This window comes from Sabethes cyaneus, chromosome 3 (genome assembly GCF_943734655.1).
Source record: "Sabethes cyaneus chromosome 3, idSabCyanKW18_F2, whole genome shotgun sequence".
NCBI lineage: Eukaryota > Metazoa > Arthropoda > Insecta > Diptera > Culicidae > Sabethes > Sabethes cyaneus.
Window position 1 is genome coordinate 18967212 of NC_071355.1, and position 60948 is coordinate 19028159.

Consider the following 60948-nt stretch of genomic DNA (forward strand, 5'->3'; position numbering starts at 1 on the left):
ACTTCGCTAGTTATGTATATCTATGATGGTAGACCCGTCGCCAGACTTCTTCTCGAATCAATACGCGTATGCATTCTGACTAGAAAGCTAGACAACACTAGGCGCGTTTGTTGGCTTGTAGCGCTGACTGTAAACTCGCCCAGTGTCTTATACTTCTTACTTATAGCATGCATAAAACCGGATCTAGCTCTTACTGTATCAAGAATTTCACACTCGGTCCTTGGCGGCTGCTCGTCGCCAATCCATTGGGCGTCTCGACACACGCAAGCTGGCTTCAACCTGGTCGAGCCATCTAATAGTATGTTGAGCTCCTCTATTCCAGGTGTCAGTGGTGTTCGTGAAGAGAACAGATTTTACTGCACAGTTGTCCGGCATCCTTGTGACGTGACCGGCCCACCGTAGTATCCCAACTTTCGCCAGGTGACGATGTGAATCTCTCCAAATCGTGGTTCATACGCCTGCGCCGCACTCCGCTATCCGTTTAACTCTGCTAAAAATAGTCTACAACACCTTTCGTTAAAATACGGCTAGTGATGCCTCCCGTAAGTAAAGTTGCAGTTTCAGATCTATAGAAGAATACCGGTCTGATTACGGTTCGTATTTCGTCAGCTTTGTGTAGTGAAGTATGATCCTTGATCGAAGTGCCTTGCGGACGTCATCCCGAATAGTCACTGTCCGTTTCCAGTAGAGGCGAACTCTGGTTTTATCTGGAGCCTCTACGGCCTCTTCCTAGTTCTCTGCTGAAAATAGTTTTAGCTACACTTTCGCCGGGCATTCTGGCCACGTGTTCAGCCCACCGCAGCCTGCCACATTGTACTACCTTCACTAAATATATCAGCATATTTGTATACTTGGTACAGCTCTTGATTCATGCGTCTGCACCACACGCCTTCCATGTTGCCAACAAGTATGGGCCACATGATTTTACGATCAAAAACCCCAAGCACTCAGCGATGAGCTTCCTTTAGCGTCCATGATTCATATCCGTAAAGGGCCACCTGGAGGATTAGTGTTCTGTAAGGCACCATTTTTTTGCGAATTTGCCATCTACGGAACTTCAGCTAGCTACGTAATCCGTAGAAAGCCCGATTCGCGGCTGTAATTCGTCGTTTCTCTTCGCGGCTTACTTCGTTGTCACCTGTCACGAGTGTACCAAGGTATATAAATTCCTCTACGACTTCATATCGATCCCCATCTAACTCCACCTCGTCACCAACACCACTTGGCAATCATTTACTACTCTACGATTGATTCCGATGATATCGACGTTATCCGGAAAGCCAAGAAGCATGTAAGATTTCGTGATGATAGTTCCGTTCCTTTCCACGTTTGCCCTTCGTAATGCACCTTCCAAGGCAATGTTGAATAGCAGGTTAGAGAGTGCATCCCCTTACTTCAGTCCATCCAATAACGTCACGAAAGCAGCTGAGGTCTCACCCGCTATTCTAACGCATGATTTGGATCCGTCCAGCGTCGCACGAATCAGCGTAACTAGTTTCGTCGGAAAACCATGCTCTAGCATTATCTGCCACAGCTCATTTCGTTCAACTGAATCATACGCCGCATTAAAGTCCACAAACAGGTGGTGTGTCTGCAAGTTGTACTCCCGGAACTTGTCTAGCAACTAACGCAGGGTAAACATCTGATCCGTCGTGGAGCGACCCTCACGAAAACCAGCTTGGTACTCGCCGACGAAGGACTCCGCTAACGGTCTCAGTCTGCAGAACGTGATACGGGAAATCATCTTGTAGGCAGAATTGAGCAATGTAATTTCTCGATAGTTTATACACTCCAGTTGATGTCCCTTTTTGAAAATTGGGCAAATGAGGCTATCCAACCATTCCTCCGGCAGTTGTTCTTCCTCTCAGATCCTGACAATGATCCGGCGGATTGCTTCCTACAGCCGCTCGCTCCCCGTTTTTAGAAGCTCAGCCGGGATACCGTCCTTCCCAGCAGCCTTACCCTTTTTCAGCTCACTGATTGCCTTTTTAACTTCCTCCAGTGTTGGTGGCTCAACAGAAACTCCGTGTTTCGTTGCTGGAGTATTGCTCCTCTGCGCCGGCCGGCTAGCACGTGCTCCTCGTACTCACGTTTCTTTAGACGATGGATTCTTTTTTTTCCGCAGCTCTAGTCTCTCTGTACCTCTCTCTGTTTTGACGCGTTGCCGCAGTGAGCATGCGACTCCTGGCCTGGTTCCTTTCATCTGTCACGCTCTGGCATTCGGCATCAAACTAGCTGTTACGCTGTCTTCCACGCATCGTGCCTGCCACCTCTCTTGCAGCTGCTTCGATGGAACCATGGATGTTCCTTCACAGCTCATTTATATCTTCTCTTTCTACCTGCTGTTCTGCGATTCGTTGGTCAAGCTTCCTGGCGTACTTCACTGCTACGCCGTCTTCCATTAACCGCTGGATGTTAAAACGCAGCGTCCTCTCAGTACGAGCTTTCGCCGTGTTCAACAGGCTTGAGCGAATCTTACTCACTACGAGTCGATATTTGGTCCCCGAAAAGACCGTACATCGATAACATCCGAAAAGTGTCGATCATCAATCAAGACATGATGGATCTGAGAGCTAGTTTCCATTTGGATGCCTCCAAGTGTGTTTCCGAATATTCAAAAGTGGAAAATAGGTGCTACAGATGACCATTTCTATGGCCGCGGCAAAATTTATGAGCCTCAGACCGTTATCATTGGTCGCATGCGCATTTGCATCTCTGATGATGATTTTCATGTCGTGTTTTGGGCACTCTCCATAGGTCCTCTCAAGCTTGTCATAAAACTCGTCTTTAGCATCATCGGATTTATCATTTGTCGGTACGTATAAGTTGATAATGCTGTAGTTGAAGAATTTACCCTTAATCCTGAGCACGCATATACGATAGCCTACGGGCCTCCACCGGATAATTCGTTGCTTTTGTTATCCCAACACTACGAAACAGACTGCTTTTTGTCGCCACTGTAGCAGATGTGGTACTTGAAAAAAATGCCTGCAATAGGGTCTATGTACTGCACGGAACTCCCTTTCTCCGGAATTTGGCCACCGAACTTCTTGAATAGCAGCGATCTCCACTCCGAGTTGATGCAGCTCTCGAGCAAGCAATAAGCCAGCCCGTGCCGGTTCATGGAGAGTTCGGACATTCCGTTTCCTTGTCCCTTGCCGTGTCCCATACCGATTGTTCCTTCCTGAATTTCTTTCTTCGTTATTCGTGGTAATTGAGTTTTTCGGTATAGATCTTTCTGACAGCTCAAACACCTACACTAGCGAACACGAAATTCGCGTGTATATACATGATATTTGCCTCATTTTAAGGAAGAGCTGATGCCTGTTTGCCTCATTTTCAAGCACCAACACACACATAAATGAAAAAGTCTATACTGCCTCAACGGGGACGCAGTAGTCAACATTGAGAGATTCTCTTTGTGCCTCTTCTCTTTCACCTCCCACGGCAATGCAGCAAATGCACTTTACAACACAAGCTTTGCATGAATCGGCTACTAGCGTCACTATCTAGCTAAGCGTGAGGAAATTTTTTGTTAGAATGCATTTATGTCGGCGTAATAATCAGAAGAGAGGGACGCCAAAGAGAGTCTCTCAATGTTACTTAGGTCCTTTTGAAAAGTTACGCGAGATTTGTTATACGTTGCTAAATATGTTGCCTGGAAATATCGGGCAACAGTTTGGAAAAAGTTGCATGTCACATGTTGCCAATCTAAACGCACCTATATTTGGGTTTTTTATTCTATCACTCGACCCAGATATTTTTTTCCATTCAGATTGACTATGGCAGATTGATTACAAAATTGAAATAAAGGTTGTATCAATCCTGGATGTTGAGGTTAATCATTTGGTTCTAGATGTCCTTTTTCTGCAAAAGTAAAAAAAGGACGGCTGGATAATGCGGAATATAAACCCCATTGTGGTCGTTAGCCTCTTATCCAGGAACTCCGATCCCGACCTCCTCGTAGTACCAGCCGGAATACGAGCAACCTTAGCGGAGATCGGGTAACGAACCCCGGTGGAAAATCAAGTCGTATACTAACCGGGAAGGAGGTATAGTGAGTCTCGGCACTATAAGATGGCAGCCCATCGCGAGACTCGGTTGTGTTGCCCCAGTACGGCTACACACCTAAATTAAATTACAACTAACAAAATTCAAGCATATTCGGAGCGGAATATTCGGCATCGACCTAGGCGACGGAACAAGGACGACGACTGGAGACTCGGTACTTGGAACTGCAGATCGTTAAATTTCGCAGGTTGCGAGCGGGTGCTGATTGAACAGCTGGAACCCCGCAAACTCGGCATCGTAGCTCTGCAGGAAATCTGTCGCAAAGGAGAGAAGGTATGGAAGATCCGTGGCGGAAAGGCCCAGTTTCACCAGAGCGGTGACTTCAATTATAGCATCATTAACGTGCGCTGTCCGCACGGAGGTAGACCCGACGATGAGAAAGAAGCGTTCTACGCGAGGCTGGAGGCAACGTACAACAGCTGCTCGTCACGGGACATCAAGATCGTCATCGGGGATATGAACGCCCAGGTCGGTAGGGAAGAGATGTATAGACCGGTGGTAGGGCCCCATAGCCTGCACACCGACACAAACGATAACGGTCAACGATGTATAAACTTCGCAGCTTCCCGAGGTCTGGTGATCCGAAGCACCTTTTTCCCGCGCAAGGATATCCACAAAGCCACCTGGAGATCACCTGACCAACGTACAATGAATCAAGTTGACCACGTTCTCATAGAGGGCCGGTTTTTCTCTAACATCACGAGCGTACGCTCCCGTCGGGGTGCGGATATTGATTCTGACCGTTACCTAGTAGCAGTACATGTGCGCTCAAAGCTGTCCACCGTATACCGGACACGTCAAGGCCGCCCTCCTCGGCTGAACATCAGGCAGCTAGATAACCCACAAGCTGCCGAGAACTACGCGCGAGTACTGAATGAGGCACTGCCTTCTTCCGAGGAGTTAGGTGCTTCAAACCTCGAAGACGGTTGGGGCAGAATACGCTCGGCCATCGGAGAGACCGCTACCGCGGCACTAGGTATTGAGCCTCGGAGTGCACAAAATGATTGGTTTGGTGGGGAATGCCAACAAGCGGTGGAGAAAAAAAAATGCTTGGAAAAATTGTCTAAGTATTGCCACTAGAGAGAACCTGGCCAAATACCGACGAGCTAGGAACCAGTTGACCACGATCCTGGGGAGGAAAAAAACGCCAAAAGGAGGACAGCTATCGTGAAGAATTAGAACTATTTCGAGATAATGACACGCGCAAGTTTTATGAGAAGCTGAACCATATTCGGAAGGGCTCCACACCGAAACGTGACATGTGCAAGGACGGGGGAGGGAATCTAATTACAAACGAGCGCGAGGTGGTCGACAGATGGAAGCAGTTCTTCGATGAACACCTCAATGGCGAAGTCGCAGAAGGAGGCGGAACGGAAATTAGCCCAGGAGCGCCCATGGAAGATAGTAATGTCCTGGCACCTGATCTCCAAGAAGTCAAACGAGAAATCGGACTGCTGAAGACCAACAAAGTCGCTGGGAAGGGCCGTCTACCGACAGAGCTTTATAAACACGGCGGAGAAACGCTAGCAAAGGCTCTACACTGGATTATTTCCAGGATTTGGGAGGAGGAAAAGCTACCGGAGGAATGGATGGAAGGAGTGGTTTGTCCCATCTACAAAAAGGGTGATCGGCTAGACTGCTGCAACTATCGTGGTATTACGCTGGGAAACGCCGCCTATAAGGTACTCTCCCAAATCCTGCTACGCCGGCTGTCACCGATACCACAAAGTTTCGTAGACAAGGTGACGGTTTATCCTGCATGCTGTTCAACATCGCTCTTGAGGGGGTGATCTGACGAGCGGGCGTCGAAACGAGAGGCACGATTTTTGCCAAGAGTAGCCAACTTCTAGGCTTTGCAGATGACTTCGATCATTGCCAGGAACTTTGCAACGTCGGAGGCAATCTACGCCAGACTGAAAGCAGAGTCTAGGAGAATTGGGCTAAAAATAAATGCGTCGAAGACCAAATACATTAAAGGAAGAGGCTCAAAGGAAACAAACGCGCGCCTCCCACGGACGGTTACCATTGACGGCGACGAACTAGAAGTGGTAGCGGACAACAACACTAGTAAGGAGATCCAGCGGCGCATCCAAGCGGGAAATCGGGCCTACTTTGCCCTTCGTAAAACGTTACGATCAGGAAGCATACGCCGCCGCTCGAAGCTAACTATGTACAAAACCCTTATTAGACCGGTAGTTCTTTGTGGACTTGAAGCCGTGACGCTGCTCACGGAGGGCATACGCGCTCTTACCGTGTCTGGGTGGAAAGTGCTGCGGACGATATTTGGCGGAGTACAAACTGAAAGCGGAGAGTGGCGGAGGCGTATGAATCACGAGCTACAGGCACTGCTGCAGTGCGACGAAGTCCTCTTCAACAACCCCACCGGTACCAGTAACAGGGGGGCCCAACGTGCACGATGGCTCGACCAGGTTGAAAGCGATTTGCGACTTCTGAGACGACTAGGAAATTAGCGACGAGTGGCCCAAGATCGAGTTGAAAGCCACCTCGGCTCTATGCCGCTGAAGAAGCAGAAGAATCGCGCAATAATTTTCTTCGAAATTTTCCTGAATTATGGGTTTTGATAGATATAATATTTAACCCTTAACCACAGAGAAAACTTAACGTATAGTCTGAATGTTGCGATATTCGCCTCTATTCTACATACCGATCGGAGCCGAATCTGATCAGAAATTGCGCTTCGATCGGAATACAACGAATGCTTATAACACACGTCAATCGCGATGTTTCTGACCGGAACGGAGAATCGAGGCGATTATCATAAAAATGTCAAGAAATTCGTTCTGAACTAAGGTTCTGAATACATTTTTTATGTTGTGAATTCAAAACAAATTTAAGTATATGCTTCTGAAGCTTCAAAAGCAAAGAGTCTGTACGGAAATTAGAAATACGAGAAATATTTATTTATTTACTTCTCTTCTTCTTCTCTTTTCTGTTATGTGCGGATGACATTTCCACACACGAACGGTGTTATGGCACAGCTGTTCGCTATAACGCCAGTAAGTTATTGTCAATTGCAAGGAAAATTGTACCATACAAAGTGCGATATCGCTCATAAAAGTGCTATTTTAGTTTAAATCGTTTCGATATCTTCGGCGCACTTTTTCGTTATCTTCCAAGCAATAAGTGCGCCGAAGAGACCAAAACGATTTAAGCTAAAATAGCACTTTTATGAGCGATATCGCACTTTGTATGGTACAATTTTCCTTGCAATTGACAATATTTATTTACTGAAAAAAACCAACGACCCCGAAAGGGCAAATTTTCGATCAGCATTCAGCACCCAGTCGATATTCGAGTCGATAATGTTGACAGTTCGTCACCAACCAGTGTTTGTGTACGTTGTGCAATTTTTGTTGGATGGGCTGTATTGCTGCCCGTAAATAGAATAACAATTTAATAACAATTACATATTGAACAAAGATCTTTTGGCAATACTTGTTCGGCTTATCGTGCTGATAAGCTAGATACGACTAGATAGTGCAAGCTCTAAATTTTGACAAAGAAAAGTGCTCGGTGTTGTTCAATCTGTGGACCATCTAGAACCGGTTTATTGGTGTTCATATTTCGAATGACGTGTAATTTCAAGCGCCGCTAAATCCAAACAGACTTTTGTTAGAATTATTAGTATACACTGCCAAGTTGGAACTTTTGCAGCCTCTGGCGTTTACTCAGTAAGTAAACAAAACCGATCATCTGCAGCACATAGTTCGATTAGACGAAGTCATTACGTGTCGAGTAGGTGAATCAGTTAGTCATAATGGGAGCGGCTGGTAATATGCGGGCATTAATACTGGTTGGGGGATACGGAACGCGGCTACGGCCTCTGACGCTGAGTACCCCAAAACCACTGGTAGAATTTGCCAACAAACCTATCCTTTTGCATCAAATTGAAGCACTTGTTGAAGCCGGCGTCAATCAGGTCTGTTTGTCACAGTTTGTTATAAGGTGGAAAAAAATTAATACAGCATATTTTTAGGTGATTTTGGCTGTATCCTACCGTGCCGAACAGATGGAAGTTGAGTTGAAACAAAAGGTAGAACGACTAGGCGTGAAACTAATATTTTCACACGAAACCGAGCCACTGGGGACGGCCGGTCCCCTGGCGTTGGCGAAAGACGTGCTTGCTGAGAGCTCTGAACCATTTTTCGTGCTTAATTCCGACGTCATCTGTGACTTTCCGTTCAAGGAGCTGGAACAATTTCATCGAAGGCACGGCAAGGAAGGTACTATCGTCGTTACCAAAGTCGAAGAGCCGTCCAAGTATGGCGTTGTGTTGTACTCCGAAAATGGGTGCATTCAAAATTTTATCGAAAAACCTCAGGAGTTCATCAGCAACAAGATCAATGCTGGAATGTATATTCTAAATCCATCGGTGCTGTCGCGAATACAACTGAAGCCGACATCGATTGAGAAGGAGGTATTTCCGGTCATGTCCAAGGAGAAGCAATTGTATGCGTTCGAGTTAAATGGCTTTTGGATGGATATCGGACAGCCGCGTGATTTCCTGACAGGAATGTGCTTGTACCTGAATTCGGTTCGCCAGCGACAACCAGAGCTGCTGTACGATGGTCCCGCCAAGTTCGTTGGCAATGTACTGGTTGATCCTAGCGCCAAAATTGGCGCCGGCTGCCGGATCGGACCGAACGTTACCATTGGGCCGGATGTGATCATCGAAGATGGAGTTTGCATTAAACGGTGTACAATTCTGCGGGGTGCCGTTATCAAGTCCCACTCGTGGCTGGAGAGTTGCATCATCGGATGGCGCTGTATAGTGGGCCGATGGGTAAGATTGGAGGGAACTACCGTGCTCGGTGAGGACGTTATTGTACAGGATGAAATCTTCATCAACGGAGGCCAAGTGTTGCCTCATAAAAGCATAGCGGTAAGTGTTCCCGAACCGCAGATAATCATGTAGAAAGCACCTGCAGGTGGGAAACTATGCGAGCAATTATCTTTCGTGTCATCATGCGAAGCCACATGTGCCGATCTCGCTTTCTATATTAGTCGTTTACAAATTATTTTTAATCGTTTCTATTTTTTCCTGGTACAATATCAAATTCACCGAGGGAACAGACATGGTGGCATTTATTTCGTATTTATAATTTTGATTCTTTATTTTGAAACAAGAAAAATTGGTTATTTTATTTACCCATGTATGTGTGCATTCCAGTCTAAAATAACACATGAATCGAGTATCTCGTTGAATCAAACAATTTTAAAAAGCAGCCAAAAGTGATAAATCACTCCCGCATAAAACCCTATCCTACAGTGTTTGACGAAGTCGCACTCGGAATCACTTCCCACAGGTCCTTCAGTGTGTAACCTTCTTTAATGGCTTCCATTGCGAAGCCCAACTCCTTACAGTAGAACGGCTTTCGCCGTTTGCCACCGGTATCGGAATCTGCCAGATAGGTTGTAAATTTGCTGTTGATTTCCCCGCCCGCCGACTGGTCAAGTTCTTCGATGTCGTCAATCGATTCCGTTGGTGGACGAACTACGTCCTGTTTTTGCTCGTAAAACACACCGAACAGCGGTGTCTCCGTGTAGACACTGTGCAGTGACTGTATCTCCTTGTAAACATCCGACAGTTTGTCCTGGGGATCCACACGAAAACCCAACACGTACGAACCGGCTGTGTCCAGCGTTTGGATGACCAAAGCCGGTCCATATTTAGATTCTCGAATGCGTATGCTGGATATTTGCATGTACGGAAGCGATATGTTGAAGCTGTTGTTCATCTCGGCAAACCAAACCAAGCGTACGTTTGTAAAGATAAAAATGCCTAGATTTCCCTGGTCACTTGAAAGGTTCCAAACGCCACTGACGGTGTTGAATACCTGTTCTTGCGGTAACACATTCAACTGACCACCGCTAACGATCGAAGATCGTAATTTTAACTCCCGATATAGAAACGACCCCTGATAAAGTCGATAAATATCAAAAATTGCCGAGAAATGTCGCGTATTGTTGATGGTGAGATTGGTGAAAACGAACTCAAACCGGGAATTATTCCCTACGCTCAATATATGCAGCGCCTGCGTCGTTCCCCGCACCTTCGAAACCACGGTTTTGGTGTTCATCGTAAGAATACATGTGAATCCAATCGACAGACTGAACCGATTCGTAGTCACCGAGTACCAAATGATACGCAAATTGGATACCAGCAGACGGCCTCGATCGCCAAGGTTTCCCTTGGTGTCCTCAATGGAGTCGAGAATTTCCAACACCTTTTCGCCGGTACGAATCGTGTTGTAGCTGAAAGTAGTAGCATTGAATGAAGACTGGGGTTTCCCAGTGGTAAAAAGCAACCTACATATTCATGATGTCGAATTTGATCTCGCGATCCTCCCAAACAGGTTTTAGATTCGTAGCTGTCATCTTCGAATGATGTCCAAAACTTCTTAAATAAAATTGTTAAATTGGTGTATTGAAACTCAGCATTTTTTTGTTAGTTCTTACACGTTGCCTTGGAAATCCGGTTCCAAAGTTTATGCTCTGTGCGCATGTCCATTCGTTACAAGTGGCGTTACAAGAAATGGACAATAGGTAGAATGTATTTCCCAGCCATTTGGCGCCAAAACTGCAAATAGGATATAAGAGCAAAGTCAAATCAAGTGTGTCTTGCTATAATAGCTTGTGCAACCCCCAGCGACCAAAACAATGGGAAGAGAACTGCTCGTTGACATCCTTTGATCGCTAAAATCATGATCAATCGAGGATGTCAGCTCATTGTCGGCTGGTCAGTTCCTTTGTTAAGGAGAGCTGTATTAATTGAAGCGAAGGACGTGTTGTCGAAAGCGCCTTCAATGTCAAGTAAAGCACAAAGTGCCGGCTCTTGGTATTGGAGCGACTTTTCAATCAGTGTCAGTAGGCAACACCGCAGCGTGCTCAGACAAACAAACGGTGGGGCACCCAAACTTTCAGAAAAAATGTTTTGGAATAATCGTCGGATGGCAAATCTATTATTACTTATCACAAAAATACCGGGCGATTTGGTTCAAAAGTCTCAAACTAGAAATAACAGTTGAAACTGGACTTGAAATCGGACTTGACATTGGTCATTAAATTTTGCTTGAATTTGAACTAATTTAGGCTTGAAGCTTTTCTTCCTATTGAACTTTCCCTCCCATGGGTAGGTGGTTCGACGAGTCCTTCAACAGCCGCTTAGTTTTTAGTCCGTGTGTAGAATGTAATCTAGTTTAATTTAGTGTAGTATGTAGTATAGCATAAGTTAGCTTTATGTGTAGTATATGTCACGTAAAGCGGAACTGGACGAATCTGATTTTTAAATCAGATCCGTTCAGGGGTTGAGGGCACCGGGAGGGCCAAGTAAGTTCCTAAGGGAACTGAAACTAAACCCTACTCATCTTTCCTTTATTTATTTTTTTTTTTCTCACTATTAGACCCTGCTGTATACCTCTCTTATAGTTAAATTGACAGTCCTGTATCACTAACCTACCAGTAGGTTCCTTCCCCCCACATTTTTTTTCTTCCCGCTACGTAAGACTACCATTATGTGTGAGTATAATCTAATTATAATTAATATAACTCATTATCTATACCTATAAAAAAGGATTTCTGTCTGTCTGTCCTGTGTTCCTTATAGAATCAAAAACTACTGAACCAATCGGCGTGAAAATTTGCATGTAGAGGTTTTTGGGGTCAGGAAAGGTTTTAGTGATGGTTAGAGACCCCTCCCCCCACTAAGAGAGGGGGCTCCCATACAAATGAAACACAAATTTCTGCATAACTCGAGAACTAATCAAGCAAATAGAACCAAATTTGGCATGTGGGTGTTTTCCCTGACAAGAATTTATTCTAGGGTAATTTGAGATTTGAGATAAGGGGAATTATAACTCCTCTCCCCTTTAAGAGGGGGGTTTCCATACAAATTTCCTCATAACTCGAGAACTAATCAAGCAAATGGAACCAAATTTGGCATGTGAAGGTTTTCGAGGGCAAGAAAATTTTCTACGGTGAATTAGAACCCCTCCCCACTCTAAGAGGGGGGGCTCCTGTACGAATGAAATACAAATTTCCTCCTAACTCGAGAACTAATCAAGCAAATAGAACAACATTTGGCATGTGGGTGTTTTTTTTGGTGACAAGAATTTATTCTATGGTGAATTGAGACCCCTCCCCTCTTTATAAGAGGAATTATAACTCCTCTCCCCTTTAAGAGGGGGGGCTTCCATACAAATTTCCTCATAACTCGAGAACTAATCAAGCAAATGGAACCAAATTTGGCATGTGAAGGTTTTCGAGAGCAAGAAAATTTTCTATGGTGAATTAGGACCCCTCCCCACTTTAAGAGGAGGGGCTCCTGTACAAATGAAATACAAATTTCCTCATAACTCGAGAACTAATCAAGCGAATTGAACCAAATTTGGCATGTATGTGTTTTTGGAGACAATTTTTTTTCAATGATGAATTGGGACCCCTCCCCACTTTAGGAGGGGGGGTCCTATACAAACGAAATACAAATTTCCTCATAACTCGATAACTAATCCAGCAAATGGAACCAAATTTGGCGTGTAGGTGTTTTTGGAGGCAAGAATTTTTTCTTTGATGAATTAGGACCTCTTCCCACATTAGGAGGGGGGGCTCCAATACAAATGAATTACAAATTTCCCCATAACTCGAGAACTAATCAAGCAAATAGAACCAAATTCGGCATGTGGAGGTTTTTGGAGGCAAAAATATTTTCTACGGTGAATTAGGATCCTTCCACACTTCAAGAGGGGGGGCTTCTACCCAAATGAAATACAAATTTCCTCATAATTCGAGAACTAATCAAGCAAATGGAACCAAATTCGAGCAAATGGAGAAATTCGAGACTCTTCCATAAAACATTAATCAATAACAAGACCACAAAAACTATCTATAGTAACACTAGATCATTCAGGACGAGCCGGTCGCGAGTGTTGCCGGTGACCCGCCGTCGGAGGCGCCGCCCACTGGGGGGCTTGCAAAACTCGAGATAGTGACAAAGATCATCGGAGATTCATGATTTATGTACAACACAGGTTAATTTGTGGCAATACGAAGTTTGTCGGGTCAGCTAGTAATATATAAAATATTATATAATTAATTACTCGATCCTTAGTTAAGATCAAGTGAAGTGGAAGCAGCGAGCAATCCAAAATGGAATTGATGGAATATAACGGCTGAAAAGTGTTAGTAAGATTGAGTGGCCAGAGATGGCCACTGCTTATCGAACTGCCACTGCTCTGCAAAGGCATGCCATCTGTTCCGTTCGGATGGAAAATCTGCTGACCATTACGCAAGGGTCTCAGAGCTAAGGAAATCAGTTGCCCAACACATTCGGGCCCACAAGGAAGATTTTCAAATACTCCTTTAAGCGACATTATGGGAAGAGACACCGACAGAATCGATAGAAGAAATAACAGTGAAAATTGACAGATTCCTGGAAAGTCTTGAAAATACAGTGTAATGGGGAGGAGCTGAATCTATCACAGCTGTTACCAAAATATTCAATAAAAGGTTTGACCTCTATAACGAGAGGGGTAATATCATAAAATTCAACGAAAACGGTACAGCAAACGGTGTTATCAGAGTTGCTTATAGACTTCCGTTGAATACCAGGAACTCAACTGGGCGAAATTACTACGACAGTCTTGTCCAGGTCTTTCGCTTACACTGTGATCCATCAGAGAGAACTGACCAAGTACTAAATCGAGGGTACGACGCCCCGATCAATCAGATCTCCAATTGGCAAAGATTCCCCAGGATAAATGCATCGCAAATCAGCAATCGAACAACGACATCGACAATATCAGATTCACAAAATACGCAGAACACTTCAAAGTTGTTGGTGGCAACCTGGAATGTAAGGGGCTGTTCAACGGGACAAAAAAGAGAGACAATCGACAGTGGATTGAGACAACAGGAAACTGCTGCGCTCCAAGAAACTCGCATGCCAAATTGCACAACGGAAACGTCCAACTACTTCTGGTTGAACGTAAATAAGGAAGAGCTGTCTTGTGCTAGAGAGCGTTGTGGAACAGCAATAATTATATTAAACAGCATTTTCAAAGCAAATCGGTTTCATAAACTACGCGCTAACTCCAGCTCTTATTTACACAACTTCGAAAATTAAAATATTCTGTTCCTAGCAACGTATGTTAGACCTGTAACAAGAGCGGATAATGGCGAGTTCGCAGTACTAGCAAAGTACGTATCCGAATTACCGTCAGAACAACGTAACAGAACAGCAATACTCGGCGATTTCAATGCGCACATCGGAAGTGAGGGCATCACTGAAGATGATAAACAATGGATAGGTCCAAACCTGATAAATGGTCAAAACTTTCCGGTACATAAAAAACATTGAAGGAGCAAGGAACAACGCCGAGCGATATTCATTCACATGCGCGAGTGGGAAAATAAAATCAAAGAGCAAGCCACAGACACTGAAATCCGAACAATAACGGAAGATGATGGCCTCACCCCCGAAGAGAACCCTACAAGACACAAAATACAAAAAATCATTTTTGAACTGAAGAGTAATGCAGCGCCGGGGATTGATGGAATTGCAGCAGAGCTCCTAAAACATGGATCTGAAAAATTGATTTATTTGACCTAATAAATCACATTTTTAGGACAAATGAGGTTCCAGCAGGATGGATGGACCTCCACAATCCAAATTCCAATCCCAAAGGTCAATGCTCCCAAGACAATAAATGACTACAGGCGTATAACGCTGTGCTCCATAGCGGATAAACTATACGCGAAGATTCTCATAGATCGTCTACAAAGGCAACTACCAACCCTCCCAGCCTACCAGATGGTATTCCAGGCCAACAGAAGCGCTGCGGATCAACTATTTGTGCTTAAAAGACTACTAGGCGAACGATGGCGGAAGGGAGCACCCACCATCTTGGTATCTTTGGACCTGAAGCAGGCATTCGACCAAATAGACATCATGAAAACAGCCGACATTTTGGTGTCGTTAGGGGTCTCCAAGGCCCTAGTTAATAGAATAGGATAGAGGAGACTTCTATCCAGTGGTTTAAGCAACGCACCAGGACTGTCAGGAAATCCGAAGGTATTAAGCAGGGGTGCCCCTTAAACCCGATACTGTTCATAGTCATGCTCCACAGTGTTTTGGCCACAATGAAGGAGTTCATGCCTGAATTAAACTTGGAACATGGCTCTAGGATAACACTACGGTTGATTTTGGCCTACGCGAACGACCTTCTCTTCCTCTGCACCGATCCCGCAGATATTGAACGAATAATTGACTTACTAACGCCGCTCTTAGCCTCTGTAGGTCTGGAAAAAAACACACTGAAATCAAAGGTACTCATCAGAAACCCCTACGAGAAGGAAAAGAGAATCGCAGAACCAGACAAAGTTCAGGCGTTCGGCAAATATAAGCTGCTGGTAGTTTCTAACTTGAGATACTTAGGAGCCGCCATCACCAAAAACCTTATGAGAAAGGAAACGACTGCGGAACGAATTAAAAAAGGCTACAGAGCGTTCAACAGCCTTTGCAGCTTGTTGAAGAAACATAAAATCCGTTGGGAAGTGACGTAAAAACTATACCACACCCTTATAACCCCGGTCGTAACGTACTCCTTAGAAGTTTCAACGATCTTAAAGAGAAACCGTAACTCACTAAGGAGGATGGAGAACACAATGTTAACCGTCCTTAAAGCCTTAAGCAGTCAAAACACTATAGTCAACACCGAGGAAGCAGAAATCCAAGTAGGCGAAGAGCCAAGAGACGAAGGCCCACAGAACGGAGAGGTCAGTGTCTCGCAAGCAGAAGCCAGAAGCGATGCCGCGAGCGAACTAGGTGGATACACTATAAACAACAAAATCCGAGTCGCTCGTTTGAACTTCTATGGACATGTGGTCAGAAACACTTCGCATGGAATTCTGGGAAAAGCTTTCGACCATAGAGTGCCCGGCAAGAAGAAACGTGGCAGGCCATGCTACACCTGGAAAACCTGTGCCAAACAGGACATAGAGAGATCTGGTAGGTCGGTGCCTTACTGGCAGGAGATGGCGCGAAACAGAGATGAAATAAAATTGACAACGAAGAATCTTTTCCAACAACTCCAGGAATCGGATTACGATGACTCCAGCAACAACTCCGATAGCGAGAGCAGTGACGACGAAATGCGACTTTCGGAGTTCGAAGGGTTCGAATCTGAGACTTTTGAAGGATTCTAATTACATACAAACTCAGACTCTGCTCTAAAATGTTTACTCAGAATATACAACCTAAGTACAATGTAGTTTTGCCTTTTTTTTTGTACCATAAACTTTGAATTTTTTTTGCTAACTCCGTTCTATTTTTCTTTTCTCTCTCCCATCACCGAGCCGTAATAGATACCGAGGACGCCAAAGCAGCCAGCCCAAGTACACTAGAACTAGAACGCAAAAGACAGACAGGAATGAAGGAAGAAAGAGTACCGGAACAGACACAAATTTACAAAATAGGACCAGCAAACGGAGGTTGGTAGTGAAGACCTCTCCAGGTACGCTGTATAGCAGATATATCAGGTATGTAGGTAAAGGTAGGGTATGTTTCCCCAACAGCATTTCGAGCATCTGTATCATCTATACGCTGCAATCTCAATCTGTTTTTATATTCATCACTATTCTCAGCTCTACCTCAGCTATCCACTCCTTTCCGATCTATCATCTCCCTATCTGGCATCGGCCCCAGGATTCACTCGATCAGCAAGATTATTATTCTGAGATGCCAAACCTCTCCCTCTACCTTAGCGCAGCAGCGAAGATCTCCTAGACTCCCTTATGCGTTAAAAAATGAAAATGAAGCTTTTCTTCCTATTGAACTAGAAATTTGACCTAAAATTAAATTTGAAATTGAACTTACATTTAGAGTTATTTAGACTAGAAATTATACTTGGCATTAGATATGAAATCGGACTTAAAACAGAATAAAGAAGTTTTTGTTTGAAATTAGACTTAAAACTTTATTTGAAATTAAATTCGAATTGGAATTATACCGTGGTAATCGACGAGGATAAGTTAGAGGCAGTCGACAAGTTCTTATACCTTGGCTCACTGGCAACAGAGAACAACAATACCAGCCGTAAGATTAAAAGGTGTATTATCAGCGGAAATCGGGCGTACTGCGGACTCCACAAACACTTGCGGTCGACCAATCTGAGCCCCCGTACAAGTGCAAACCGGTTGTTCTCTACGGCCACGAAACGTGGACACTGCTAGAAGAGGACCTACGAGCACTCGGTGTTTTCGACGGGTGCTATGAACCGTCTTTGGCGGCGTGCAAGAGAACGGTGAATGGAGGAGAAGAATGAACCGTAAGCACGCGCGTCTCTACGACGAACCCAGTATTCAGAAAGTGATTGAAACTGGACGGATACGTTGGGCAGGACAAGTTGCTAGAATGCCGGACAACTATCCTCCAAAAATGGTTTTCGCATCGAATTCGCATCGAACAACACGAAGAGGGGCACAGCGAGTGACGTGGCAAGATCAGGTGAGGCGAGAACTGGAGACCAGCTGCCATGGACCGAAATACATAGAGACTATACTATACGCAGGCCTTGTCTTAAGACGGGAGGCCAATTAAGTAAGTAGCTAATTGGAATTGGATTTAAAATTGAAATTTGATCTAAAATTGTATATTGTCGTTTTTTTGGTCCTTTTTTCGGGTTTTCCAGCTGGTCGCCTAATAGCGTATAGGGCTGTCTAGCATCACCGTCAAAACACCATAGTCAGCGACGAAAACCAAAGTACTGCTGTCTCCATCAACGACAAAAAACCGACTGACTATTTCTGGAGAAAAATAGTCACCTTCTATCAAAGCAGTGACGAAAAATATTTTGACCGTATATTCTCTTGATAAGTCGGTTAGTCGGCCGTCAATGATCAAAACCTGCATAATTTAGTCAACGTCGCTCGTAGTATGGTTAATGACTAAGAAAAATAATTTATTGTCAGACAACTTTTTGCCTGCGATTTAATTTAGTAAAGGTGCATATTTTTAGTATGGGGTGATAACCCTAGCAATATATACTTTTTTGAAATGCGGTTGACAACTACAAGTCGAAAATCGATGTTTGACGCCATTTTGAAATCCAAGATGGCGGACTATTGATTAGCATTTTGCATGAAAACCCTTGCAATATTTACTTTTTTGGAATGCGGTTGACAGCTAGAAGTCGAAAATCAATGTTTGACGCCATTTTGAAATCCAAGATGGCGGACTATTGATTAGTATTTTGCATGAAAACCCTTGCAATATATACTTTTTGTAATGCGATTGACGGCTAGGAGTCGAAAATCGATGTTTGACGCCATTTTGAAATCCAAGATGGCGGACTATTGATTAGCATTTTGCATGAAAACCCTTGCAATATATACTTTTTTGGAATGCGGTTGACGGCTAGAAGTCGAAAATCGATGCTAGACGCTGTTTTTAAATTCAAGATGGCGGACTATTGATTAGCATTTTGCATAAAAACGCGGATTCTTAACAAGTATATAATATGTCGCCATCTTGGATTTCAAAATGGCGTCAAACATTGATTTTCGACTTCTTGCCGTCACTCCCGTTCTAAAAAAGCGTATATTGCAAGGATTTTTATGCAAAATGCTAATCATTAGTCCGCCATCTTGGATTTCAAAATGGCGTCAAACATCGATTTTCGATTTCTAGCCGTCAACCGCATTCTAAAAAAGTAGATATTGCAAGGGTTTTCATGCAAAATGCTAATCAATAGTCCGCCATCTTGGATTTCAAAATGGCATCTAATGTTGATTGTTTAACTCAGACAATTTTCCCATTCCAAAAATGTCATTACTGTATAGGATTTCATGCAAAATTACCAAAATAACTTAAATTGTAAACCGCCATCTTGCATATCAAAACGGCGTCAAACTTCCAATTTCGAACAAATGGTAAAATGGCATTAAACAATCCATCCATCCATCCATCTAATAGCATCCCCGGTTCCAAAACATCAAATTAGGAACATTTTTACGTCTTCCAAATAAATAATCGGGCTTTTTTTGTCACTGACAAAGACGCATGGAAACGACTATTTTTACTGCGCGACTATTTATTTTTGGTTATAGTCAAACGTCACCTACCCTGGATGCGTCCTGATTTTATTCTAATAGATTATAGTCAGTGATTTTTTGTCACTGACAAAAAACGCTTGGGACTGACTATTTTGCAGGCTGACTTTTTGTTTTTGGTTTTCGTTTAGCGTCAGTGACAAAACTGACCGTTACCAGCCCTGGTATAAACTCTATGCCGGGCCCTTTTGTGTTGTCAGCATCAGAGCTTCAGGGAGACCCCAAACACCAGTTCTGCCCGACAAGACAGGCAATGTCGATTACTAAAACAGGTAGAGCCCTAAGCATACCCGACATGCCTATGCCCACAGGCGTAACCGTTCCGGTCTTGCGCGGATTCTTCGAAATGTCTCTGATATCTCTCTGTCAATGGTCGGAATGTCATATTTTAATACTTGAGTTGATGACGACGATGATGTGCAAAAATTATAGAGGTAAATGTGCTTTACCCTAGATATTTTGTACTACTTGAGTTGTAAAACGTCGAATGGTGAAGAAGTGAAGATCCCGTCAGTCCCGCTTAACACCGGTTGTCCTTAACCGCACACCCACCATCCATTTGCCAACACAAACAACCCCAAATGAACCAATAGGAAGACAAATCACAGACCATCAGCAGTTATCAACTTATCAGAGCTTGAGCCATGGAACAAGTTTCATATTTCATCCCCTGGCATTTATGCACTGTCCCTAGATAGGTCTGCAAAGTAAATTGAGGGCATGACGACCTGGGCGTTCGCGGTAATCGACAGAAGCTATAAGCCATAGAGTCGTCCCCGCCTCTCAACCCTCAAGACCAAGCTAGTGCGCAGTATTTATAACGGGAATCCGTTACCAAACCCAGAAAAAACCGACCTCTAGAAATATTGTGAATTAAAAGTGATATAGTATAAGAATTGACTTAATGTTCGCATCTGCTACCTTAGCACCTCTATCATTGCACGTAATCATTGTAGAATGCTACTTCGGCATCTAAGCCGGGTCTGGTATCCCGCTTACATCCCCTTACTAACCTTGAGCCACCGGCCAACCCAATCAATCCGACATATTTCGGAGATATTTCTGATAGCTGTGATAAGTACGGATGAGCCAGAGAAACATTCATCTATTAATTATCAGAGATCCCCGTACTGATTAAACGGAATAAAAGCGTTTTTTGAGCAACGCAACGATCACATTTGGTAAATTTTTACACCAAGTCCCACTAGAAATGACAAAAGTATTTTGACCCACACTCAGAAGGAAATGAGACCGCTGTTCATTTACTGATTAGTTAAAAAGCCCTACACCACGACAAGGTTCAGTTTTATCGTATGGACCTAAAATTTAACCTAATATTGGAATTAGGATTAAAATCGGACAAACAATTGAACCTGAAATTCCTGTTTTGTTTTGACTTATTTCACTCATTTTCTTTTATTTTCGTTTTCCGTTTCCTTTTTCCCTTTTTTCTTGTTTCTAGTATTCGTCTGTTTGTAACTCTTTTATCTCCTTTCCTTCTCGTTTTCCGTTCCGTTTTTCTGTTCTTTCTATTACGTTTATTTCGTTTTTTGATACCTTTTCCCTTTCATTCCCGGGCTTCCTATATTCCGTTTTGTCGTCTTTTTCTCTCTATTTTTTTGTTGAAATGGAAGAATGGTTTGGTGAGCAGAATGATGAACTGAATGAAACTGCGAAAATTTCGATGTGAAGCCAAAAATATGTTGGGTAGTTTAGTGGTAAGTGGGGCTCCAACCCACAATTTCTCGGTTTGTACCCGAGTGCTTTAAGAATTAACCTATTACCACAATCATGTATTACTTAGTCCCAAATCTAATATTGTCCCTCGAAAATAGAAGTGTAACGTATGAATGAAAGATTTCAAATGTTTATAACTCGATACTACTGAACGAAACATAACTGTTAATATGTCGTTGAAAAGATAAAATGTCCAACACTTTTATAGTAACTTACTTATAATAATCTTTTATACGCTTAATAGTGAAAATGTATGTTAAAACAAGGTCAAACTTGGTCAGACTAGCACTTCTTATTTGCGCTGAACTTGCTTTGGCTTTAATGTTATTTGTAACTAATGGCCCTTTTAAGGGCCATTTACAAATTAAATGTAGGTTAAATAAAATTTTTCGTAATCTGCACATTGCAAATTAACTTTCTTGTAAAAATGTTTAGTTTATCGTACCTGCAACGCTAAATATATGCTACTTTTGTGGCGTTCCCTTCAAACTACTAAGCTACAACACTGTAAAATTCCCTAAAACAACTTTTGCTGTTGCTGATACATCAAAGAGTTATGTTCAGCTGAAAGAAAATTCAATTTTATCTTCAATTATTACTTGCTGGTAAAGGCCACCAAGGTTGATTGATGGATGACATTCACATTTATCTTGAAACATTTACTAGGAGTGCGAATGTCATGATACTTATTTCGGTTTCCGTAGCTCATCTGCTCACTGTTTTAATAAGCCAAGCTGGAAGCGATAGATACTTATGAACATACACATGCCAGAAATGCAGTCTGCTTTAGTCCTTGCTCTAATGATCTGACGTAAAGAAATACTTCATCGAGTAAAACATGTTATCAATACAATACAATATAATGTTAACATAGGCCTACGTCACCCTTTCGTTCAACCCTTAGGGCTGTATAACTTGTAGTTTTTCTTCTTTTTTCATATTATATCCCAACTTTTTCCTTTTATGTCCCGTTTGACCTCTTCTTCCCGTTTTCTCTATCAATTCTTTTTTCTCTCGCTAATTTTTTTTTTTATTTCTCTTGTTTTCGATTTCGTATTCCCTTTCTTGTCTCGTTTTTCCTCTTTTTCACTCTCCTTGTGTCTTTTTCTGTCCCGTTTTGCCCGTTTCCTAAACCCTGATTTAGCTCTGTCCCGTTTGTCGTCTTTTTTCTTCTAGTTTTTGTCATTTTCTGTTCGATTTTCGACTTTTTTCTTTTATTCTTTACCAGTTTTCGTTTTTTTACTTTTTAACTCTTTTTCTCATCTGTTCCGTTCTTCCTCTTATTATGTCTGGCTTTTCCCCTTGTTCCGTCGCGTGCTGCGTTTCTTTTCAATTTTATCCTTTCTGTCTTCCGTTTTTGTTTTTTCTCGCCCAGTTAGCTTCGGGGTACGATGCTGGCCGCAGTCAGTTCTATCGCTGCGCTAGCACCGTAATTGTCCTGTACTCCTGTACCGGCTGCAAAGTCTGTCGATAACCGATGGTCAAGTTCTTAAGAACGTTTATATTCGCTTTGGTTTTAGTTTTCTCTCCATTTTTTTCTTTTTCTGTCCCGTTTCCCCTCGTTTTCTGTTTTCGTTTCTCTATTTTCTAATTTTTCCATTTCTTTTCCTCCTTTTCTATCCCGTTTTTTTCCTTTTCTGTCCAATTCATCATTATTTTCTTGATCTTGAAAGTTCACGAATTTAGTAAAACAATATTAAAATTGAAAAACAAAACAGTTACGATCATTTCAGTTAACTCTTCGGTGCTAAAAATGAGGTAGACCCTAAAAAGATTAAGCGAAATTCTTAGATAAATCTGCCTTCTAAACGTGTTTTAAAGAACATCAAATCAGCAAGCCAGCTCATGAAAATTTTGTCAACAAATTAGATGTGTTTTACATGAAGTGAGTCATTTCACAGTGCTGTTTTGTCTAGCCATCATGATTTAATTCAGTGTGCAATATAATAATCATACAATAAATAGTGCGAATGTGGAGCGGCGGATGCGCAGTGAAGGTGCTTTTTCTAAAAATATTCCTTGCGATCTCAGAGAAAGCAGAAGGCGCTTAAGGGCGAGCGGAAAACACCCCCAATGAATGATTAGCTTACCACTCTGTAAGTGATATTTCGTCGCTCTGTTTGCGGCTACTTCGGACTGCCAGACCGAAGGACAACGATTGCCAAATAGCGCGCGCGCAGCTTCTGCGAGCACATGCGCCAATTACAGCTTCAAAACTACTACTAAGATATTTTTTTCGAAGAAATTACCGTCCAAGATGGTTATGAATTTTGTTTTTCTTTGGTGTCAGTAATCAGTTTTGTTTTCGTTAACCTACGAAGAAGCAATGAATTGTGGCGTGCTACATTGGAGTTATCGGGATTTTCGGCTAATGCCTGAAGAACTGCGAGCATGCGGAAAGCAAGTGCTAGAAGTTTATCTAAAGGAAAATTTTATTCCCTCAATTCCGCAATGGTTTTTCGAAGAAATGATTCATCTCCGGTTCATTAGTTTGGCGGGAAATCTCCTGGCGGAAATCCCCGAGCAAATAGCGTTGTTGGTTAATTTGGAATCGCTAGATCTTTCGCAAAATGCCATCACAATGCTTCCAAATTCCTTGGGGTGCTTGCGTAATCTAACCACTTTGAAGATAAATGAAAACAAGTTGACATGTTTGCCACAAGGTAATTCTTTTGGTATGGGTGAAAAAGACACTAACAGGAATTTTTCCAGCGGTTGGAAAATTGTCCAGTCTAGAAATTTTAGATGCATCCAACAACTGTCTAGTGGAAATCCCGACGGAACTGGCGCTATGTAGCAACCTAAAAGAAATTACTCTGAATGACAATCACCACCTTATTCGGATACCTACTAAAGTTTTCACGATGCCACAACTGGTGTTTCTGTCCGCTGAAAGGTGTAATCTGCTGTCACTACCATTTATAGTGAACAGTTTCTCGCTAGAATCTGTTAAAGTGTTTAAAAACCATTCGTTGACACACTATCCATTAGTGTTGGAAAAATTTATGCAACCTAATTATGACGCACTTAACACCGTAGAACAGAAAAGGTTAGCCCCATATACTTGATATAAGTTGATTTTCTACAATGTTAACATTTCGTTTTTTTTCAACTTCAGAACTAGCAATAGTTCCAGTTACCGACGAGTTTACTGTGATTCCCTGTTGCGCCACCTAATATTCCCAGCCGAGCTGACGACGATTCTGGATCGTCGAAAATCCGGCCAAATGCCCAGCTCTCTGTTGGAAATATGTCTCCGGAGTTGCCACGGCCATACGAAAATAAACACCAACGTGCATCTGTTGGAGCACTTCCTGCCGCTGGGTTTGTGGCTACGGCTGCAGCATGGTCCGGTAGCGAACTGCGGCAGTTTACCTTGCGGAAAAACGATCTTTTCCGGGTGCGTGCTAGGATTGGTGAAAAGGTACGTTTACATTTCATTTTTAACATTTGAAACAAAGGTGTTGATAGTATCCAAACAGAAAGGGACAATGCGGAAGATTAGGTAAGGAAGGGTCTTTGAAGCAAGGCTTAAGAAGTTTTGTACCGTTTCTCTTTACCAGGAGTTTCTCCAGGAAGGCTCCAATACTTATCGGCAAAGGACATAATCCGATGTTAAATTAACCTCTCATACAGCTCGGAGAGGGCAGAGAGCAAGCTGATTGGACAATATCTCTTGGAAACAGAGGGGTTCTTCCCCGGTTTGAAAATCAGGATGACTTCTAAACTAAAGTTAAACTCCCAACGGTAACAGAAGTAAGCTCGACTTTCAGCTTGAATGCGGTTGAATTTCGTTACTCGTATTATTGTCGGCGGTGGCCAGAGATCCCAAATATATGAACTCATCAACCACTTCCAGTTCATTCCCGTCAATAATCATTGTCCGTGACTGGACGTTCATATCCCCGATGACGATCTTGAAGTCCCGTCGTGAGCAGCTGTCGTACGTTGCCCTCCAGCTGCGCATAGAACGCTTCCTTCTCGTCGTTGGGGCTAATTTCGAGTGGACAATGCATGTTTATGATGGTGTAGTTGAAAAAACGGCCTTTTATTCTCAACACGCACATCCTTTCATTGATCGCTTTCCAGTCCATTACGCGAGCCTTCATTTTGTCCAACACTACGAAGCCCGTTCCCAGCTCGTTGGTCGCTACACCGCTCTGGAAGAATTGAAGGAAGAAGGCGAAACCGCCGCTACCAATGATGATATCCGATCGCTTGTACGCCGCCCTAGTGCTGCCAGGATGAATACTAGGATGCCGCTGAAAAACAGTGCTGGCCAGTTTTACGGACTAGCCGTACAGAACAGTTTAAGCGATGGACTAAGCATTTTGAACAACTCTCGAGTTTTAAATATCGAAAACCAACAAAACTGACAACGGCTGGCGCCAACAGTTCGTCGCATTAATCGCATCAACTCGGAAGCGCCATCGCTGGATGAAATTAAAGTAGCCATCAAGTGTACACACTTAAAAAAAAGTACCGAGTTCGGTAAATTATCGTAAATTTTACCGAACTCTGAGCAGCAGAACGTTCGGTAAAAAATTTTTATGATGCCAAACATTACTAATGATCCGTAAACGTCGATTGGCGCCATCGAATTTTACCGAACGTTCGGCTGCTTAGAGTTCGGTAAAAAAAATTTAAGTGTGTATGCAATCCAAGAAAGCGCCAGAGATAGATTGCATTCCAGCCGAGATGCTCAATGTTAATCCATCTTTATCAGCACAGTTGATGCATCAGCTGTAGCAGCATATGGGGAACCGCAACTTTTCCGGTGGACTGAATACAAAGCACATTGGTAAAAGTCCCTAAAAAGGAAAACCCAACTGAATGCGGTAACGGGTGTGGCATCACGTTGTTCTGTATTACTCTGTAAGGTAATCCTCAGCGGCATCCAATCAACGTTACTCTCCGGCTGCAGCAAGATGGATTCCATGCTGGTCGATCATGTGTAGACCATACAACAACGCTCCGCCTTATATCGAAGCAGGACAATGAATTCCAGGACTCTCATCTACTTGTGCTCGTTGACTTTGAAAAAGCATTTGACCGACTCAACCACGAAAACATTTGCGGCGCACTTAGAGGCGCGTAGAGGAGTTCCAGGAGCTAGTCCATCTCTTCGAGACTCAGTACGAAACGTTTTCGTGCAAACTGGCGTGTAATGGTTACTGCTGGTGTGGGATAAGGCTGCACATTATTACTGCTTCGTTATGGATGAGTAGCCAAATGATCTAAATGACATTGTCCTGCTCGCACACCGCCGAAACGATATGCAGATCCAGTTAGATCACTTATCTTGGTAGCCAGACAACGCCCGATAGTGGTACCAAAACTGATATAGCCACACGAAGCAGGAAGGCCAGGCGTGTCTTTGCAAGCCTGCAAAACATCTGGCGCTCAAACTAGCTCACTCCACATACTAAAACTCGAACATTTTTCATACCCATACGGGACAACTAGATTTCAACGAAGAACTCCGCCGTCAATGTCTTCAACGGGCAATAGCAACAGAAATTAGATACTATAGGTGGTAAGGGCACCCAACAGAAGAGGATAGGTGGAAGTAGAGCGAACGAGATTTTTTTTAACGAGTAGGGAAATCTGCTATCAGACACCTGAGAAGACAACTCAGGGAGTGGGTTTGGTATCCCGACCCCCCTACTGGGGCGTGAGGATCCAGACCCACTAAAACCCTACTCGAGTCTCCAGCCTCAATCCCCCCTGGAACCACCTTATCGGTATTACTTCAGGGAGGGGCTTTTGTGCTTAACGCACACTCTTAGATACCAGTAATTATCTAAGTAACTATGGTAATTAGGCTGTTTATTCGCCGTTGATCGGCTTTCCAGCGGTTTTGTAGCTCAAGTACGATCTGGGTAGCAGCCGCAGTGACCGCACCCCAGACGTCCGAGCTAGAACACATCCTTTGGACTAAGTTATCCGGAGTAGTGTGCTGTTCGCTAACTGCCATCATGTAGCTTCTCACGCCCGCGAAACGAGGGCATATGAAGAAAGCATGTTCTGCAGTTTCCTCAACGTCCGCGCATTCCGGACACTCGGGGGACTCCGCATGCCCAAACTTGTGCAGATACTGTCTAAAACAACCATGCCCTGACAGAATCTGTGTCAGGTGGAAGTTGACTTCGCCATGGCGCCTGTTGACCCATCCGGATAGTTCCGGGATAAGTCGATGTGTCCACCGGCCTTTTGTTGAATCAGACCATGCCCGCTGCCATGTGATCATCGAGGCCGATCTTGTGGTACTCCGTATGCCTCTAGTTCCATGTTGGTTGAAGCACTCTACGTCCTCGCTGATGATGATACCAATAGGCATCATACCCGCTAAGACGCAGATTGCGTCATGTGAAACTGTGCGGTACGCACTCGCCACTCTTAAGCACATGAGACGATAGGTGCTTTCCAGCTTGGCTAGATAGCTTTTGGTACCTAACGCCGATGACCACATCGGCCCGCCATACCTGAGTATGGACTGGACCACGTTGGCCAAAAGCCTTCGCTTGCTGCCATATATACCGCAGAGCTATTAGACATCATACGAGACAATGCCGAAATAGCTGTGGAGGCCTTCTTGCAGGAATAGTCGACATAGCTCCCGAACTTGAGCTTGTCGTCGACCATTACTCCAAGGAGTTTTAATGACCGCGTTGACGAAAGAGTGCAGTCCCCGACGCTGATATTTGCTTGCTGCACCGAATTGCGGTTGTTCACCACGATAACCTCCATTTTATGATGCGCTAGCTCCAGTTTCCTGGATCGCATCCAATCTTCAACCATGCTTATAGAGTGGGCAGCCGTCAACTCAACCTCTCTGATAGATTCACCATAGACTTCCAAGGTGATGTCATCCGCAAAGCCGACAATCACCACCCCTACCGGGAACTTTAGCTTCAACACCTCGTCATACATGACGTTCCACAACACCGGGCCCAGTATGGAACCTTGCGGAACCCCTGAGGTGATTGGAACGCATTTCTGATCCTCCTCCGTGTTGTAGCATAGCACACGATTCTGGAAATAATTTTCCAGAATTCTGTACAGCGACACCGGCACTTGGACGCTCTGAAGCGAGCTGGCTATGGAGTCCCAGCTAGCGGTATTAAACGCATTTCTCACGTCGAGCGTGACAACTGCGCAATAACGAATACCTGTCCTCTTGGGCTGGATTGCCACCTCAGCTGTCTTAGTGACAGACAAGATGGCATCCACCGTAGATTTGCCTTTTCGGAAGCCGAATTGGTTCCTTGACAGACCGTCTATACCCTCCGTGTACTGTACGAGTCTGTTAAGGATAACCCTCTCCAGCACCTTGCCGGCAGTATCGAGTAGACAGATCGGCCTATATGACGCGGGGACACCCGGAGGTTTTCCCGGCTTCGGCAATAAGACCAGGTTCTGTCGCTTCCATCTGTCCGGGAAGTGTCCAGCTTCCAGACATCTACTCATTACTGCCCCGAATAATTCGGGAGCCTCCAGAATAGCCAGAATTCGGGATTCCGTCTGGTCCCGGTGCCTTGCTCACCTTTAGGGATTTAGCGATATCGATGAGTTCCTCGTTCGTAACCGTCACTTCCTCCCCGACCTCCAAACCGCCGTCGCCCACGTTACTTTGGATGTTCGGCTGGGAGGCCGACCATCCTACGCTATGGTCTGAGATACTGGAACGTCGGCAGTGGGACGACTCAGCGGCCTGGGGCCAGGGCCTTGGCTCGTGGCGCGGAAAGAGGCCCTCGATGATCCGCTCCAGCATCTCTGGTGATTAGTCAGTGGGCGCCATCACGCCCTTGGTCTTTTCCATTACGACCCTGTAAGCATCACCCCACGGGTTCGCATTGGCACTAGCACATAACCTTTCAAAGCAGTCTCGTTTACTAGCTTTTATCCCGCTCTTAAGCGCTGCGCGTGCAACAACGAGTGCTACTCGACATTCAGCCCTGCTTTCATCCGAACGAGCTCTTTGCATAATTCTCCTCGCACGAAAGCACGCTCCGCGGAGTTCCGCAATTTCATCTGTCCACCAGTAAGCCGGTGACCTGCCATACCTAGGACGACCTTTCCTAGGCATGGTAGCGTCACATGCTCGCGACAGTACCTCAACCAAATGATCGGCGTTCGGATCGGGCATACCGCGATCACCGCACTCTCTCCGGATCGCTTCCACAAATACTTCGGGATCGAAGTATGATGTCTTCCATCCACGGGTGGTTGGAGTGTTGGCCCTACTCGCCGCCTGCCGCCTCGTTATCTGACCGACACCATAGCGGACCGCCTGGTGGTCACTGTGAGTATAGCCATTATCTACCCGCCAGTCTCCTATCAGACCAGGACTGCCGAAAGTCACGTCGATGATAGACTCCGCACCGTTCCTGCTGAAGGTACTTGTGGGTCCGAAATGATGGCAACGTCCGTTGCCGACTCGGAAACTGCTTGGTGTAACAGCTGTTGAGCCGTGCTGCAGTGGTTCAGGTTGAGTTGTGTCACTTGCACTATGATCGTGGCTTGGTCGCCGGCACACCAGCTGGGCACCTTGGACCTCCCGTTACGTGCTTTGCGTCCCTTTTACCGGTACAGACCAAGCACTGGGGAGGCTCCGCGCAGTCCCTTGCTTTATGGCCAGCACTGCCACATCTCCTGTACAATTGGCTCCTATCTGGCCCTTTGCAGTTCCAGGCCTTATGCCCGTGCTCGAAGCATCGGAAGCAAGCCTCCGATTGCTTCAGCACGCTTAGTGGGCATACCGACCACCCCACTTTTAGCCTAGCAGCTTTCAGGGCTTCGTTTCCGTCCGCCAGCGGAAGTCGTATGGTGGCTAGCTGGGTCCCGACAGGACCCTTACGCAGGCGAACCGCCTCGGTTGCCACCACCACTCCACTTTGCTCTTTGAGGGCCTGTACGACCTCACACACATCGGTGATCTCATCCAGGTTTTTAAGCTGGAGAGTCATTTCTGGTGTGAGAGCACGTACCTGCACTCCCTCCCCGAGCACTCCTTCCGCTATCGATTTGTATGCGGAACTTTTCTTGGTGGCGTCCTTCTTCAACTCAAGGATCATTTCGCCCGTGCGTGAGCGGCGGATGCTCCGCACGTCCGCGCCCAGGTCCTTGAGTAGGGCATCTCCTCGCATGGCCTTCAGAACCTCCGAGTATTTCGACCCGTCGGTTTTCAGGATAAGAGCGTCGCCCTTCTTCGCTCGCTTCCCTGTCGGTTTAGGTGAAGCTTTCTTTTTGGTGGAGCTTCCTCTTTTCTTCCGCTTGGCCGTGACCTCGATCCACGGGCCACCCGTCTTGGTGTTTCCCGCTGCTTGGTCGGTTGGCTCCACCAACTCGCTAGCCTGAGGGCTTTTACCGATCAGGCGTTTTTTTTTGGTCCACCAGGGGTGCCATCCCCCGGGGACTGTCTCAGACGCTTAGCAGATGCCTTACCGCTGTTGGTAGCGCTCTCCGTGGATTCCAGGACCACGTTGCGACACGCCGTCAACGAGCAGGCATCCGTTTGTACCGACTTCGACGCCTTCACGGTCTTCACCTCTCCTACATGCGCCACTAGGTCGTTGTGCACTTTGGTCGCAGCACACAAGGTTCTCCGAAGCATGAGCAAGCTCTGCTTCAATTCCTTGGAGAAATTGCCGCGACCTGACGTGAACTCGATGATTAAATCGAGCTGCTGTGACGCGGCTACCACTTTGGGTAGTTCCTCTCTATTCTTTCCCATCGCCTTGATTAGCGATGGGCCGTTCATCGCTGTGTCTGGCGTGGCAGGCGTATCGCTGCCCTTGCCACACACACTAGCACTTCGGGTTGCATCCTTCTCCACCCTTGGTGGAGAACGCTGAATGCCTCCCCTCGCGAACGGGTTTTCCACCGTATCTGCACTTGCTGTAAATTTGTTTAAAAGACTCATTCTGATTCTAAAGGGTCCCCCTTCAAGCCGCTATCCAAACCCATTTGAAGTAGTCGCTTTAATGATCCCATGGCGATCTATGGAACAGGGAGAACCATGCGAGGGTTGGGGCAGCGCCTTATGGGCAACTGCACCTCAGAGCCAGATCGGCGTAAATCAGTCGTGTTGTATATCGTTCCCAAATCATGTCCAATAACATAGCCGCCAGTTTACCGAAGTTGAAACCTTACTGGCATCGGCCCCAATGGGTCCCAACGGACCGTTCAGACACCTGGTAGACCAGAAGTTTAAGGTCTAGGTGTCCCTCTCTCCCTGCCTGTTTACAACCACGGGTCCAACCAGAGGGGAGTTTCTGGTTTTTCCCGGGACTTGGTTGTATTACCAGCTGGCACCACGAGGAGGTGGGGATAAGAGTTGCTATAACTGAAAGTGGTCAGGTTACACTGTTATAGCCATTCACCAGCCGAGCGAACGAGATCTGCAGAGAAGCACTCGACTGGAATCCGCAAGGGCAACAAAGAAGAGACAAACCCAGAGGCTCATAACGACGCAGCTGAGCCAATGCTATCCGGGCTGTTGGTGTTGACTGTAAACCTGTTCTGGTGACAGGTGCAAACCATAGCGGGTAATCGTCAGCAGTGGAGATTTATGGAGATTTGTTCTGCCGAACCGGTGGACATGGACTAATATGTAAGTAAGTAAGTACAAATATTCCAGAAATGGGTCACTCTCGAGCCCCTTCGAATCACGTAGAGAATTGTGACAAGGGAATGGACAGTTCTGTATGTTATTCAACATCGCTATTCGGTGTGATTCGGCGAGCGTATATTGAAACGAGTGGAACGATCCTCAGCAAAAAGTAGCCCACTCCTAGCCTCCGTACACGATTTTGACTTCATTACTAGAATCCTTAGGACTGCGATATATGATAGGAAGAGGTTCCAGAGCAAGCAACGATGGCGATAAACTGGAGGATCTGGAGTGTAAACTACTTGAAGAAATTCTTATCGTACATCTGGCAAAAGTCGCAAAGCTACGGTAGGCTGGACACGTCGCAATACGATGCCGGATGATTGTGCATTGTAATGTGTTCTCACCAGACGCCACAATAGATCAAAATAATGGCTTTGGGGGTAAGTCCCCAACACGGGAAAAAAATCAGAAAGGTTGTGTTCTAAACACGAACATGTAGTTGGCGTAGAACTAACGTGGGGCTGGCTCACGCGAAGACACCATGAGTATTAAAGAAAACTTTTTACACCATATTGATCTATGTGTAGCGTAAAATAGCGTAAGGTAAGAAAAAACAAATAGCATGATAATAATATTATCTTGCTTACTAAATTGTATCGTATTTTTGGTAGGCGAGCTATTTGGTGATGTCAAAAGCGAATATTTTTACTAATGCCTAAACCGGAGTATTTCAGAGTAGAAATCTCTCTCACGCATCCACCTTTTAACAAGATTCAAGGGAAAAACTGAAGTCTTCAAAATTATATGTTATTGATATTAACAAGAGGACAGGCATTAATAAGATAGTCTATAACCGCAAATGTCGCTTGTTTACAGTATTGTGTAGCAAGCAAAACGCCTGAGCCTCTCATTTGGCTTCGAAGTCCGGCATTGGTTTAACAAAGCCGGACGTCGCATGTTCGAATCTTGACTGGAATAGGCAGTAAGAGTAAGATTGTCGCACTAGTCCTTCAATTGTCTTGTACTCTTACAGCTGGTTGCGAAGTCTGTCGTATAAAAACAGAAGGTCAAAATTCTAAATCGGAATGTAGCACTTATGCTTTACTGTGCCTTATAGATCGGAAGTGAGGCTTATACAATACATTTCCAAACGATAATATCCAATTTTAGATTACAGTGGAAAGTTGCAGTGATCATCTCGGAAGTCGAGCAGCGAATGAATGACGGTAAGAGCCAGTTTCTTTTTTATCTCATTTCAATAATTTTTACATGTTAAAACGGCGGAGCCACACCACTGCTGCAAGTTTATTTTGCTTCTTTGTCTTGATGTCTTGAAATAATAGCACCCACATGCTCACTGTATTCAATGATCCGTGCCTGGGAAGCAAGACCATCAGACGGAAAATGTATGGAAAAAAGTTAGTTGAAAGTTTTCGTTAATTTTCACAATCTTTCCAAGAAAGCCATACAATTGCTGCATCTTTAATGAATCGAATGGTATACGAACCATCAAAATCCATTTTTATTTGGATGAGCTATATAGCATTCAAAATCTTTCATTCTTTCGTGACGCTGGCTTGAGTCCAAATTTTGGATTGACCGATTTACGATTTGCGGGTCTCGAGAGACTCTCAACAAATTGGTGAAGAGTAACCTTAGGACCGAGTACAATGGAGACAAATTCTTGATACAACACGAGCCACCCCGGCTCCAAGCTGCCAGAGAAAAAAATGTTCTTGAAAGGAACTCTAAATGGTTTTCCTCGGATTCCTAAATTGTTCTCTCTTTAAAGGATCAAACTTGTTGGAGACGTGGACATCCCTACATCGTTACTGTCGGAGACGTCGACATTCGTAACATCGTTACGGCCAAGCTCTCTGGTCACAGTGACAGCTGTCATCAGTTGATGCTCGCCAGTGCTGACAACAGGACGTTCATATTCCTGTTCCGTTTTACAGAATGAATGAGACATATTTGTATCTCGTTATTGTCCAATAAAGTTAAGTTTTAATTTGTTTAATGTACGGGTCGTGTTCATATTCATCATTTTGGTCACCTCCGAACGCGAACCGTAACAGTGGCGACGCGAACGTAACAGTGGCGATGCACATCGTAACAGTGGCGACGAGTAGTGAAACGAGGAATTTACTCATCAGTCAAAATTCCCTCACCCACGTGGACAATTAAGCGGGTTCATCAGGACATAACCCCAAACAGCAGCAGCAACCACCGGAATTTACTCATCAGTCAAAATTCCCTCACCTACGTGGACAATTAAGCGGGTTCATCAGGACATAACCCCAAACAGCAGCAGCAACCACCGGGAGTCACTCAGCAGCAAGGCCTATTTCAAGCAACAGTAGGTCAAAAGCATCCCACAATGCAGCAGAATGGTGCAATTCCACCCGGACAGCCATCTCCAGATGCACCGGTTGCCCAGTTCTTCCAGCAAATGATGCAGCAACAGCAGATCTTCATGCAACAGCAGCAGCAGCAGCTAATGCACCAGCAGCAGGAATTCTTCAGAAAGGTTATGTCATCCATAACTGTCCAGGTCCCATCAAATCCGGAAATAATTCTCAATTCACTGGCGAATAACATGAAGGAATTCCACTACTGTCCAGAGCACAACAACAATACCCTGGAACATTTTTCGGAAGACTGCCAACGGTTGATGTGTTCAAAACGGGACACGGCAATGATAGAATCAACACCGACGTCAACAGTTCAGTATATCGGTCGGAAACAGCAGTTCTCAAATCGTCCGTCAAAACCTTCAGTAAATTCTGGCAGCAGTGCCGAAAACATACCAGCTACGCCTTGTTGGTATTGCGGCGCAATGCACTTCGTCAAAGATTGCAGCTACAAAAGTCACGAATGCGAAGAATGCGGTATCATCGGGCACCGTGAAGGTTATTGTTCTAGTGTAAAACAAAATCGGAAAGCAACTCACCGTAAACGCCAGCAGCCAGAGAGGTACGAGACAAAAGCAGTAAATCTATCATTGAATGCAGCAAACAATAGGCGCCGGTACGTACAGTCGCAGCTCAACGGTGTGGAAGTGCAGCTTCAGTTGGACACTGGGTCCGACATCAGTATTGTTTCAAAACAAACGTGGGAGAGAATAGGCAGACCACCAACATCACCTGCTAGAAAAAAAGTAACGACAGCAACAGGAGATCCCTTGCCGTTCCTGTTCAAATTTGAGTGTGATATCTGCATTAATAATATTCATCAGCAAGGACAGTTTTATGTTGTGAAGAAACAAATTCATCTTCTTGGCAATGATTTACTCGATGCGTTCTCGTTATGGACAGAACCAATCAGTGAATATTGCAACAACATTGTTAGCCAAACACGGCATACTCAACAGTTCTACCCCAGAAAAAAAGTCACCAGCAGAAATCATATCCAGAACCAGTTTGGAAAAGCTTCGTCCATCATTAATAATCGAAAAAGTGACACTGGAGTAAATCGTCAGTACAGTAGAGGTGATTATGTGTACACTAAAATTTTTATCAAAAATCAATGGCACTGGACATCAGGCAAAATTTTGGAACGTGTTGGTCATGTAATGTATGTTTTGGTAAACGATCGCAAGCTGGTACGGTCTCACATAAATCAAATTCGAGATTGTAACACACACAGTAAGCCAGTATCAAAGAAACTTAAGCAGCTACCGCTCAGTATCCTGCTAGATGTTTGGAATACCAGCATTCCCGCTAGTGTCAATTCGTCAGCACAGTCAACATCAGTAAGCTTGCAGTCATCAAAAGCGCATGCAGAGGCACCGGTTGTTCCAGCGTTATCAACATGATCTTCGTCATCAAGTTCGTCATCCGACTTCATGTCTGCAACCGAAAATGAATCAGCTGTTCAGGTTCCTCGCCGCTCTTCCCGTACACGAAGGGCTTCGCAACGGTTCAACCCTTACCAGCTGAATTAGAGGGGAGATGTTGGAGACGTGGACATCCCTACATCGTTACTGTCGGAGACGTCGACATTCGTAACATCGTTACGGCCAAGCTCTCTGGTCACAGTGACAGCTGTCATCAGTTGATGCTCGCCAGTGCTGACAACAGGACGTTCATATTCCTGTTCCGTTTTACAGAATGAATGAGACATATTTGTATCTCGTTATTGTCCAATAAAGTTAAGTTTTAATTTGTTTAATGTACGGGTCGTGTTCATATTCATCATTTTGGTCACCTCCGAACGCGAACCGTAACAGTGGCGACGCGAACGTAACAGTGGCGACGCGAACCGTAACAAAACTCTATACCAAAAATTATATGTCTGTCGTCTAATAAGTTTCAACTTTCTCAGATATTGAGGCGCTGTATTGGGTACTGTCTAAGACCTCCTGTTTAATGGTGTTTACAAAAGTGGGGTCGTTCCCTACATCGATTACATTGACATCGTTGGCTTAAGGTATTCAAATCGGTACTCACCCTCTGTTGTTAGTGTTCTGGTTGCCCCATGATATTGCAGTCTATCACAAAAATCGCGGTGGGGGAATTCTGTAAAGGAAAAGAAAAATATTCCTTATTTCTCGGAAGTGCAGGGTTAGGCTTGGACTGTGGACAATATATTCACTTACCATGGGTGCCAAACAACGCAAGCACTTTGATCATCATTGATCATTGCTTTTGGATCACAGCAGCAGTCAGCCGTGCTTTGGTAAATCACCGACATAACACATTAGTAACTAAATGTACGCTTGACTTAGTGGACGTTTACCTAGATCTTGTAAAGGATGGTCATTTTCGGGCAGGATTTTCGTGTTTGGCCTGATTCATTGCTGGATCAAGGGTTAACAAAGGGCTGTCAGTAGCATTTTCGCTACTAATTGCTCTCATCGTCAAGCTTTAGGCGACAGACGACAAAAATCAAGCCGTTTACGGTTTGGGTTTACGTAGAACCCCGGGGAATTTCTCGAATTAAAAATAGCTAGGACCTAAAGCGGCCATCATGCAGTTGCCTGCTGTCGAGGTTGTAATCCTCCTCAAATTGTAGATCCATATTATACTCTTCCAATGGAAGCCCGCAGGCTTCGTTCGTCTCAAGGAAATTGACTAGAGCCTATCAAGCATTCATCCATAGGAGGATTTTTCGACAATCTCTGCGGAAAAGACTTAGCGAGCAGCGCCAGTTTCAATTTTTCTGTAACTTGTTCGATCTTCTCCCAGAATCAGCACGATACACGAGGCCCATCGACTGACATGTCATTGACCATAGGCTATAAAATCAGCATTATGTCACGAAGTCGTTAATTTCATACTCATATTACAATGTAATGTAATGATTCCTTTGTACATTTCAGGCGAAAGCATGCACGACCGGTGGGATTCAGCATCCTTTTCTGTTCGAAACTTTGCGCAGATCTTTGGTTCCAGTACAACTGCGATATCTATGAAGAACTTAGTTGGACTACTGCATAAATATTGATAGACCTGCGAAAGTACGGGCAATAAACGTAGAACAAAACTACTCTCTCGTTTCTATTCTGACTAAAATCCTCCGACTTTGGTAGTAATTAACATTGGAAACTAAAACATGGAATTTAACAAACTGAAAAATCGAAATCTAGAACCAAAAATCAATTAATACACTAGTTTATACAACATACTGTTCGACAGAATCATCAAACGCTTAATTTATTACAACAAAATACGTAAAGTTCAGCTCGCTTCGCGTGCTCTCCTACTAGCAGTGAGATTTTTCACAGTTAACGCGCACACAGATCAACAGCCCACCGTTGTCGAGGACGCCCTTTTCGGTTTACCAACGGGCAGCCCCGTTGCCGCGGCTTCACGCTGCTGCTTTGCCAGATATCGGGTCACATTGTAGTTATAGAAGAAATTTTTACCGTACTCGAACGATGCGATCATTATCGCGCAAGCCGGAGCTACTTTCAACAGCCGAGGCGCTAAACCAGCAAACAGACCTTTGATCCCATTGCTGATGTAGATTTTTCGCATCGTTCCGAATGTTCCCGTGCTTTTGGCTGACTTTTTGCGCTCACCATTTTCTGCGTAGATAAACTTTTCCCCAAACTCGATCTGCTGGTGAGTTTTTACCACATCGAACGGAACGGTGAGAAAAGCTGCCACACTGCCGGCAATCGCTCCGCCCATGAAACTGAAACCGAACGTGGGCTGGGTTACGTTGCTGCGCTTTTTGATGGTTTCGTACGTTGTCCAGTAGATTCCACTGAACGGTACGTCCCGCAAGATGGTGGGAAAGAAACCCTTCCACAAGCCTGTGATGCCTTGGATTTTCAACATGCTTCGAAAGGCGCGTCCAACCTCGCTGTAACTAAGCTTTTCCGATTGCATCTTTGTGCGAATGAGTTCCAGTGGGTTTACGATGGTAACGGCCAGTACCCGAGCAGAGCTACCGGCCAACAGTGGAAGCCAGAGGGGCAGTTCGGCATTCGGGCCCTTTCGTTTGAGCCAAAATTCTTTCAGTCGAAGGCGAAACTGCTCGTAAGCAACGAAATAGATTACGGTTGTGGGAAGCGCAAGCACCAGCGTCGGACTGAGACCGGACCAGAGCGCTGGTACTCCCTCGTAACGACTGATCTTCACAAATGCATCGATCGTGCCGTTGAAATGAAGTGCCGGTTTGGACATAGCGGAAATCGTTCCGTTCGGTCCGCAGGGACACAGATGGTCCATCAATCCGTTGCAGTACAGATAGCATTTGTTTGACAGCATCATTTTCTGCTGGGTTTGTAGGCGAGTTTTAACCACATCCAAAGGGGTCACTGAAATTTTCCGAATGTGTTAAAAAGAAAGTAACAGACTGGTGATTTTCCAATAAAACTTACTGAACAGTGATGTGACCAAGGCTCCACTGCATGACGACAGTACCTGTTGATAAGGACGGATACGGAAGCGACTGTCGTCCATGTCGGCATCAATCACTGAAGCGAGCTCCGCTCGCGAACCGGTGGAGGACATACTGTTGATGGCTTATAATGCTTATAATTAATCTATTATTTACCAGACGAACGAAGATAAAACTGAGAAAATATCGTGATGCTAGAAACTGTCTGTCATCGCGATGTTTCCTTCACTGTCGTATATTACTGGCCGAGTGTTGCTAAGTAGCAATCAAGACCAACACGAAGTAACTAATAGATAGCAATCAATCCGATAATACTCTTATCACTGTCCGTGGTGCCGAAAACAACGTCCGATGGATGATATGGATATGGAAAATGCGCTTCGCAATTACGAAATTTTACCGGATAGCCGAATGTCCCGGAGCAAAACAACAGTCGATGAAAAACAAGAGAGGCACGTCGCACGTCGTTAATAAAAATCGCGACTAACATATCGAAAGGCCGTAACAATCAGCATTCGATGAAACCAAGGATGAAACGATCAACGCAAATGAAAAAGAACCAAAAGAACGAATTAATTAAAATTGGCCTTGCCAGCGTTGCTGATATTGTTCAGCGTTTTGCGTGAGAAAAAAAGAAAGGTAAGTATTTTTGCTTTTGTCAACACTCACGCGTTGACAGTTCGGCACGAGATTTCCTGTAAGTGCGAGCAGCCTACGAAATCTCTTTCAACGCTGGCAAGGCCAATAGGACCTCGCTTAGCATCCATAAGGTCATCCAATCAACAGAAAGTTTGAATAATATTCAAAAAAGGAACTTGAGGGTTGATTTCAAACTGCGTTCCGCGGAACTTTCATTAGCTTAGCTTAGCCGAGATAGACTGCCTGTAGTTGCACTCCGTGCTTGACCGAACCAGTATCTTATCTTCTTCTGTTGGGTACTCTCACCACTGCGTCCATTATTTTGAACTATTGTGGTATGCCCCATTGTTTCTTTTGCTGTACGCTTCAGGCTTACCTATCACTTATTGAAGAAGTGGTAGGCTGGTAGCTGGAGCGAGACAGGTGCCAATCAGGGATGACTTGGTTTATAAACCTTATAGTCCTGATCGGCGACGCAAACCAGATCTCCCTAGGCTCTAGTAGGGCCTTTTTGAGATACTGCAGTCTGCGTCCTATTAGTGCTCCACAATTGCAGAGTGAGTGTTCCGAGGTTTCGCTCTCGGTATTGCAGAGGCGACAAATATCATCTTGCACGAAACTGAGATTCCGAAGATGATATTTACTCGGGCAATGTCCTGTCACCAGACCGGTAAACGTGCTGAGGTCTCTCTTATTGAGACTCAGCAGCTTCTGAGTAACCTTAATACTAGGCATTATAAATTTCTTTGATTGTTTGAGCGACTGTACAGCCATCCAATTGGCCATAATCATTCGGCTCTCCCATTGTTTCAACCCACTCTTCATCACACAGTCCGAGATACCGCAGAATGGATCCGGACCTGTGAATGGAGAGTTAGAACCACATTTGGCTAGTTCGTCTGCGACTTCATTTCCATCTATTCCGCAATGACCAGGGACCCAGTACAGGTTTACCGAGTTTACCTGGCTCAGTTGCCGTAAGAGACAAATGCAATCCCAGACAAGTTTTGAGAAACACTTAAAAGCTTTAAGCGCTTTTAGTGCCGCTTGACTGTCAGAGAAAATGCAGATATTGGCATGTCTGTATTTCCTTTTGAGACAGACGTTTGCACATTCTATTATAGCTGCTATCTCAGCCTGGAAAACTGTTGGCCAATCTCCCATTGCTATAGATATTCTAGTTCTGGGGCCGTACACTCCAGCACCCGTTTTGACTCCCACCTTTGATCCGTCGGTATAGAACTTGATTGAACCACTGCGGACGCTAGGTCCCCCCTCGTCCCAGACCGAACGTGATGGTTCGTTCACCGTGTATGGGATGTCGTAGTTGGTTCTAGCTTCCATCCAATCACTGTTCATTTCCGCAAGGCCAACAGGTAGAAGTTTCAGGATACTCAAGTGTCCGATTTTATCCCCGTCGAGTATTGTTTTCCATCGTTTAAGTGTTAGGGCGCTTTTCTTAGCCTCTAACTGAACGTGTTGATTCAGAGGTAGCAGGTGGAGAATAGCTTCTAGAGCCTTCGAAGGTGTGCTTTTCATTGCTCCGGTTATGGCCATGCATGCTAATCGTTGAAGTTTGTTTAACTTTTTAATAGCCGTGGCTTCTGAAGTTTTTGGCCACCATACCAACGAAGCATAAGCTATCCTAGGTCTCACAATGGCGTTGTAGACCCACAACACCATTTTTGGTTTGAGGCCCCATGTTTTTCCCACCATTTTCGAACATACCCATAGGGCAGTGTTTGCCTTGCTGATTATTGAATCTAAGTGTGCGTTCCAAGATAATTTAGCGTCTAGATTACTCCCAGATATTCAACTGAGACGCTACATTTAATTTCTTCTTTCCCAAGGTGCAGAGACTGTAACTTCAGTTTTCTCTTCCTAGTGAAAGGAACAATGGTTGTTTTTGAAGGATTAATGCCCAGGCCTTCTTTACTACACCAAGATAGTGTAAGGTTTAAGGCCCTTTACTAAATCATCAGCAAAGCCCACAACTTCGAAACCTTTTGCCTCTAAGCTTCTCAGAAGATCATCAACTACTAATGACCAAAGAAGGGGTGAAAGAACCCCTCCTTGTGGGCAACCTTTGGTTGCAGTCACCGTTGTTGAGAGCCCTCCTAGCTCCGAGGTGATTTGCCTATGTGTGAGCATACTGTGTATCCATTCGACTATACAGTTATCAAACTGTCTTTTCTTCATCGCATTTACCATTGATAAATGAGAAGCATTATCAAACGCCCCTTCGATGTCGAGAAACGCGCCTAATGCTGTTTCTTTCGTTGAAAGAGACTTTTCAATTTTCGTCACGAGCGTGTGTAGTGCTGTGATTGTAGATTTCCCAGCTTGGTAAGCAAACTGGTGTTTCGATAATGGATATCTGATCATGTATTCAGACTTAATGTATTCATATAATACCTTCTCAATAATTTTCAACAATACTGATGATAAACTAATTGGTCTGAAGGCTTTTGGATGTGATTTGTCACGTTTTCCTGGTTTTGGTATAAATACAACTTTTACCAATCCCCATGTAGACGGAATATGATTTAGTATCAGACTTGCCTTAAAAATCTCGATTAGAAGATGGAATTAGCGCTGATTCTTTATTTTGAATCTGCGCTGGGAAAATCCCATCTGCACCTGCCGATTTAAAAGGTTGAAAGGATCTCACTGCGTTTTCCACAGGGGGCTGATATGACGTCACATTTTCGTTGCTCACATGAAAAAGGCGGCAAACGTAAAGCGATTTCACAAAACGAATTTAACTAACCATTTTCACAGCTTCTTTTGTTTCGCATCAATTGCCTGCCTGGCATCAGCCATGTGATGCTAAAACCTTGGCTAAAATCAAACTAAAACTAACAAAATTTAACAATTTACACATCCGACTCGGTTGTCAGCTTGAGCCCATCTATGAAGCTGTCAGCTTGGGCCCGCTCTATGTTGGCTACGTTTTTTTTGTACAGGTTGGTATTGGAAGTGTCATTCCCGTGGTTTTCCATCCTAGCCCTAGTGAAAGCCATCCCTGCGACTCTGGTTGCAATCTCTTTTGTTCTCTCAGATCCCGAAGAGTTTCTTTGAGAACATCCTATGTCACAATCAGAGTCCGTCATCTTTCTTGAGAGTACCGAGTCCGTTCGAATGATCCTTAGCAAGAGTCTTGTTAAGTCTTGCCACAATTGGAGTACTTTCAATGCTTTCACAATTGTGTACCCAAGATTTCCTTTTTGATCGTCTTAGTTCTTTGCTATATTCGGTTAGAGCTCTCCTATATTGAGTCCAGTCCGAAGTAATCTTTGCTCTATTGAACAGTTTTCGCGCCATTTTGCGAAGCCGTTCGAGCCTTCTGTTCCACCAGGGAACATTCCTAGTTGAAGTAACCCTTTTAAGTGGACAATTACCGAACCAGTAAGATTGCATAAATAATGGAATGTCCGGACCATGGAAGATAGAAAATTTGCTCAACAATTCAGGCTAAAACGGTCTATTTTGGGTTCTGGAGAGAAGCATTTTTCGTATTTACGCCGCTGGTAGCAGCCTTATAGCACCATAAATACAAAAGACATACCAATGCTTACTTCAGCAATATTGTAGATAATAATTAATTCTACAAATACACCATACATCACATTTTCAAATTCTGCTTGGCTGAGGTGCAGTAATCAAAAGAATAAAATCGAAGGGAAAAGAGCGTGCCAAGCCTGGTAGTGGAGAAATTCATATGGGTCATTCCACGCGAAGTGGTCCGAGCCCCGTGTCCTTCACGAATTTGAACCAAATTTCGCCACCAGATTGTTCGTTTTCGGTCAGAAAGCAAAAAACGAAAATTTGGTGCTGATCGGACATTCCCTCGATTAATGGGAGCACCTCCATTTTTAAGGAAAATACGAGGACGCTTCCTCATTAGCCTTTAGCATTAGCATTAGCCAGAAAACTACACGCAAATGTTGACCAAATTCAAAGCTTATTTCCAACAAAGATAAGTTTATCGTTTCGATAAGAAAGTGTTCGAAAGATCGAAATATCTCATTTGGCAGGCTATCGGCACCCGTGCCAAGCGAAATGAAATTTTCATCACAAACGGTAGATACCGTCAGTAGCGAAATTTACAAGACTGAATGTCTGCAAAATCTGGTGTGAGGCTAATTTGGTGAATTTTGTCGCCAAGACCGAACTAACCTGATCCTGAACTGCGTTTGATTGAAACCTATTGGACCATGTGCCATGATGAAACTAATAAAATGCAAAGAACATATTAGGGAAGTGGAACAAAATGAAAAAAACGTACCGGTAAACTCTTAAGGCCCCGACACAATGCATATACGGATTTTACTACGTTGCGGCAATTTGACAGTTTTTCCATGGGTTTTTCTGTCAAATTTCCGCAACGTAGTAAAACCCGTATGCATTGTGTCTGCGCCTTTAAAGACGACGTTAAGCGGAAGTGTCGAGTAGGTATTTCACCAAACAGCCTCTAATAATTGAACCAATTTACATGCCTAGTTGAGCCTAGTACACGCATAAAACAGTGTCCTGCATATTTGGGTTTGATCTGATCAATACGGAATTGATCCTGGAATTGATAGTAAATTTTCTGTGCTGGAGTATACGCCCTTTCCAATTTGCGGATATTCGACGTTTTGACATGTTGCTTGAGATTTGTACCGTAATAAAGCATTGCACGCAGATGTTAGTGCGTTTTTTTCCTCCCAGATTTGACAGTGTTGTAGGGTTTGTTTTGATTACTTATTCGCAAGTCCCAGAAGCAAAAAACTGCAAAAAGGACAAAAATATATGTTGTACAGAACTGCTATCATTTTCCTGCTTCGGATATGAGGTATTTCCGGTTTCCGCAAACAAGTGGTACGAATTACAAGTAACAAACCCACTAGCAATAAAATTAGGTTACAAAGGGAATCAAAACAAAACACACAAAAACGTCAAACCAAAGTTGAGGTTAGGCCGACTTTTCCGAAGCAGGAAAATGATAACAGTTCTGTACAACATATATTTTTGCCCTTGTTGCAGTTTTTTGCTTCTGGGTCTTGCGAATAAGTAATCAAAACAAACCCCACAACACTGTCAAACCTGGAAAGAAAAACTACAAGGTATACAGCCCTAAGGGTTGTACGAAATGGTGACGTAGGACTGTGTCATATAATACTCATTATAAATGCCGTTGCTTTCGCCACCAATAGCCGTCGATGGTAAATACTGACCGTCCGTCAGTGCGATTGTGCGATGAATGAGCAGACGGCGAACCAAGAGTACCATTTTATAGTCACTGGCACTGCCGCTGCTGCTTGTAAGCTAGTGTAGGTGGTGGGGGAAACCAGATCAATTGCTGCTGCTGCTCGAATGATTATCCGACGCTGAATGAGCAAGCATTTTCCATGGAACGTTGGAACGTTAACCATTTAGAAAAGTGTAGAAAAATCTTTTCATTCTTCAATTACTATAGTTCTTATAAGAACTGTTTAAGACCACAATGGCCTGCTGCTGAATTTGCTGCCCGTCAGTCGATCCGTTTCCATTTGCTGTTGGTTTGCGAAAATAACCGCTAAAATGCCATTGGGTGCCTCGAATTGTCATCGAAAATGACATTAGATGCCGCAAAGGTCCTTGGATTTGCCTCCAATAGCCGCCAAAATGCTATCGTTGTTACCTCCCGATTGCTATCGTTGTTGGCTCCGATCGCTGGTGTTTGCCGCCAAATGCCGTTGCTTTCGCCACCAATAGCCGTCGATGGTAAATAATGACCGTCCGTCAGTGCGATTGTGCGATGAATGAGCAGACGGCGAACCAAGAGTACCATTTTATAGTCACTGGCACTGCCGCTGCTGCTTGTAAGCTAGTGTAGGTGGTGGAGGAAACCATATCGGCTGCTGCTGCTTAAATGATTGTCCGACACTGATTGAGCAAGCTATCGAACAATTTCGCATGTCTGCGATGGGGATAATGCAAAATGTAATGTTAAGTACATCGTGTGGGATTCACGTTGGCCATTGCCCTCTGATTCCGCTTGTCTTTGGGACCGGTGTTGCCGTCAATAGCCATCGATGTTGCCGATTGGATTGGAAAAGGGGTGTGGCTTACAAAGTGGTCTCAAGGTTATCATTTGGATCCAAATCCTTTGGTGTATCTAATTGTCGTCCGTGCCTGTGAAGCTAGACGATAACAAGGGAAATGTATGGAAAAATTCGACCTTGAATCTTTACACACATTTTCACTATTTAGCGTATAAAAAATTATTATTAGTATGTCACTATAAAATTGCTGGACATTTTATCTATCCAACGACATATTAACTGTTATGTTTCGTTCAGTAGTATATAGTAGCTATTAGCGTTTGAAATATTTCATTCAAACGTTACACTTCTATTTCTCGTTTTTACAAAGTGCTACCCAGTCCCAGTATAGTATGTAAACAAAGACGTAGTCCTACGTCAAAAAAACGCACTGACACTGACATCTGCGTGCAATGCTTTGACCACTTTGACCATCACTTTGACTTCTTTGGCTCCTTTCAAGGGGTTTCCAGCAAGGCGTTTCAGTGCGTAGTAACCAGAGATTACTTTTGTAATCATTTATGAATTAATGCAATTTTTATGAAACATTCATATTTTTAATTTTTAGAAATTTTATGTCTAACTTTTGTTTTTGATTTATATCCTGAATTGATGCGGTAAAGATCTCATGTTCGGTTTTCGAACATGAGATCTTTACCGCATCAATTTTTTTGTCGCCTTATAATCTTTACCTTAATATCTGGCAACTCTGTAGCGCTTGCTGTGGTTGCTGTGTTTCTTTCGCCTCTGGCTCTGTCTGTCCTGTTTTTCAGATTATCTCTACTTTGTACTTTGCAAGCGGTAATCAGTCGTATTTTGTGAAAGAAAATCGTTTGCATTTTCTGAAAATGGGTGTACACGACGCCATGAACTACGTCCTTTTTAACAATCCAATCGCCAGCAATGTCTGGTGGTATTTATCATCAAATGTGAGTACAATTATTCCATTAAAAATCCATCGTAGTTATTTAATTGGCTTCTCCATTTGTTTTGAAAAAAAAATTAAAAATTTCGGTGACATTGCAAATATTGCAACGATTGCATCTAAACACTTGATAACAATCTAAATTACATATGCGTTGTGAGTTAAAGTGACGATAGTAAATTGGTCAAAAGCTTACTTTTTCTGTTTTCGTGATTGAAAATTTTCATTGATTTCATCATCTCACTACACTTTTCTAAATTTCTCAAAAACTCATTTTTTTTCAAAATGGCTCAATTCTACGTTCTTGGACCTACAACTTTGTTCGAAATCTATGCCTTAACCCAGGGTATTTGCGACGATTTATATTAACAAATCAAATTGAACAAACATTTTTAAACCTATATGCCTATGTTTAAATGGTTTAAATCATGTATTTAATAATAAGAGTTACATACTAAAGGTTCTATTTTACGCTCTTTCTACACCAACAATACAGAAATCGAAGACGGGAGCTATTGTCCAGCAGGCGGCCAATCAAAGTACTAAGGTCGTAGCGGAAAGCCTCCCGCCAATATGGAAACTACTTGGCGCTAATCGGCACATTCTCAAGCTAGCCGGCTTAAGTGGTGCAACGGCTGTGATGCTTGGAGCTTACGGAGCTCATCATCACTTCAGTGGAAGTGATGAAAAGGAGCGTGATCCAAAAACGATTTTCGAAATGACCAACAGGTATCATTTTATGCACTCGTTAGCCCTGCTAGCGGCTCCCCTTGCTCGAAAACCATATCTGGTAGGATTTACTCATTCAATAATAGGTGTCGATTACTAAAATAAATTTTCCTTACAGACGACGTTACTGCTAACATCGGGAATGGCCGTCTTTTGCGGCACTTGCTATTACATTTCGTTCACAAATGACCGCCGAGTTGGCAAATTCACACCCGTTGGCGGGTTTCTGCTGATTTTTGGATGGCTGTCTTTCATCCTCTAGATGTCAGTAAAAACAACATTGAACGTTAATTTATACTCATGGCTTTAAAGTAGTTGAATAAAACTACAGAAAATGGTTGAATATATGTATCTACGTAAACAAAAAACAAATGCATGTTTCACTCCTTCCGACCTCAAGGAACGACAACCTTCGGATCGACATTGCATCGATCGATAACGTATTGCGGCATACAGAATGTAGGATTTACCTTGCGTAGTCGGTTGTCACCCAGCAGGGACAGAGCTCCCAGGCCGAAGAGCGTGTGAAAAATATCCGGCATGTTCCCTGTGCGATCGGAAAAACCTCCCGTTTCCGCATCCTGACACGACAGGATAAACTTCTGCAGCTTCTCGGAACTGATCCAGTGCAACCGGCCCATTATGGTCAGCGATGCCAGCACCCACCAGGAGTAGCACACATCCGGTAGTTTTTCGGGTCTCCCGTTCAATCCACCGCTGGGAAGCTGTCGCTCGCAGAGCCACCAGGCTAACTTTTCACAGTCTAATCTATGCAGCTGATCGGTAATGGACAAAAAACCAACGCAACAGTAGATCAAACCGGCGTGACTTTCGGCGCTTGGCTTCGAACCAAAGCCCCCATCGGAATTACAACAGGACATGACAAAGTTGACGGCCTTTTCCAGGTCGATCACATTCATTTTGTTCTGCAAGAAGAATACAACTTATTTTGTAATACTATCCAATCGTTCCTTCCACTTACAATCAATTTAAGGATAGCAACGGCACAAAATGAGAATCTTGTGTCCACTTCGCCCCACTTGTCCCCGAAGAAGCTTCCATCCAATTGCTGTAACGAACTAACGTATCGTGCTACCGCCTCCGTATCTATTTCCTCCAGACAATCGTAGATGCACAGAATTTGCACTGCACTGAGCGTGTACAGAATGTGAGGATCATGACCGTCACACGCGGCGATCCCGCCGCTCACCGGGCACTGACACTTTCGTATGAACTCCAATATCTCCTGCTTGTTCAGCCGGTCTAGCTTGTACATCAGATCCAGCCCGGTAACGCCCCAGTAGATCCCGGACATTCGCAGAAATTCCGTCATGCAGTATTCCTGCGGTATTCGGAATGAGTTAAAATAGATGAAAAGTTTCACAATGCTGTGGATAGGCTTACGTAGTCATTTTTATCGTTGCCATGGTTAGCGATGTACTCTACGTGCTTGTCGAACAGCAGCTCTCGAGGTTCATCACCGATTGATACATCATTTGTTACAAATGCCTGCAGGCAGATAGATATTGTCATAGATGGTCGTCTAATAAATCAGGTTACTTCACTTACCATGCTGTGTCTGTTGTTAAAAATACTTTCACTTATTCCAAAACTCACTTACGAAAAACTTTACTCTTAGGTATTTCGATGACGAATATATGGGACTAGCTAGCAAGCGATCTGCGATACAATTTTTTTTTTTATTAAAATGACCGTCAAAACAAAACACAAGTCAAACTAATCACAGAACCAGAGATGCCAGATTTTCCGGGAAATTTCAGTCGCAATTCGTTCCGGTTGGTTTTTTAGATTACGGTACTTAAAACCTTATTTGTACAAAAATCAGGAAAATTTTGCAAGCCTTAAGAGGTTCAAAACATAGTTTAAACATATGTAGTTTGAATTCTGAACAGTAAGAATTTGGAAACCTAAACAAATTTAATGTCTTCACATTTGGCATTCTTGCAACAACCCACCAAAAGCACCAAAGGGTGGTGATCAATGAATGAATATACAGGTGAGGAGGAAAACAGTTAAATTTGGTGGAGAGAGGAATTTGAATTTGATATTCGAAGCACTTCGAAGAGTTCAAAAACAGACACAGATGAAGCCAGCAGTCGTAGCCGAAATAACGTATCTATCGCGACTAATAATGGAATTTAACCAACGAAATACTTCGACCATATCGTCATCGAGGGCCGGTTTTTCTCGAACATCACCAACGTACACTCTCAACGGCATGCGGATATCGACTTGGATCATTAAATACCTAGTAGCAGTACATCTGCGCCCAAAATAATCGACGGTTTATACCTCGTGACAAAGTCGCCCTTCTCGGTTAAACATTCGGCAGTTAGACAACCCGCGAGTTGCCGAAAACTACGCGCGCGTACTGGATGAAGCTGTGTCTTCCTCTGTGGAGCTAGATGCTTCGACCCTTGAAAACGGATGGAGTATGATACGCTCGGCCGTCAACGAGGCTGCAACCGCAGTGCTAGGTGAGGAAACCTCGAGCACACGAAATGATTGGTTTGATGGGGAATGCCAACTAGCGATAGAAAGAAAAAAAGAGCTTGAAAAACTATCTAAGCATATCCACGAGATAGAATTTGGCAAAGTGTCTACGAGCGCGGAATACGTTGACCACGATCTTGAGGAGTAAAAAGCGCCAGAAGGAGGACAGAGATCGTGAGGAGCTGAAACAGCTATTCCGGGTTTAAATGACACGCGTAAGTTTTACGAGAAGGTGAACCAAACTCGCAAGGGCTACACACCTAAACCTGACATGTGTAGGGTCGAGAGAGGGGATCTAATCACGAACGAGCGCGAAGTGGAAGCAGTTCTCAACGGCGATATAACATAAGGAGACGCAACGGGAGTGCCTACAAACGACAACAGCGTGCCGGCTCCCGATTTCGAAGAGATCCGGCGAGAAATTCGTCAGCAACGGCGCTTCACTGAATAATTTTAAGAATTTGGGAGGAGGAGAAACTACCAGAGGAGTGGATGGAAGGTGTAGTCTGTCCCATCTACAAAACGGGCGACCGGCTAGATTGATGTAACTAGCGCAGGATTACGCTGGTCAACGCTGCCTACAAGGTGCTCTGTCAGATTTTGTTTTGTCGTCTATCTATTAAGAGAATTCGTAGGGCAGTATCAGGTGGGCTTCCCCATGAAGCCCGTGCTATTACGGATAAAATTTTTACTCTCCATTAAATCCTCCAGAAACGTCGAGAGTACAACGTGTCCACGCATCATATTTTCGTGGATTTCAGACATTCTCGAGTCCTTTCGAATCGCTCAGAGGGTTGCGACAAGGGGATGAACTGTCCTGTATGTTATTCAATATCGCTATTGAAACGTGTGATCCAGCAAGCGGGCATCGAAACGGGACGAATGATCTTCAGCAAAAGTAGCCAACTCCTAGCCTTTGCAGAAGACCTCGATATCGTTACTTGAAACCTTGGGACGGCGGAGGCAATCTACACCTAGACTAAAACCGGAGGCTAGGAGGATTGATTTACAAATCAATGCTTCGAAAACCAAATATATGTGTAGTATCCATGCGGGCATCTATACTTTTTTAATCTGTCCTCTATGAAACTACTCCAAAAACTGAATGCTAAACGTTGGTGTGTCAATTGTCTCCTTCGAATTTTCAGCTCTCGAGTGTGCGTGAGCATTATTTGCCAATCATCAGATTCTCTCCTTTCTTTTCATCCGTTGCATGCTAGAAGCGATGTCTCAATTTTTTACATATCGTATTTTATTCTGTCCCTGCAGGGAACAACTGAAAGTTTTATTTCGCGTTTACACTGAAGTAATTAATTTCGATTTTTTGGTTCATTTATTTTATTCCTCATCGTATCTCCTACAATATGGTAGGAAGAAGCTCTAAAGGAAGCAACGTTTGCCTCCCACGGACAATGACTATATTGACGGCGATGAACTGGAAGTGGTTGAATATTTGGGATCTCTGGTCACCACCGACAATAATAGAGTAACGACATTCGACGACGACGCATTCAAGCTGGAAGTCGAGCCTGCTTTCCCCTCCGCAAGACGCTTCGATCAAGGCAACTGTGCAGTGAAATCCGTTCTCTTCAAGAACCCCACTGGCACCAGGAATAGAGGGGCTCAACGTGCTAGACCAGGTTGAAGCCGACTTGCGTGTGTCGAGACGCGCAACGAATTGGCGACGAGTAGCCCAGGACCGAGTACAATCGAGAGTAATTCTTGGTACAGCAAGAGCCACACCGGCTCCCGGCTGGTAAAGTAGTAATAAGTAGTGGGATTTAATTTGGAAAGTTTCCTTTATTAATTTCAGGTTTGGTGTTCAACTAAGAAGCTCACAAAACTTCAGAATTAAGTTTAGCATGGGCATTTAATCATAGAAACTGGCCCAAAATACACCAGAATGTCATACAGACTTCTGGGACAGAAGGAAAAGTTTAGCATTTCTCAAATAAAAATTTTTGCCCAAACGTTTTCGAATTCTGCCTCATAGTGTCTCGACTACACCACAATGAACTGGCGATTCTTCAATTGTACACAGCTCCATGAACTGCACTTGTTCTGTAGTTTACGCTTATGTGTCCATGTCCGCCGGTCCGGCAGAACAAAGGGATGAAATCAGAGATCTCCACTGCTGATGGTTACCCGCCGTGGCTTTTACCTGTCGCCAGGACAGGGTCTCGTCTACAGCCTGGATGTCGTTGGCTAAGCTCCGTCGCCATGAGCCTCTGGGTCTGCCTCTTCTACGCTGTCCTTGTGGATTCCAGTCGAGTGCTGCTCTGCAAACCTCGTTCGCTCCTTTCCTCAAGGTGTGTCCGATCCACGTCCACCTACGTTCACGAATTTCTGTGGCTATCGGCCGTTGATGACACCGACGATGGAGTTTTTCATTGGATATCCAGTTATCGGGCCACCAGGCACGAATGATGTATCGCAGGCACCGGTTAATGAATACCTGCAGTTTTTGCGTTGTCTCCGCTGAGACACACCACGTTTCGCAGGCATACAGCAGTACGGATTTAACGTTTGAATTAAAAATTCGGGTTTTCGTACGTAGTGATCTGGTTTGAGCGCCAAATGTTTCGTAGACCTGCAAAGGCACCCCTGGCCTTCCTGATCCGTGTGGCTATATCAGTCTTGGTACCACCATCGGGCGTTGTCTGGCTACCAAGATATTGAAAGGCGGCTACCTGCTCAACTTGTCCCGCTACTGTGAAGTTGGTGCAATTGTCAGTGTTCACTACCATAGACTTAGTTTTCGCTACATTGACTGTGAGACCTGCTGCCTGGGAGCTCTCGGATAGGTCGTCTAATTTGCTCTGCATATCGTTCCGGCGTTGTGCAAGCAAGACAATGTCGTCGGCTAGGTCGAGGTCATTTAGCTGCTCCATCGTTAGAGGATTCCAATGCAATCCTCGATTTGGTCTACTGTCAATTGCTTCAACTAATATCTCATCCATAACGATGAGAAACAGAAGCGGTGATAAAATGCAACCCTGTCTCACGCCAACAGTAACCCTTATGGGGTCGGACAAGACGCCGTCGTGCAAAACCTTGCACGAGAACGCCTCGTACTGAGCCTCGATGAGATGGACTAGCTTATCTGGAACTCCTTTACGCCTAAGTGCGCCCCAGATGTTTTCGTGGTTGAGTCGGTCGAACGCCTTTTCGAAGTCAACGAACACCAGTAGAAGAGAGTCCTGGAATTCGTTGATTTGCTCCAATATAATGCGGAGCGTTGTGATATGGTCTACACATGATCGGCCAGCACGGAATCCAGCTTGCTGCCGCCGGAGAGTAGCGTCGATCTTCTGGATCCGGTTGAGGACTACCTTACAGAGTACTTTGAGAGTAATACAGAGCAACGTGATGCCACGCCAGTTACCGCATTCAGTTAGGTCTCCTTTCTTAGGGACTTTGACCAATATGCCCTGCATCCAGTCCACCAGAAAAGTTGCGGTTTTCCAAATATTGCTGAAAAGCTGATGCATCATCTGGGCTAACAAAGATGGGCCAGCTTTGAGTATTTCGGCTGAAATACGATCTATCCCTGGCGCTCTATTGGATTTCATACTCTTTATGGCTGCTACAATTTCATCCAGCGATGGCGCCTCCGAGTTCACGCGATTGATTCGACGTCATACGCTGCTGGTTTTGTTGGTCTGACATTTGAAACTCGGAAGAGTTGTTCAAAATGTTCAGTCCATCGCTTAAGCTGTTCTATACGGTCAGTCAATAGCTGACCAGCTCTGTCCTTTAGCGGCATCTTTGTATTCATCGTGGCACCACTAAGGCGGCGAAAAATATCGTACAACAAACGGATATCGCCATTTGCGGCGGCGGTTTCTACTTGTTCGGCTAGGGAGTTAGTCCAGGCTCTCTTGTCCCGCCTACAAGCACGTTTAACAGCCCTCTCCAGTTCGGCGTATCGTAGACGGGCAGCTGTCTTTGCCGATCTGGTCCGCGCTCGCTCAACGCCGGCTTTCGCCTCTCTCCGCTCGTCGATCTTCCTCCAAGTTTCATCCGAAATCCACTCTCTCCGCCCGCTGCGCGCTTTGCCGACGGTTTCATCACTGGTCGTGATGAAGACGTTTTTTTTTGAAACGATGATTCTACAACTGATGAAGGGACGGTATGGGAAAGTAATGAAGGATTTTTTGGGAATGGGGGGAAAGAGTGGAAAGGAAGGGGGGTAATAGGTAGCTACGCTTAACAAGTTGAAGCGTCACGTACGTCGCGTCAGCGTCGAGTACGTCAACTTTCTTAACAATCCAATTTTCCATGTTAGACCGTTGTCTCTTTCGTTCGAGCCGCTGTTTTTTCGAACGAAATGTCAGTTTCGAACGAAACATAAACCCGTTCGAAATACAGAATAGGTGTGATAATCAGAGATTATAACCGGATTTGAACCCACAACACCTGCCAGGGCGTGTAGTGCGCTGGTACCCGTGTACCTTTGAACCATAGAGGCGCTAGACAAAAGAAGTCTGCACAACCCCCTTTATTAACCGTAGCGACATGGGTTGGGCTATTTTTAGACACAAATTGTGCCTCTTACTCCACCTACTGTAGAAACCACCGACCGAGAAGTTTTCATCAAAGCGGAGTCTAGGAGAATTGGGCTAAAAATAAATGCGTCGAAGACCAGATACATGAAAGGAAGAGGCTCAAAGGAAACAAACGCGCGCCTTCCACGGACTATAACCGTTGACGGCGACAAACTAGAGGAGTTCGTGTATTTGGGATCGCTGCCGCTGGCGACCGCGGACAACAACACTAGTAAGGAGATCCAGCGGCGCATCCAAGCGGGAAATCGGGCATATTTTGCCCTTCGTAAAACGTTACGATCAGGAAGCATACGCCGCCGCTCGAAGATAACTATGTACAAAACCCTTATTAGACCAGTAGTTCTTTATGGACTTGAAGCCGTGACGCTGCTTATGGAGGACATACGTGCCCTTGCCGTGTTCGAGCGAAAAGTGCTGTGGACGATATTTATCGAAGTACAAACTGAAAGCGGAGAGTGGCGGAGGCGTATGAATCACGAGCTACAGGCACTGCTTAGGGAGACTCCCATCGTACATCTAGCAAAAGTTAGCAGGCTACGGTGGGCCGGATACGTCGCAACGATGCCGGACGACAGTGCGACGAAAATAGTCCTCTTCAACAACCCCACCGGCACCAGGAACAGGGCGGCCCAACGTGCACGAAAAAGGAATATTAGCTTTCACAGCGTCAGACGTCAAATGAGTACCTAATGCTTTCAAGTCCCATAATCATGGGCTAATAGTGTTCAGGAAGTCCTATCAGCAACAACGCAGCGAGCCATGAATCGTCGACCGTGAAACCAATTCCAGCAAGCTTGTGCTGTGTAGCTCATCGATATAAGGTTCGACACTGTCGCGCTCATCTAGGCGAACGGACGTCAACTTTCTTAACAATCCAATTTTCCATGTTAGACCGTTGTCTCAAAAAGCATCACGTTATTTCTCCCAGGTTTCCGTAGCACCTTTTGCATCCAGGATCAAACTATATGGTTGGTCGTTTCCAGACTCTAGCAATTCGTGGCTAATACTCGCTAATTCACCTCATCATCGATATTGTGACCTACCGCCGGGACTATCAGCGGACCTAGATCCTTCACGGATGAGCGTCATTTTCAAGGCAAAGGAACAAGCTGGGTTGTAATTTTCACGACCATTTAGCTTTTCGATGACCGGCCTAGCGACTGCATTGATACGTCCAACGGCACCGCTTCCAGTGTATGTTCTCGGCCCATAACCACTACTTGTTCGATCCGTTTGGTTTAGTCTACTAAGCAAGAGTGAAAATTTTACGCAGCTAAACAACAGTGGTTGCTATGACTATAAGACTATGACGTTTGAAATTTTTATCCAGCAATTCCTACAAAATTTATTTTTGAATGGATGTCGGTTCTCTGTGGTTTAGTCTTGAGTCAAACACATTCACCGTCAATCCCGCAAATCGAAGAAAGTTACTGCCCAAATTCTGATGGAGTGTTCCTGCAAACTTTGTAGAATCGGCGACATACAACCTACTCGCACAAGTGCAAAATTTAAAATTATTTCAATCAATTTATTGACATCTTTCATTGTGCCTTAGCATAAATCATTATTCCTACTAAAAAAAAATGACAGAATTTACATCAATCAAGTAACCACACATCAATGATAGTCGAGAAACGATAAGTTAACCATAATAGATTACCGTAGATGATTTAATGACTATTATTAACGTTCCTTTTGTTTAACGTTAAGGTCAGGGGAAACTACCATTATTTTGTTCTCGACCAAACTTGGGTATTCCTTACTTTAAGACAGAGGCTGAAGAAGCTACTAGTGCAAGAATAATGTCTACTTTTTTTTATTCCGTTATACATACTGTCGCTGTTGCTTATCCTACGCATCCTCCTCTACGCAGGAATGATAGCAAAATACACTACACCTAATAGTGTAGTTAATATACCCTTATTTAATAACGTCCATTGTCAAAGCGTCCGGAGACTGGCGCACCATACCTGTCCTGTGGTCGACCGCCGCCGCCGCCGCCGCTCATAAACTGGCCTTGCCGCGAGGGGTCCATGAACGGTCCAGCACTCATTTGTGTAACTTTCCGCTCATTGTACGTGCGATCATACCGGTCCTGACCGTTGTCCATCCGCCAGCCATCGTTCGTCATTGCCGGTGTCATGCTCATCTGCGGTGGTCCAGCATTGTTGTGCCACGGTCCGCCACCGCTACCGCCTCCGCTGCCTCCACCGGTACGATCCTGATAGCGACCTTCGACCTGGTCCATGAAACGTCCTTTCGGCCCAGGACCACTACGGTCGCGGTCATCCCGGGAACCGTTACCGCGATAATCACCGGCACCGGTGCTGCTACCGCGCGCATCCGGGTAACGATTATCGATTGTCTGCATCGGCCGATCCATGTCCCGTTTGTAGTCGTCGATAACACCACCGTTACGCTTGAAGGTATCATTCCGCCGGTAATCGTCAACCGGTCGCTTATAATCGTCGCGCGATTTGTATTCGTCCCGCTTGGCAGCATACTCATCCCGTTTCGATGGTGGATAATCGTCCAGACGCTTTTTCTCTACTGCTGGATAGGATCCACGGCTGAAATGAAGGGAAAATTGAAATAGTTTTGTTGTAACAGCCTTCGGGTAAAATGCCGTCAACCTACCCGGAAGATGAGATCGACGGTGGTGGGGGCGCTTCGAAGCGCCTATCTGATCCTGCCGAACGTTTACGGTCCTCATCGTAGTGTGCATGATCCGTTGCCGGGCGTTTCAAGTTCCGTTTCGCCTCTTCGATCCTGGTAATTATTATAGAACATGGACAAATAATGGGACGAAAAGAACAGTTGGAAAGTTAGCGTCTAACTAATGCACTCTTGAGAGAGGGGCTTGGGTGGGCGCGCATATGGGCCCGCGTGTTGTAGATTATTCTGTAATTTGTACGAATGTTTCGAACAAGAGACTACTGTTGGAACCAATGTATCTTCCGCTTGGTAGCTTATTGAAAATCGTTGGAACCATTCAGGCCTATTTTCCTAAATCTATCATCAGGCTAAGACTTTGACCTTGTGCCCTATCAAAACGCGTTTTGTCAGCTTCTACTATCGCCTAACTCTTTGAAAGTTGGTCTGCAAAACAACAAAATATCTCCTGCTTTGAAACCGTTGGTAAAATGTTTGAATTTAAATGATTGCTGCATGATGTTTAACAGGATCAAGAGCGGGATTCTTGGATTTCTTCCAGTTGTTTTTCACACAGAAGTCTGCTGCATGCATCTTTTTCGTCCAGTTGAAGTCCGGTGTGTACTCACAAAGCGATCCAGTTTCGCTGTTAGTTTAAGTTCAGCAGGGGGTTGCGTGCTTCGTTGCCATCGGTGGAAAGTATGGAACAGGCCTCCATAAATCTATCTGCTGGTAGATTGGACTCTCATCAGACGGTAGCACGAAGACCAGCAGCTGAACAGATCTGAAGACTGCACTGCACAGATGTCAGCATTCAAGACGCCCGGACTGTGGCTTCCGGTAGGCCGGTTTTAATGGTTCTAGCAGGAGATATTTTGTCATCAACTTTGGCGTGTCTAATAGTTTCAACAAAAGTAACGACATGCTGAACACATCGTACATTTAGCGTAATTTTCTACAAGCTAACCGAAATATTTACTGCGCAAAACTAACTTGAACGTTTTGCGCAGTCTTACACTGACTCACTGACGCGTGTCTGGATGCCGTGTGAAATATAGAGAAAGAAAATTGATTAATCTTAAAAAGATAAATTTCATCCGTACTTCCTTTGCTGACGCTTCAGTTCCAGCCGCTCGAGTTCGATCTTCTCCCGTTCCAGCTTCTGACGTTCGCGTTCAATGCGCAGCAGCTCGGCTTTCTCCTTTTCGATGCGGGCCCGTTCGAGTGCGAGTTTTTCCCGCTCGCGGCGCAGCAGCTGTTCCTCCTCGCGCTGGCGGGCTCGAATTTCCCGGCGACGTCGGTCCTCTTCACGCAGCTGGCGTTCCTTCTCACGCAGCCTTTGCCTCTCACGCTCTTCGCGTATTTTCTGCAGCGAAAGGACGTCACGTTCCCTGTCGCGAGAGCGGTTGCCATCCCGCCGATCTCCGTCGCGGCTCTGACGATCACCATCCCGCGAACCGCGTTCTCCTTCCTTCTTGGCGCCTTCCTTGTCCTTCTCATCCTTGTTGTTGTCGGCATCTTTTTTGTCATCTCTGGGCTTATCGTCCTTCGTGGGGCTGCTCCTGGAACGAACCTGCGACTTGCCGCGTATTGGTGATCTATTCCGTGTTGGTGACCGGCCTCGATACTGCGAACGGCTACGGTAGTAACGTCTGTCGCCGCCTCTGCTATCATCCCTTCGCCTGTCGTCTCTGTCGGTTTTATCTCTGCTCTCTAAGTCGCCATCTACTGATTTAGCCGACGACTCCGACTTACCACCGCCAGCTCCGGTTGGCTTCGATGGCCCTAGGTCAGATTTTGCCCGCTCGACTGAGATCATACGTCCGTGCAATTCGGTCCGGTGCAAATGGGTGATACACTCCGTAGCATCCTTCGCCGAAGCCATCGTCACGTAGCCGTAGCAGCGAGTTCCAGGCGTCCGCGTGTTAGTCACTACCTTTGCGCCAATCACTTTACCGTACTTGGAGAAAATCAGCTTCAGATCAGTTGCGCGCGTCAGCGAGGATAAACCTGACACCCAGAGATTGCGGGAAACGGTCGAGGTGGTGCCGGCGGACTTTTCGCTCGAGCTCGGTGACGATTTGGACTTGGAATCGCCAGCTGATTTTGCAGAGCTAGATGTCTTGCTGCTTCCACTCTCTGCAAACACAAATTCCGCATCCGAACGAACGAGAAATATAGACAAACATTATAGGTTATTTTTTTGGATTGAAGCAGAATGGTAAGATTTGTTTGGATTCTGTCGATTGTTGACGCGGTACAGTTTTTTGCTCGATAATTTTAATGTTTGCACTACGACGCCCCTTCTGTGGTTCTCTCGTTCAGGAAAAATCGAAAAATTATTTAAACGCCTCGTCATACCTAAACCGGTCTTATAAGGTACCACACCATTGACGGTCTCATACACTCTAAAAGGACACTCGAAACTAGTGACATTGAGCAGAAAATCTGGCAGAATGTCGCAATGCATAGAACGGAAAATAAAAACAAAATGTCCGACAACAAACTTATTTTCGGCTGAAAATTGACATGCTAAAAACCGATTAGTTTTGTGACGGGCAGAAATTACCTTTTTCCTCTTTGGTAGTCGCCGTTTTGTCGCTGAAACATAAAATTTTCAACAAATTAATCAACCAATTCAAAGCTGCTGCACCATATTAAGAAATATATACCTGGATGATTCACTTTTCTCCGTTTTCTTTTCCTCATCAGCTTTTCCATCGGTTTTGGAATCCGCAGCTGCAGCTTTTCCAGCTTCACCTTTAAAAAAAGAGGATTTCCAATAATTTTTTTGCTTAAAGAACACTTGAATCAAGCGTGAAGTTTAAAGCCGTCAGAATGAACCAAACTTATCTGGATATCATAAGCTGCGAACGCAGCTATTCAACCAGCTGTGTAATTATCATCATGTTAACATTCACCAACCAGGTTTTGCCCTTACAAACTGCGATAAACTGTCAATTACCTTTCTTTTCGTTTTCGATGTTGCTGTCATCATGCAGCAACTTTTCATCCTCCTCACCGATAGTCAAATTGAGCGAATCCTCATTATCGGCTTCCTTGGTATCCTCTTTTCCAGCCTTATCAGCATCAGTCGCATTGTCGGTGGATGGAGTTCCCTCGGTTGTCGCCTCACCCTTTAGAAAAGAAACGATTGAAGGTTGCATCATCATCAAATTTTCTTCCTTTCATCAACTGGCTACTCACGTTTTGCTCCGGTGCAGATGATTTCGACTCGTCCTTAGCAGCTTTTTCTTCCTCTTTGCATTCATCCTGTACCGTCATTTCCTCCATGTTCAGATCGCCCCCACTCTCCCCGTTAGCAGCATCTGTCGTGCCAGAAGCATCCGCATCACCATCAGTTTTACTGTTTCCGGTGGCTGGTTTACCCTTTTTGGCAGGAGTTTTCCCAGCCGTCACAATCTCAAACTCGTAAGTTTCCGGATTTTGCTTTTCATCCTTCAGCGCCTGTTAAAATAGGTTTCGCGTTTTGTAAAATCATTTATTTCAATTTAAACCGACAATGCAACACGCAGTTCGCAAAAATTAACATTCAAAAAATTTCACTTTTTCGCTACCATCAAGCGAGCATTTTCCCAATATGGCGACCGACCCCGACTGCAAAATCCAAAATGTCCGCTTACCTGAGTCAACCGTTCGATCAGCACATTTTTCACTCCGTTACCGTCTTTGCCACGTTTTTCCAGCTCCTGCTTCAGATCGACCACGCGCAGTTCACTGAGCTTTCGTTTTTCCACTACATCCGCCATTTTCGGGCCCAAAAGTACCGGAACAGATTTGCGATATTGTAATTTTCAACACTTTTTCACACACAAATTCACTTCTCACTGCAACAGACTGAAGCAATAATGGAACGTAACCGGCTACGCAGTTTAATCGCACAACCAATCGTGTCCAGCGTTCGATGCGAAATGAAAAAGTTGTCTGTCAGTCACTCTGACACAAAGTTGGCATATATCAAGGTTGCCAGCTTTTTAAGCAATCCGTGGTTAGGTACGTATTTCGCCTATACGACCAAACGTTAAACAATTTCGGCTTTTCTCAAAACGCAAAATTTTCGATATTTTCAGAATATGCAGATGACGACCGTGATGTATAGTTACTATATATATAGTTCGGCGGATAGAAAACCAGGCGAATTGGCATCCCTGATTTATGAAATTAAATTTGAAATTATGGTGAAATGTGCAGGTTTTTACGAAAAATAATCACTGGCGGGTGTTGAAAATGACTAGTTCTATGAAAATAAAGTGTGTTTTTTTAACATTACTCCTGCATTTTGGATTTTGAAAAGCTTTTGGCTCCGCTTTTGACGTTTATTTGGCTCCCGATTTTCTATCCGCCGAACTATATCCAGCTTTTTACGCGCTATAATGGCGGACGCTATAAATTGTGTTCGTAATATGTGAACAATCTTTTTGACAACTC

At 44.5% G+C, this 60948-nt stretch overlaps 7 protein-coding genes across 7 annotated transcripts; 3 read left to right on the forward strand and 4 right to left on the reverse strand.

Annotated features, from left to right (window-relative positions):
- Positions 1-7453: 7453 nt before the first annotated feature.
- On the forward strand, positions 7454-9310 carry LOC128742072 (mannose-1-phosphate guanyltransferase beta). Its single transcript, XM_053838278.1, has 2 exons — positions 7454-8011; positions 8069-9310. Exons 1-2 carry the CDS (start codon positions 7850-7852, stop codon positions 9005-9007), a joined length of 1101 nt encoding a protein of 366 aa, XP_053694253.1. The 5' UTR covers positions 7454-7849; the 3' UTR covers positions 9008-9310.
- A 40-nt stretch (positions 9311-9350) lies between these two features.
- Positions 9351-10470, reverse strand: LOC128739338 (Bardet-Biedl syndrome 5 protein homolog). The gene is made up of 2 exons (XM_053834817.1): positions 10406-10470; positions 9351-10347 (listed from the first exon to the last, which is right to left on the reverse strand). The coding sequence occupies exons 1-2, from the start codon at positions 10468-10470 to the stop codon at positions 9351-9353; spliced, it is 1062 nt and encodes a 353-aa protein (XP_053690792.1).
- Positions 10471-23260: 12790 nt separating this feature from the next.
- On the forward strand, positions 23261-36993 carry LOC128739339 (uncharacterized). Its single transcript, XM_053834818.1, has 4 exons — positions 23261-23597; positions 23647-23983; positions 24053-24358; positions 36876-36993. Exons 1-4 carry the CDS (start codon positions 23261-23263, stop codon positions 36991-36993), a joined length of 1098 nt encoding a protein of 365 aa, XP_053690793.1.
- A 179-nt stretch (positions 36994-37172) lies between these two features.
- Positions 37173-38777, reverse strand: LOC128742697 (probable mitochondrial glutathione transporter SLC25A40). The gene is made up of 2 exons (XM_053839136.1): positions 38385-38777; positions 37173-38321 (listed from the first exon to the last, which is right to left on the reverse strand). The coding sequence occupies exons 1-2, from the start codon at positions 38515-38517 to the stop codon at positions 37297-37299; spliced, it is 1158 nt and encodes a 385-aa protein (XP_053695111.1). The 5' UTR covers positions 38518-38777; the 3' UTR covers positions 37173-37296.
- Positions 38778-45885: 7108 nt separating this feature from the next.
- Positions 45886-47142, forward strand: LOC128741885 (transmembrane protein 256 homolog). Its single transcript, XM_053837987.1, has 3 exons — positions 45886-46040; positions 46533-46826; positions 46884-47142. The coding sequence occupies exons 1-3, from the start codon at positions 45960-45962 to the stop codon at positions 47025-47027; spliced, it is 519 nt and encodes a 172-aa protein (XP_053693962.1). The 5' UTR covers positions 45886-45959; the 3' UTR covers positions 47028-47142.
- Positions 47099-48471, reverse strand: LOC128741884 (geranylgeranyl transferase type-2 subunit beta). Its single transcript, XM_053837986.1, has 4 exons — positions 48335-48471; positions 48170-48274; positions 47748-48107; positions 47099-47691 (listed from the first exon to the last, which is right to left on the reverse strand). The coding sequence occupies exons 1-4, from the start codon at positions 48335-48337 to the stop codon at positions 47161-47163; spliced, it is 999 nt and encodes a 332-aa protein (XP_053693961.1). The 5' UTR covers positions 48338-48471; the 3' UTR covers positions 47099-47160.
- Positions 48472-55371: 6900 nt separating this feature from the next.
- Positions 55372-60409, reverse strand: LOC128744638 (SAFB-like transcription modulator). Its single transcript, XM_053841793.1, has 8 exons — positions 60144-60409; positions 59707-59967; positions 59465-59636; positions 59172-59259; positions 59069-59100; positions 57603-58638; positions 56485-56616; positions 55372-56417 (listed from the first exon to the last, which is right to left on the reverse strand). The coding sequence occupies exons 1-8, from the start codon at positions 60267-60269 to the stop codon at positions 55772-55774; spliced, it is 2493 nt and encodes an 830-aa protein (XP_053697768.1). The 5' UTR covers positions 60270-60409; the 3' UTR covers positions 55372-55771.
- Positions 60410-60948: the final 539 nt, after the last annotated feature.

What these genes read in the sequence shown, in the direction of transcription:
- LOC128742072 (XM_053838278.1), top strand. Translation starts at nt 7,850, where the DNA reads ATGGGAGCGGCTGGTAATATGCGGGCATTAATACTGGTTGGGGGATAC. An exon ending in TTGAAGCCGGCGTCAATCAG is followed by an intron (nt 8,012 to 8,068) that starts GTCTGTTTGTCA and finishes GCATATTTTTAG; the next exon opens with GTGATTTTGGCTGTATCCTA.
- LOC128739338 (XM_053834817.1), bottom strand. Translation starts at nt 10,470, where the DNA reads ATGACAGCTACGAATCTAAAACCTGTTTGGGAGGATCGCGAGATCAAA. An exon ending in AAATTCGACATCATGAATAT is followed by an intron (nt 10,348 to 10,405) that starts GTAGGTTGCTTT and finishes TACTACTTTCAG; the next exon opens with CTACAACACGATTCGTACCG.
- LOC128739339 (XM_053834818.1), top strand. Translation starts at nt 23,261, where the DNA reads ATGAATTGTGGCGTGCTACATTGGAGTTATCGGGATTTTCGGCTAATG. An exon ending in AACACCGTAGAACAGAAAAG is followed by an intron (nt 23,984 to 24,052) that starts GTTAGCCCCATA and finishes TTTCAACTTCAG; the next exon opens with AACTAGCAATAGTTCCAGTT. An exon ending in GTGCTAGGATTGGTGAAAAG is followed by an intron (nt 24,359 to 36,875) that starts GTACGTTTACAT and finishes TGTACATTTCAG; the next exon opens with GCGAAAGCATGCACGACCGG.
- LOC128742697 (XM_053839136.1), bottom strand. Translation starts at nt 38,517, where the DNA reads ATGTCCTCCACCGGTTCGCGAGCGGAGCTCGCTTCAGTGATTGATGCC. An exon ending in CTTGGTCACATCACTGTTCA is followed by an intron (nt 38,322 to 38,384) that starts GTAAGTTTTATT and finishes GGAAAATTTCAG; the next exon opens with TGACCCCTTTGGATGTGGTT.
- LOC128741885 (XM_053837987.1), top strand. Translation starts at nt 45,960, where the DNA reads ATGGGTGTACACGACGCCATGAACTACGTCCTTTTTAACAATCCAATC. An exon ending in GGTGGTATTTATCATCAAAT is followed by an intron (nt 46,041 to 46,532) that starts GTGAGTACAATT and finishes CCAACAATACAG; the next exon opens with AAATCGAAGACGGGAGCTAT. An exon ending in TTGCTCGAAAACCATATCTG is followed by an intron (nt 46,827 to 46,883) that starts GTAGGATTTACT and finishes TTTTCCTTACAG; the next exon opens with ACGACGTTACTGCTAACATC.
- LOC128741884 (XM_053837986.1), bottom strand. An exon ending in GCAACGATAAAAATGACTAC is followed by an intron (nt 48,108 to 48,169) that starts GTAAGCCTATCC and finishes CGAATACCGCAG; the next exon opens with GAATACTGCATGACGGAATT. An exon ending in TTGCTATCCTTAAATTGATT is followed by an intron (nt 47,692 to 47,747) that starts GTAAGTGGAAGG and finishes TTCTTCTTGCAG; the next exon opens with AACAAAATGAATGTGATCGA.
- LOC128744638 (XM_053841793.1), bottom strand. Translation starts at nt 60,269, where the DNA reads ATGGCGGATGTAGTGGAAAAACGAAAGCTCAGTGAACTGCGCGTGGTC. An exon ending in CATCGAAAACGAAAAGAAAG is followed by an intron (nt 59,260 to 59,464) that starts GTAATTGACAGT and finishes CTTTTTTTAAAG; the next exon opens with GTGAAGCTGGAAAAGCTGCA. An exon ending in GACTACCAAAGAGGAAAAAG is followed by an intron (nt 58,639 to 59,068) that starts GTAATTTCTGCC and finishes TTGTGTTTGCAG; the next exon opens with AGAGTGGAAGCAGCAAGACA.